Source organism: Gasterosteus aculeatus, chromosome 17 (genome assembly GCF_964276395.1).
Source record: "Gasterosteus aculeatus chromosome 17, fGasAcu3.hap1.1, whole genome shotgun sequence".
Classification (NCBI taxonomy): Eukaryota; Metazoa; Chordata; class Actinopteri; order Perciformes; family Gasterosteidae; genus Gasterosteus; species Gasterosteus aculeatus.
The window spans coordinates 1,607,819-1,676,429 of NC_135705.1; the positions used below are offsets into that span (position 1 = coordinate 1,607,819).

General features: G+C 45.9%; 8 protein-coding genes across 10 annotated transcripts in view; 4 read left to right on the plus strand and 4 right to left on the minus strand.

The window, feature by feature from the left end:
- Positions 1–6,535: 6,535 nt before the first annotated feature.
- LOC120835425 (14-3-3 protein beta/alpha-1) lies at positions 6,536–15,589 on the plus strand. The gene is made up of 7 exons (XM_040204337.2): positions 6,536–6,789; positions 10,814–10,974; positions 12,211–12,351; positions 13,182–13,305; positions 14,014–14,177; positions 14,415–14,510; positions 14,666–15,589. The coding sequence occupies exons 2-7, from the start codon at positions 10,822–10,824 to the stop codon at positions 14,720–14,722; spliced, it is 735 nt and encodes a 244-aa protein (XP_040060271.1). The 5' UTR covers positions 6,536–6,789; positions 10,814–10,821; the 3' UTR covers positions 14,723–15,589.
- Positions 15,590–19,527: 3,938 nt separating this feature from the next.
- c1qb (complement component 1, q subcomponent, B chain) lies at positions 19,528–22,200 on the minus strand. Of its 2 annotated transcripts, none has more exons than XM_040204338.2 (6): positions 21,841–22,200; positions 21,564–21,744; positions 20,877–21,036; positions 20,220–20,451; positions 19,985–20,099; positions 19,528–19,883 (listed from the first exon to the last, which is right to left on the minus strand). In XM_040204338.2, exons 2-6 carry the CDS (start codon positions 21,564–21,566, stop codon positions 19,674–19,676), a joined length of 720 nt encoding a protein of 239 aa, XP_040060272.2. In that variant the 5' UTR covers positions 21,567–21,744; positions 21,841–22,200; the 3' UTR covers positions 19,528–19,673. The 2 variants fall into 2 exon arrangements, with proteins under 2 accessions (XP_040060272.2, XP_077948825.1); XM_078092699.1 differs by having other exon boundaries at positions 20,877–21,060.
- A 528-nt stretch (positions 22,201–22,728) lies between these two features.
- LOC120835428 (complement C1q subcomponent subunit C) lies at positions 22,729–26,384 on the minus strand. Its single transcript, XM_078092700.1, has 7 exons — positions 26,055–26,384; positions 25,647–25,756; positions 25,509–25,571; positions 23,747–23,900; positions 23,524–23,664; positions 23,105–23,231; positions 22,729–23,007 (listed from the first exon to the last, which is right to left on the minus strand). The coding sequence occupies exons 2-7, from the start codon at positions 25,744–25,746 to the stop codon at positions 22,873–22,875; spliced, it is 720 nt and encodes a 239-aa protein (XP_077948826.1). The 5' UTR covers positions 25,747–25,756; positions 26,055–26,384; the 3' UTR covers positions 22,729–22,872.
- A 749-nt stretch (positions 26,385–27,133) lies between these two features.
- LOC120835424 (complement C1q subcomponent subunit A) lies at positions 27,134–32,995 on the minus strand. 2 transcript variants are annotated; one of them, XM_040204335.2, is made up of 8 exons: positions 32,856–32,995; positions 30,954–30,997; positions 30,247–30,464; positions 29,870–30,046; positions 29,364–29,443; positions 28,954–29,070; positions 28,407–28,487; positions 27,134–27,518 (listed from the first exon to the last, which is right to left on the minus strand). In XM_040204335.2, exons 3-8 carry the CDS (start codon positions 30,437–30,439, stop codon positions 27,366–27,368), a joined length of 801 nt encoding a protein of 266 aa, XP_040060269.2. In that variant the 5' UTR covers positions 30,440–30,464; positions 30,954–30,997; positions 32,856–32,995; the 3' UTR covers positions 27,134–27,365. The 2 variants fall into 2 exon arrangements, with proteins under 2 accessions (XP_040060269.2, XP_040060270.2); XM_040204336.2 differs by lacking the exon at positions 32,856–32,995 and having other exon boundaries at positions 30,247–30,420; positions 30,954–30,996.
- Positions 32,814–39,140, plus strand: dnase1l4.1 (deoxyribonuclease 1 like 4, tandem duplicate 1). Its single transcript, XM_040204333.2, has 9 exons — positions 32,814–32,951; positions 33,913–34,015; positions 34,094–34,182; positions 35,337–35,423; positions 35,654–35,766; positions 35,856–35,968; positions 36,316–36,473; positions 37,755–37,851; positions 38,770–39,140. Exons 2-9 carry the CDS (start codon positions 33,935–33,937, stop codon positions 38,956–38,958), a joined length of 927 nt encoding a protein of 308 aa, XP_040060267.2. The 5' UTR covers positions 32,814–32,951; positions 33,913–33,934; the 3' UTR covers positions 38,959–39,140.
- Positions 39,141–39,367: 227 nt separating this feature from the next.
- On the minus strand, positions 39,368–41,232 carry tma7 (translation machinery associated 7 homolog). Its single transcript, XM_040204339.2, has 4 exons — positions 41,069–41,232; positions 40,452–40,507; positions 40,202–40,289; positions 39,368–39,897 (listed from the first exon to the last, which is right to left on the minus strand). The coding sequence occupies exons 1-4, from the start codon at positions 41,082–41,084 to the stop codon at positions 39,863–39,865; spliced, it is 195 nt and encodes a 64-aa protein (XP_040060273.1). The 5' UTR covers positions 41,085–41,232; the 3' UTR covers positions 39,368–39,862.
- Positions 41,194–45,190, plus strand: ccdc51 (coiled-coil domain containing 51). The gene is made up of 7 exons (XM_040204332.2): positions 41,194–41,331; positions 42,179–42,260; positions 42,815–43,031; positions 43,139–43,276; positions 43,441–43,605; positions 43,930–44,136; positions 44,317–45,190. Exons 2-7 carry the CDS (start codon positions 42,256–42,258, stop codon positions 44,920–44,922), a joined length of 1,338 nt encoding a protein of 445 aa, XP_040060266.2. The 5' UTR covers positions 41,194–41,331; positions 42,179–42,255; the 3' UTR covers positions 44,923–45,190.
- Positions 45,191–62,785: 17,595 nt separating this feature from the next.
- Positions 62,786–68,611, plus strand: part of osgn1 (oxidative stress induced growth inhibitor 1) — an 8,421-nt gene continuing 2,595 nt past the window's right edge. The window contains exons 1-8 of the mRNA XM_078092701.1: positions 62,786–62,996; positions 65,802–65,867; positions 66,517–66,653; positions 66,752–66,943; positions 67,143–67,234; positions 67,658–67,857; positions 67,976–68,319; positions 68,402–68,611. The exon at positions 68,402–68,611 is cut by the window's right edge and continues 2,595 nt beyond it. Of these exons, the coding sequence (XP_077948827.1) occupies positions 65,810–65,867; positions 66,517–66,653; positions 66,752–66,943; positions 67,143–67,234; positions 67,658–67,857; positions 67,976–68,319; positions 68,402–68,611 (1,233 nt within the window). The 5' untranslated portion in view covers positions 62,786–62,996; positions 65,802–65,809. The remainder of the gene's footprint in view (positions 62,997–65,801; positions 65,868–66,516; positions 66,654–66,751; positions 66,944–67,142; positions 67,235–67,657; positions 67,858–67,975; positions 68,320–68,401) is intronic.

Sequence of the window (68,611 nt, forward strand, 5' to 3'; positions counted from 1 at the left end):
AGACACGTTTTATGCATCACGGCAGCGACGGTCCTCAGAAGTAGAGACGCGCTAACGCGGGTGTGCGTGTGTGCGTGTGCGTGTGCGTGTGCGTGTGTGTCCCAGGACGGCAAACCTCGAGCTCGTAACTCTTCTGCAGCGGCTGATTTCTTTGAGGACATTTCAGCCTAAATTTAGAGAGAAAGTGGAGCGCGGCCTCAGACGGACAGCTTATAGAAACTGGAGCTCAGACTCGTCGTTCTCTGTCCCTCTCTGTCGTTCTCTGTCCCTCTCTGTCCCGCTCTGTCCATCTCTGTCCCTCTCTGTCGTTCTCTGTCCCTCTCTGTCCCGCTCTGTCCATCTCTGTCCATCTCTGTCGTTCTCTGTCCCGCTCTGTCCCGCTCTGTCCATCTCTGTCGTTCTCTGTCCCGCTCTGTCCCTTTGTCCCGGTCCTCCCTTGGTCCACGTTCTACCATTTTCTGACCCGGATGATATTTCATATGCGGATCCTTCGTGTACTAAAATACCCTCAGTATGATTAATAAATGTAAATGTGACTTGAGTTTTTATCAGGGAGCGGAACGGAAACCCAAGAGACCCAGAAACCACTGACGTTACACGAGGAGCCAGAAAGGCTCACGAGCAGCTGCTTCATCTTTAAAGCGTTCGTTTCTACAAATTCATCCCATGTTTGTGTTTTTTTATGCTAAATAAAAGTCTGCGAGCTGGTTTTTGATGCAAAGAATTTGTACATTTTCGAGTTGTGCTTTAAATTCTCTGTTGTTACTGGTTGTTGATAGCAGGCCAAGCTGCACACACACACACACGCACACACACACACACGCACACACACTCCGCTCCTCCTCTCCAGGAGCTCATCGTGTTTTCCGCTGAGTCGACAGTCAGCTGCGAGCGCGGCCATGTGCTCGTCCTCGCAGATTTCCCAGAAGGCCGCAGACAGCGTCCTGGGATGGAGGAGACGGGGCCCGGCCGTCTCCACGGCGACGCGGTGAGTCACCAAGCGGAGCCTTTATTGCTTTTGTTCTCCTCTTCACTCAGACTAACAACGGCTTATTAGTCGTTAGAAATCACCGTCTGTCAAAGTGACTTCACCCCCCGGGTTTGTGTCTCTTTAGCTCAATGACTCTACTTGTCCCTGATTCTGGTTCAGTAGTTTACTTTAGTTAAGTTTCCACCATAGTTTTCCTGAGATCACTTAACAAGGTTCAGGATTTGTTTGTCTTCTGTCGTCGGGCTTCTCAATGATGTTTTCTTATATTTTTTTGGGACTGTCTTCTCGTTTCAGATCATAACCTCCAGTTCTCTGGACCGTAGAAGTCTATATCACTAACTGTGATTAATAAAACTTTGTCTCATTACACGCGTGTTATTTTAAGAATAAACACGTTGCCTGACGTAAAGACACAGCGCCCCCCCGTCCCCCCCGGTTCAACGTCCTCTTTTGTTCCTGTGTTCAGACAGTCCCCAAATAAACAGGAACCTGCTGCTTTCTGGACTGAGAACCGCTGAGGGAAGAACTTCCGTTTGTTCATGAGTGTCACACATACGTGTAATCGTTCACACGTATTCGCACAGTAGATCCAAAATATTAGGTTCTACACAACGGCTTCATCGTGCACATGGACCTGCAGAAACACGCACTGTGGATAGAAACGCACACCGTGGATAGAAACGCACACTGTAGATAGAAACGCACACCGTAGATAGAAACGCACACTGTGGATAGAAACGCACACCGTGGATAGAAACGCACACCGTGGATAGAAACGCACACCGTGGATAGAAACGCACACCGTGGATAGAAACGCACACCGTAGATAGAAACGCACACCGTAGATAGAAACGCACACTGTGGATAGAAACGCACACCGTAGATAGAAACGCACACCGTAGATAGAAACGCACACCGTAGATAGAAACGCACACCGTAGATAGAAACGCACACCGTGGATAGAAACGCACACCGTGGATAGAAACGCACACCGTGGATAGAAACGCACACCGTGGATAGAAACGCACACCGTGGATAGAAACGCACACCGTGGATAGAAACGCACACCGTAGATAGAAACGCACACCGTAGATAGAAACGCACACTGTGGATAGAAACGCACACCGTGGATAGAAACGCACACTGTGGATAGAAACGCACACCGTGGATAGAAACGCACACTGTAGATAGAAACGCACACTGTGGATAGAAACGCACACTGTGGATAGAAACGCACACCGTAGATAGAAACGCACACCGTAGATAGAAACGCACACTGTGGATAGAAACGCACACCGTGGATAGAAACGCACACCGTGGATAGAAACGCACACTGTGGATAGAAACGCACACCGTGGATAGAAACGCACACTGTAGATAGAAACGCACACTGTAGATAGAAACGCACACTGTGGATAGAAACGCACACTGTGGATAGAAACGCACACTGTAGATAGAAACGCACACCGTGGATAGAAACGCGCACTGTAGATAGAAACGCACACTGTGGATAGAAACGCACACTGTGGATAGAAACGCACACCGTGGATAGAAACGCACACTGTAGATAGAAACGCACACTGTGGATAGAAACGCACACTGTGGATAGAAACGCACACTGTGGATAGAAACGCACACTGTGGATAGAAACGCACACTGTGGATAGAAACGCACACCGTGGATAGAAACGCACACCGTGGATAGAAACGCACACCGTGGATAGAAACGCACACTGTAGATAGAAACGCACACTGTGGTAACGGGGTTCATGCTCCAAGGGAGGATGTATCTCGCGCTCCTCGATGGCGGCTCGTCGAGGCTCCTCGCTGGAAGTGACGTGGAAGGTGTTTTTTTTGGTTCAGGAAACAAAAGACAGATCTGCGTTTGTCGGACACGTCCAACGCATCAGTCCCTCGCTATGTGGATGAGCCACAGAGAAATAATATCTACGAATGACAGCTCGTTCCTTTTTGTAACCTTCGCTGTGAATGCTGGGAGGTTCTGTGGGACTCGGTACAGCCCTCGGTCCTCATCCTTTCCTGATCCAAGTCAACCCACGCCGGGCCTTTATTTTGAAAGACAGACTGAATATTTCTGTGAAAACAGACGTTTATTTTGCATTCCAAAAAAATAAAAGTATCACAGTGGACAGAAACAGGGACTCAGGAGACGCTTCTCGAGCCAATCGGACCAAACTCGCAGAACGTGTCCTTCAAGTGCACATTCAATAAGGATTCTCTCGTCCTCACGTCTTCGTCTCTTATTCGTCCCTCTGGTTCTGCTTCCTGTCGTCTCCCGGAAGCCGCCGTTGGGAAACCTGTGACTCCCTCCACTTCTCTGCGGGTGTCTTTTTGCACGTTAGTGGACGGCGCGGCGCGTGGAGCGAAGAGGCCTTCGGCGTTGATCGAGGCCTGCGGGGACCTGTGCATCGCGGCCAGGCCGCTCCAACATGGCGACGGCAGAGTCCCTGAACCGGGGTTCATGACCGCGGCCCACAAGCCGCCGTGGGGGGGGGGATGGTGGGGGGGGGGGGGAGACGCCATGATGAACTGCGTCCGTAGTGGTTGTTTGACTGGGCTGAGGCTCCGCCCCTAAATCCCGCCGAGTTGCCCTGGAAACAACAACGTCATCCCTGAAATTCACTGAAACTCTGCTGCACTAAAGAAGTTTTGTCCGAGATGATTGAAGTATTTACGTCACGTCGGGTCTTTTGATTTGATCAGAACTGAACCCGGCGCCTCTGGAGGAACAACAACCGGGGGCAGGAAACAAAAGTCAAATCTAGGTGAAGTCGTACCGGCCAATCAAGATTAAGACGTGTCAAATGATCTCAATTCTATGAGGTGAGAGGGAGGAACTTTCCCCCAGACAGGATTCAACGCTGCAAGTCTCTCAAAACGTTCAATTAAAACGACGCACTTGAAAAGGAAGAACTTATTTTAGAGTATTGATTGAAACATTTCATTACCCAAAATGGATGTGGAGCATTTATAAGATTCAACGTGTCCCGCGGAAGACAAAGACGATCTAAATTTATTCCAGTTCTGGGTCACAGTGAACTGGTTCAGCTGGGGGAGAATTATAACTACTTTTCCTTATGATAAAGGTGTTTTTTCTATTCTCTAAGTTATTTTTTCAGGTGACAATTATCCTCCTGGTAGTATTTACACACAACGGCGAGTAGTAAGATGTCTTATTTGTTGGTTTTGATTATTTAATCCGCTTATACCTTATTTCATTAAATTTTAACTGTCTTATCTTATTAACACATTTATAGTTTTGAAATATCTAAATGTTGGTTTACCATGTGAGGCACACGTCACTTTTAAGGTGTGTGGTAATAAACTGGAAGAAGAAAAGTTTATGATTAAAAGCCTTTTTTTGGGGTTGACGTGTTTTTTATATTTGTTTATTCCATTTATTCATAAGAGTTTTTTGTCCTTTTTTGGTTCATCTTCCTTTTATATCTTTTAATGTTTAATTGTCTGTAGGATCGAATGAGAGTTCTAGTTACAGACACACGTACAACCAATCAGTTTTGTTTTTGCCTAAAAGGGGCATTAAGGGAAATAACTAAAAACAAATCAAGGATATGAATATGCAGAATATACAGAAGAATTCGAGAAACGAATGTCCATAAATTCCTGGAGCCGCGCGCGCCCGAGTGAAGCTACCGGGTGACGTCACCGCCCCCTAGCGGCCGTTACACTGAAGTGCAGAAACTTTTCTTGAGATTGGTTCGAGTATTTTGAAATCATTCTAATTTTTTACTTTATAGGTTTTTTATAGGTTCTATATTTTACTACTCGCCACCTTCTAAATTGACATATTCAGTTAATAAAAAGTAATATTATTGAAAATCGACTGCTCCTCACTACGGGTGTTCCTATCTTTGTAATCCTTTTACTCATGTTGTGTCTGTAGTTGTGTAATTGTAGTTGTCATTTTGGTTCTCCTTTTAGTAGTTGTCTTGAATCTCTTTGTTGTCACTTTGAGACAGTTTCTGGTCTCATTAATTTCATTTTAGGTGTTCATAGTTCCCTTGCTTCTTTTTTTTAAGTCACTTGAGGTTTTTTGGGTTTCCTTATGGTCTTTTTGCTATTTGTAGTCGTATTGAATGTTCTAATAGCTTCATTGCATTTCTTTATATTCTCATTGCATCTCTAGGAGGTTTCATTGCATCTTTTAATCTTCTCATTACATGTTTTGTAGTCTAATTGCATCCATTTGTATTCTCATTGCTGGTCTTTTTAGCCTTATTACATGTAATGTAGTCTCATTGCATGTTCTGTGGTCTCATTGCATCTCTTTGTGGTTTTAATGCCTCTTTTTTGCATGTCGGATATTTATAACACGGTTCGGTTATCACTGCATGCAGCACATACAAACATAAATGTAGAGATGAGAGAGCAGACTGTCACTGGCTCGTACTGTATTCACAAATCCATACTCCCTCACACACACACACACACACACACACACACACACACACACACTGAGCACTGCTAGTTTTTCAGCAATCAATGAGTTACACATTCTGCTCTCCATCAGTCACCTCTGACGTCACGCTCTGGTTTGATTTGTTGATCGAGTGACTGATAACTATCTGTCTGGTCTTGTGTAACTCTTCACATTCACTAAGTCTTGTTCGCTCACTCAGTTGATTTGGGGCCATTTATGACATTTTACCTACAACATGCTTATAATATCTTTTTAGTTTTCTGTGTTGACTCATTACACTACTGACCAAATTATTGAGGGAAGATGAGTGTTTGTTGTGCACCCCTGTGTTGCATAATGGAAATAAATTAACTTTGAGCTGCTGAAGTTCACAACAAGCATCAGAATGGGTCAAAAGTGATCTGAGGGACTTTAGTGACATTGTTGGTGCCAAACAGGCCAGTTTAAACATTGCAGAATTTCCACGCATTAGACGTGTTATTTTCACCAAAAGTGAAAGACAAAGAGAAAATATCAAGTGAATGGCGGCTGTTCTTGGTTGAATTGCCTCGTTGGTGGCTGAGGTCGGAGAAGAAGGGTCACTTTGAGAGAAGAACTTTAAAACAGGTGCGAAAAAGCATCCTTGAACATACAACATTTGAAACAGGAAACCAAGGCTGCACCAATAGAAGAATGGTCTGATTGGTCAATACTTCTGCAACATTCAGATGGACGGGTCAGAATTTGGGATTGTAGAATACAAACCTGCTGTTCAACAGTAAAACTGAAATGCTATTGTAGTTTATTCAATGCCTGTACTAAAATGATATGAAAAAAATCCACTGTTTCACAAATTCACTGTTTATTTATTATTAAAATTCCCATTTAAATCAGAGCCAAGCATGTGGAAAACACATTTTGAATGAAAGCGACTGCGTCTTAGTTGTTGTTTTATGTGGTGGTGGTTGTAGACCAGGAAGTAATAATGAGAAATGGAATAAACAGAAAATCAGTGTAGCCGAAGCCACACCGCGCTGCGTCAGCTGACTCGATGGGGAACTCAGAAACGACGGCAGCCGCCTCGTGGAGACAGTTGCCACGGAGACCGGCGCACGTCATCTCGTAGCGGTTGCCATGGTCCTCTCTGACGTCAAAGCCCCTCGCAAGATGCTCAGGAAACCCCCTGGCGCGGTCGCCATGGATACTGGCGGGGGGAGGGGTGGGGTTTAGAGGAAGCGGAAGTGTCAGAGCAGGCGGAAGTGGTACTGCCCTGAATACCCTGAGCAGCGAGCGGAGGACGGCTTGATAAACTCCCATCGTTCAGAGACTAAAATCGGGATTCCTTGTACGCTCAAAATGTGAGTTCACCGCCATAACGCTCGATGATTGTCTTGTACACGGGGTGAGGGCACACTTTGGGCGGTAAGTGCCGCCCCAGCGACGGCCCGATTCGCTGCCTCTGCGGCGGAAGGTGCCTATTGTGGTTTGGGGCTGGGTGCGAGGATTTAGGCCAAGACCAAGTCGCGAAAAATAACCCGTAACAAAATACCTGACTAGAGGTCGCTCGTACCATTGTGTTGTATAACGTGCGTTGGATCGTTGGTTTTTTTTCTTTTTTTTTGGAAGGCCTGTGCTCCGGTCGATACCACGCGTGGTGCGCCGCCACCGTGTAGGGAGGGAGAAGCAAGCGGCACCCAAGTTTGGCCATTTTGACAGCTTAGCCGCAGCCGTGCCCCGGCCGTCGTGAAAGCGGTCTTTTTTTTTTTTTTCGAGCATCCAATGCTAACGTAGAGCCAGTATGTGGCACGGTGGAACGCGTGAGGCCAGTACCAAGCGGCTGTTAACACCCGGATTAGCGGCATAACTTGGCCTCGTTATTCCCTTTAACTGTAATTAATTACGATGCCTGTAGCTTAGCTCCGTTATGGCGTAGTGAAACGACACGGAGGCTAACGCACCCTCCCCATTTCCCGGGGGTTTCCTCTCAGAAAATGCGATTTAAATCAAAATAAATTTCTACGTCGCACAACCGGCGGATGACCGCGGATAAACTGAGCCGACGTCGTATTTAACCCTCCAGATATTTTAACTCGACGCCCGGCACATGACGTGCGGCCGTGCGGATTGAACTGGGTCAGCTCCCGCTAGCGGCTAAGCTAACGGTTAGCTAAAGCCCAACAGCCGTGCAATGACGTCCTGTTAGCACGGTAGCTAGCGCTAATCTATCTCTCCATCTTAAAATTCCGCAGGGGAATGCGACAAGGAGGGCGTAGTTGATGGCCGGCCGACTAACCGATACTACCCGAACACACTCGGCCTAGCGGGCTGTTTCTAATCCTGCTTTGACAAGACGTTCGCTGGCTTTTTTTTTTTTTTAGGGTGTGGGGGGGTCGTTTTATCTCGGCTCTGTTGAAGATGGTGTACCCCATTTTTTCCTCTCGGTGCGCATACGCTTGTTAACCTCTAGTAGTCGGCTAGCTGACGGCAGGATGGACGGCGGTGCTAATGTGGGAAACGTGCCAGATGATTGTAGTATTGGGGGGTGGGTGAGATTGGGGGGTGGGTGAGGTGGGGGGAGCGTTTTTTTTAACCGTCGTGCGGTTTCACTGCGGCGCTTAATTGAGATTTATTTTGTGCTGCTTGTTAACCGCACTGAGCGTCGTTTAGCTCAAATGCTAACTCGAGGATGCTAAAGTGAGGCAGATTAGCTTCGGAGGGCACAGCCCGGTTTGTGGTAATGACGGCACCGTGTGAACGCCACATGCCGCCCGGACACCCGCTTCCTTCCCCCCGTGCTCACACCCTCCTCTCTGCTCGTGTAGTCGCCGCCGCCAGTGGTCTTTTTGAAGGAAACACCCCGGCGATGAACGTTACATCATTGAACGCGGTAACAGCGGGTCAATGGAACAAATCAGAACTTTAATAGGAATTAATCCCAACACCTAAAACACGAAGAGGTCCTTTAGACAAACACGAGCTGAGCGTTATTTAATTAAAGGAAATCCAACCTCAGTCACCCTTTCATAATGATTTATTATAAAGGTTTCTCCGTGTGTTGGGTTGTCTAATTATACAGTCTAAAGTATGTAGTAACCTTTTGTCAAGTAAATATGTTGGCAAAAGCACCGACACACCTTCTCCTCACGTTCCTAAAGTCATTTCCAAACGAAAGTTCCTGCTGACAGGATGACCTTTCACCTCTCAGGTGACTAACGCGCTGTCACCAGTAGGACTTGTTGGTTTATCATTTGTCATGTAAATAAGCAAATCAAAGGCAAAAGGGTGGTGCGTTTTCTTCCAATCGTTTGACCGTTGGTTAAAAATGACATTACGGTTATTTCTCTCTTTAAACGGTTTATTTTACATGAGTAAACGCCATCATTTTTATAATTGTTATAATTGGTTTGGGTAGTTCAATTTATAATCAAACTGTTGGCGGTTGCTTTATCTTATAATCATTTGGGTGTGGTTTTATTTTCTTTAAATTGATGTAATCAAATTTCCTGCTAAAATCCCTTTTCCACTTTCAGATCAAGACTTGAAACAGAATGCAAAACGAACACTGGTGAAAATTCAGGTTTCTTTCTAATCAGTGTTCTAATATTGGAATAAATGGGTATTTAAATGTATTGTGACCCAATACGCTACTGCTTAAGCATGTCTAGTTTTTAGGTGAAAGAATGTAACTGAAAACTAGTCAGATAATTGATTTTGCGGTTCTTCACTGGAGCCGTGCCATCGGTGCGCTGAGTGACCAATAATGGGCCTTCAGAGCCTAAAGAGCCACAGGAAGCCGGATCAAACCGTTAATGACGAGATATTCTTTGTTTTCCTCTTCAGTTGAGTGGAATGTCTCCGGTCCCGCTGTCGTAAATATCAATGTGTTGACCAGAGATATTAAAGGGTACAAGAGTATGTCAAACCCTAATGTTTCTGTGACATTTAGGGTCATTTCCTTTTCGTCTGATCAATTTAATGATAATCAGTCGTTCACAAGCAACAGCTGGTCAATTATTGACTGAGGATTACTTTAACACAATGAAGACAAAAAGATGCACACTTATCTGCTGACTTGAATAAAATATCGAATCGAAGCTCTTTTGGATGTCAGGAGAACATGGCTGACCCGGTGCCACCTAGTGGCGGTTAAGAGGACTTCATGATGTGCAGTTGTTGTGCATAACAAACAAAATTCCCCCAAAATAGTTTGAAATGCAGAAAATCATAAAAAAAGTCTCCAATGACCAGACTGGAAAAGTAGAGCCACCAACAGAGCTTTGATAAGACACTGTCCTGTGCTTCATAAGTCAGCAGCACAGCAAGCGATGCACGATGTTTGTATAACGTTTATATAAAGCATCTTTTGAATTGAAGGCAGCAAACGCCAGAACAGGTAGCAAGTGAACTGAAAGCGTATCTTTTGGCAGGTCGTGATGAAGCGTGTTGGCATATCACCCCCGGGGGGTGAAGTCCAGGGCACAAATGCAATAAAAGATTTCCAAGACTTGGAGTTGAGAATTTATGGCAGGACTTAACTTGCTGTTCACTTTTTTTGTAAGACCTTAAAAGATCCGGTTGGGCCAAAGCTGCTTCTGTGGGGACCCAAATGATGACTTTTCTTTTTTTGCAGTTCTCAGCAATCATTTATTCTACAACAGAAATCCAACCTGGGCTATTTTAGTCTTTTTGGAATTCACTCCCAAGAATTTGATTTGCTATCAATAACTCATTTTATTTCACTATCAGTGTCAATTTAACATGAGCGGCCCCTGAAGACGTTCTTTCCCGCAATACAGATTCCCAACAAAAACGGAGCTCGAACGCATTGTCAGTGGACTCGTTGGAGTTGGTGGGAGATGGAGGCTGTGGCCTACTTAGACCCCCGGATTCATCCCGCTACAGGCAACCCTTCAGGGACGCAACAACTGGGGGGGGGGTCCGGGACAGAAAGGCCTTGTGACATTTTACGAGGCGCCCTGAGGTCTCCGCTTGTAAAATGTCGGCTTTGGTTAAATTAACGGTTAACTAACTGGTTAATGTGTGAAATGCGCTTCTCTGTAGCTCCAATAACTAGATCAGCATCTGATTTTGTTTCATGCTTCTGGATGGTTTCTGATATTATGACCAGTGACTGCTGAGTAATTGGCTTTTCCCCAACTGCTGTTTTAAGATATGGAATATATGATATACTGAATATGGAGGCGTGCTCTCGGTTATTTTGCACTAGTGTCGTGTTTTCTCTCCAATCCCCGTCAGACGTGTGCTCGCCGGGCCGCATCCCTCGCACTCGTCTTCGTATCGTTCTAATCGCCACTTAGATTTTTCTTGCTCGTTCCAGCTGGTAAACGGAGACACTAACTCTGCCCTCTTTCCCCCTCACAGCCTAAAAAATGGATAAGAACGACCTGGTGCAGAAAGCCAAGCTGGCTGAGCAGGCCGAGCGCTACGACGACATGGCGGCTGCCATGAAGGCGGTGACGGAGCAGGGCCTGGAGCTCAGCAACGAGGAGCGCAACCTGCTCTCCGTCGCCTACAAGAACGTGGTACGCAGCGCGGCCTGGCTCTCACCTTCTGCCCTGTTTGTTTGTTTGTTTGTTTGTTTTCACCCCAAAGCCGCTGAAACCAGTCCGCTGTGGATTTGGTTCAATTCAGAGCTTTCTGAAATAGATTTATAAATCTGCTGGTTTCCTCGCCGACGGGACTCAAACGAAGCATAAATTAAAAGTTAAAGTTAAAAGAGCTAAAACGATGTTTTCCAGTCGCACAGCAGCGACATTTCCGTCATTACGGCAGCAGAGTTGATGTAAGATGAACAAGAGGTGAAAGTATGACGCTTCAGACCTGCTTGCTACACTTTCATCAAACATCATTAAAGATAATATTCAACCAAAAATGTAATCCAAGCACGAATGAACAAATAAAATACTGTAATACGCTTTAAGAGGCCGATGAAACGAATCCTTCAAAATGCAACGTGACAGAAGGAAGCGGATCGTCTCCAGGCAACAGACGTTTAGGGGAGAAGCGCTGCGTCCACACGCAGCCGGGGGGGGCGAATGTATGAAATCAACAGATTAAGGACCATTTTATTATATTCTAAGTGGTTATTTTCATAAACGTATGAATGTATATTTACACATTTCACACATTCTCAGTAGTTTTATGTGTTGATCAGTGACCCTCCAGTCCTACGTGCTCATGTTAGCCACTTAACAAGATCCCATTAATTTTTTTATAATAAAATATAAAAAGAGCTCCTCCCTCTCACCGTTATTCATAATAAGAAATACTCGTGTTGCCAGTTGTAGTCTATTTATTACAGCCACACATCGGTGTTTATTTATAGCATTCACACTCTTACAAAGTGGATCTTTAGCTTTCTTTCTGTAATATGCGCAGTCCAGCTGCACCGCTGTAGGATGAAGACGTCTATTTATAAAAGGAGAAATTATGTAAGCGCAGCCTGAGGTTTGTTTCAGCGCTGCTGCGCCGTTTACCTCAGCAGTTGTTCTCAGGACTTGAGTGTTTGGATGAAAGTGGAATCATCCAGATGCTTTGGGGCTTATTTGGTTTCGATCCGAGCGACATCATCTATTGCGTACTGCAGTGAAATGACAGCGTGCCATCAGAGGGGCCTTTAATGAAGCGATGACGCTGTCCTTGTATGCGGGGAAATCATTTCCACTGAATCTGTATTCCAGCCGTGTGTCTGCAGTTCTGTGTGCGCTTAGAGATTCCGTCCTTCCTTTTAATTGGAGGTTTTTTTTTCATGCTGGCAGGTGGGGGCCCGCCGCTCATCCTGGCGCGTCATCTCCAGCATCGAGCAGAAGACTGAGGGCAACGAGAAGAAACAGCAGATGGCCCGCGAGTACCGCATGAAGATCGAGACTGAACTCCAAGACATCTGCAAGGATGTGCTGGTACGGGGGGGCAGTCACTGCATAATGATGGGAATAAATATGAAAGCATTTAAATCAAACATTGAATGATATCAGAACAAGACATTGACATTGTTATTGTGGATCTTGAGGGGATGAAGGAGGAAAGCAACACGGAGCAGAGCGGCTCTTAAGTGCTCGTAGACGTTATCGGTATTTGCTGCCCAGAAAAGGAGGCTTAGCATCTACTTTGTGACATTGAGAAAGCGCTGAGAGGATGAAACCGGATCCATAGTCTGATGCATCGAGGCGCAGCTGATGTGACGATGACTCTGCGTTGTGTCTGCGGTTTCTTTTGAGATGAGTGACTTCACATCCATCAGTAGTGGAGCGTTCCTGACGTACTGAACTACGGACTAGACTAGAACTTTAAAAACTAAAGTACTGTACTTTAGTTGTTTTTTTTTTTTAAATCCTCCGTCAGTCACCAGCTCCGATCCACTTGAACATGACTGAAGAAAGACCTCGCGCACAGCCAGGTCCCGCCAGAGGTCACCGTAGGAATTCCTCAAGGTCAAACCAGACTCCAAATGTAGTTCATCTTCCCGGCGCCTGAGCAGACGTCTAATATTATCTCCAAGGTCAAACCTCTGCAGTGAGGTGACGGAGGGAGGGACGCGCCGCCCTTAAAGCAGCAGGACGGAGAATTATTTGAGTCGTCTCGCTGCCTGTGCAGGTTTTCTGTGGTCTTGGTTGCTGGGATCCGTGTCTGTTAACCTCACCAGTGCTCGACATTTGGATCCATAACTTCTATCTTCTCCTTTTGCCGTATGTAGATTTGTCTAAACACTTCCTGTTGTCTCGTGTTTCAGAATCTGCTCGACAAATTCCTCATTGCCAACGCAACTCAGGCGGAGAGCAAGGTGTTCTACCTCAAAATGAAAGGAGACTACTTCAGATACCTGTCGGAAGTGGCCTCCGGGGACGCAAAGAAGGGTGAGCACGTTACTCAGACGCTTGACTCGGGCCGGGGCACCTGGGTAATCAAACAGATGTCCATTGCTCGGGGGTTAATTTTTTCTTCTTAATGAACAGAAACGTACCTAAATATTGCACCGATGCCGTAGTAAAACTTTATTAACGTCTGAAGAAGCATCCAGTCTACTGCGCAGCTTTTACTACAGTTTATTACGCTGATTCTCATTAAAAATCAGGATAGCTGCTAACGATTAGCCTCACGCGGCGGCTGGCGATTAGCCTCACGCGGCGGCTGGCATTAGCCTCACGCGGCGGCTGGCGGTTAGCCTCACGCGGCGGCTGGCGGTTAGCCTCACGCGGCGGCTGGCGGTTAGCCTCACGCGGCGGCTGGCGGTTAGCCTCACGCGGCGGCTGGCGGTTAGCCTCACGCGGCGGCTGGCGGTTAGCCTCACGCGGCGGCTGGCGGTTAGCCTCACGCGGCGGCTGGCGGTTAGCCTCACGCGGCGGCTGGCGGTTAGCCTCACGCGGCGGCTGGCGGTTAGCCTCACGCGGCGGCTGGCGGTGAGCCTCACGCGGCGGCTGGCGGTGAGCCTCACGCGGCGGCTGGCGGTGAGCCTCACGCGGCGGCTGGCGGTGAGCCTCACGCGGCGGCTGGCGGTGAGCCTCACGCGGCGGCTGGCGGTGCTACCTTCATGTAATACCTGTCCGTGTGTTTGTTTGGTAAAGACACGGTGGAGAACTCTCAGCAGGCCTACCAGAATGCCTTCGACATCAGCAAGAAGGACATGCAGCCGACGCACCCCATCCGGCTGGGCCTCGCCCTCAACTTCTCCGTCTTCTTCTACGAAATCCTCAACTCGCCCGAGCAGGCCTGCACTCTGGCCAAGCAGGTTGGTTTTGGTTGGCAGCGAAGAGAGAATCCGTTACTTTTGAAATGATGCGACTACCCTGAAGATATTAGAACCCTACAATGATATTTTTCCTTTGATGTGATATCGGTCTATTCACTTAAAAGAAGCTCAAAATGCTGCAGCTCTCTGTATGACGTAGTGATGGCAGTGACCTGTCAATCACGGTAAGCCGCGCCCCTTCTGTATGGTCTGACCTGGGTCGTCTCCCCCCACCAGGCTTTCGACGAGGCGATCGCCGAGCTCGACACCTTGAACGAGGACTCGTACAAAGACAGCACGCTGATCATGCAGCTATTAAGGGACAACCTCACTGTGAGTACTGTCCCGGGGGGGGTTCCTCCACCTCAGTGGGTCAATTGGCATTGAGATGTACTTGTTATTGTTAATATCAACTAATCATACCTAAAAAATATATATATTTTAATTTCCTAATCTAAAATAACCAACATCTGTCTGTCTTTCTCCAGCTGTGGACATCAGAAAACCAGGGCGACGAGGGCGAGGCCGGAGACGGAGACAACTAGAGCGCACACTTCACTGTTGACCCATGACCCCACTCTCCTCCTCTCCCCTTTCTTCCTTCTCTTCGTACACATAAAAAAAGCCCTGTTCATCCCCCCCCCCCACTCCCACCCCTCTTTTTCGTCCTACTTTTTCAAGCCTGTCCTCCCCAACTTCCCTTCTGTATAACCAACAGCATGAATAGCACCCGACCTCCAGACAGATGGTTCAATCGATAAAAATACAAAAAATAAACGGAGGAGTGAGAAAATGGAAGCTTCTCCATCACCCTAATCTTCTCCTCCTCCTTTTTCCTCCCCCTCTATCACGGCACTCCAAGGCTAAACGGAACCTCAGCCTCGTCTTCTAACACGCAGGGAGGGGTTTTATCCCAAATTAACAAATTGAATAAATGTCTTTTTTAAAGCCCACAATTCCCGTTTCTTTTTAAATCTCCACTTCTTCCTCTCTCCATCTTGTCCCCCCCCCCTCTTTGCTCTATTGAGTTAACGCTCTTATAGTCGCCCCCCCTCTTTGCTCTAGTGAGTTAACGCTTGGTTGTCCCTCCCCCCTCTTTTGGCTTTTTCTTAGTGTACTGGCAAATGGCTGGTTTTATTCCACTTTAAACAAACAACAACAAAAGGTTATTAAACTGTCCGTTTATTTTCAACGAACCCTGTGCTGCTTAGTTCTTCCTCCACCTTGCTCCTCGTTGTGATGGTGTAACGGCTGCGTCCGGATGGGGGGGGGGGTGTTTAGAGCTGAGGTTTATACAGAAGGGTCCCACAAGGCTTTATTGTGACACTGACAATTCTACAACAAAGCGTTTTAACCTGCTGGCAAACACCGCTGCGCAATCTGGAAACCCAATAAAACCGTTTGAAAAAGCACATTCCATCTTAATGTTTGTAGAACGGGGAGCCGCCCGCCGTCCGGGATCCTCCCCCAGGCAACTTCTGTCCTGCTGTCCCCAAGTGTAACCCCCCCCCCCCCCCCCTTCGTTGTGTCTAACAAATCAACTGTTCTGTTTTTTTTATTTTTTTTGAGAACTGTAAAATTTTGAGCTAAACTGTAAATCTGTCTTTTGGGGAAAGATGATGTCGTTAGTCAACAGCTGTGATCTCAAAAATAACCTCAAAGTCGTTTCAGTCGGTTCTGCAACTATTTTATTTGGTTCCTGCCTCCTTACACCTAAAGTTTAGACTCCTTGGGGACGGACACTTCCTGCTTCCTCATTTCCTAGGCACCTTCACTAGTTTCTGACTGAGTTCAGCGAACTGCCCTTCAAACTAAAATGGAGTTGGAGCCTCAATTTCTACCTAAGAGGCAGAACAAATCATCTATTGTGTATTTTACACATTTAAGGTTTTAACTCCTTTCAAATGTTTACGTCTTTAAACAACCACAGTAACCTGAGTAAACGAGGAATCAGTTGGAGTCCACAGCAGGTACGTGCGTGGAAGGAATCTACCCGGCAACTAGTCAACCAGTCATCCGTTGCTCAAGTTAGACCCCAGAAAATTCTAGGTCTTATTTTTGGGATCAAATCTAAAGAAAAGTACGTTTTTGAACACTCAAAAAAAATTTGCGTCAAAATAAAAGTAGACCCCACTTTGGTCCCAGAGGAGGAATAAAGCACCTCTTCCCCTCAGTGTCACAATAAGCTCGTCCCCAACCGTCCACATTCCACTGTAGGTGTAGAGAAGTCATGTGTCAATGTTTTGTTTCTTTTGCTGGGGACAAATGTTTTCCTGCACTCAAGTTCAAAAGATTAAAAAATAAAATAAAAAATCCCCCCCCTCCCCTGCCGCTCTTTTACTCGTTAGCTGAACAAAAAAAAGGAAGTTATTCTACGCTTTATAAGGAAATTAAATCAAATATATCCCATGCAGTAGTGAATGTGGCACCGAGCCTGTCTGTATATCTGGTATCTCAAATAATTTTGTTTTTACTGACCAGTATTATGCTTAAAATAAAAAGAAAAAAAAATAACCCCAAAAAAAGTTTGCTTCTGTGACGGTTTTATTGCTTAGCGTGCACGTGGTTGTGGAAATTTAGATTTTAGCTTAACAAAATTAAAAATGACTACAGAAAAAGAACCCCTTTGACGCCCCCCTCCCCACCCCCACCTGGTTATTGAAGTAATACTAGATTTGTGTGTATCTTTTAAAAAACTCGACTAGTTTTCACCTTTCATGTTATGAACAGGACAAAAATGTAAAAGACAATTTAAAGTGAAATAAAGGTTTTATCAGTTCCGAATGAACCCTGTTCTGTTTATTATCCCCACTAGTCTGGTAGCATCTTTTCTCCTTGTGGTCAAACCGAAGCCTTTATCATCCTTCTGAAGCCGCCAGACTCCGACAAAAAAAAAACACACGACCTCTTAGGCCGTCGAGGCCGGCGACTTCGCCTAAATGTGTGTTTTGTAAAAGGACCGACGGCTCTGAGGTTCCAGTCGGGTTTCCTTGATGGAGTCTGGTGGCTTAGAGGATCAAGGTCAAGCTGTAGAATTAATCTAAACACAGTATAAGCTTGAATAAATTTTAGTTTGGATACATATGTGTGTGTATATATATAGATGTATATTATACACACAGACTGATAAATGGCTAAAGCTGAGCACTAGACTCGCACATTAAATCAAGTGAGTCCACGGAAACGTTTAATGCAAATAATCAGAACAACAGGCGGATCTTCTCGATGACGTCTGGTTTTTAAACCCATCTTGCATTATTTGCGTGCCAGAGGACAGAATAACTGTCAAAACCGCTTCAATGACTGAAATAAATATTTGATGGATAAATTCGTGGATATCATTAGATTCCATGTGTGTTTGTTCCATTTAATATGAGGGACTGAACACGCACGTGCCGTCCTCTTTGTGTTCCTCCTCGCGTCCCCATGGCGATTAACCGCATTAATCGCGTTGCAATGAATTGTGGGGAATTCCCTTTGGTATTAAAAGGCGCAAAATGTCACTCGATTACCACACGTGGCCACAGGGGGGCGCTGTTTCTCCACAGTCAAAGCCTTTAGGCCTTAAAACCGAAGGCCTAGTTCTGAGGTTAGTGTGTGAGGGATTCCTCTTGGTGGGAGGTGTGTGTGTGTGTGTGTGTGTGTTTGTGTGTGTGTGTCCTTGGGTATCCATTTGTGGGTTGTTGTTGCTCCTGACCTGGAGGTGAACCGTATGTTCTCTGCAGGGGAAGGGGCGGAGCCTCCACGTGAGGCCGGAGGAGAAGCTCTCGTCCTGGGAGTACGCTGGAGGCTCGGTGAGTTCAGGCCCCCCAAAAACCTGCGGCAGTGCATCGCGGGGGTGACGGGTCGCCTCGGTATCTCTGAACCGGGAGCCTGTTTTTTTTTAACGTTGGTTTCGGTAGTGAGAATAAGAGCAGTGTAGCGATGTACGGTTTCTAATTCTCTGCAGGGTTTCTTCCATAAAGTTGTCAGACATTAACAATCTGACCTTGGTGACCAAAGAGGCCTTTCAGTGTTTAGGAGATCGCCTCAGACATAGTGTCTCATTCCGCATTTAGACACAAAAACATTTTATTAAAGAAAACAAATTAAAGTCAAATATCATCATCTACTGGATAAAGCGATTTAAAGAAAATAGCAGCTCAAATTTGTATTTTAAAATACACGATAGCTTAACTAAATTGCTTCAGTGCACTTCAGTGCTGCAGGCTGTTATATGGAAATCCTCTAGATTTAATTGCAACTATTAACTTTCATTAAAGAGCTAAAGGAGTCTACAGCCTCGCTAGCAGCTCTGTGAGGAAGAAGCTAAATGCTAGAAAACTGTTTTTATCTGCGTTTGTTTGTTAAATTAACATTAAATTCCGCATTAAAGTGCAGATTAAAAACATATATCTGTTCCTGCACCCTCGGTCAGCTGTTTCCTCCCCAGGCGACCACACTCTGGACTACAGGACTCTGGACTACAGGACTCTGGACTACAGGACTCCGTCCCGCCCCAAGTCCTCGGTGGTGAAGAACACCTTCTACGCCCGGAACGGCGTCTTCAGCCGCCCGGCGGGCGCCGACGCGCCGGGCTGAGGTCCCGCCTGCGGACGCTCGGGATGATCATCATTTATGAAAATGATGAAGTCCCAAATGGGGAAACTCGCTCAACATATTATTACATATTTCGGGATTGTTACGAAATTAAGACTTTTTGGAAAGATTGTTTAATGTTTAAAATGAAACGAAAAACAACGTTTTTGTGTTTGTGTGATTTGATTGAACCACAGTTACATTTCAGACATCAACTCAACGTTTTGAACTTATTATATTGTGATATTTCTGATTAGTGAGTGAATTCTGAGCCTCCGCTTCCCGTAGCCACCGTGACGGATGAATGACCAACATCTGGCCAGGTGTCACTCACAGAGGTGACCTGATACCTTTAAACATGGAGCCACCGGAGCACATTACACAGCACAACGCTACATGTTTCATATCAGTCGCTACACTATTCCTCCGCCAAGCAGCCTAGTTTTATAAAGATGAATTGATAATTACAGTGTGACCTTTTTATTGTTATTATATTTATTATTTATTAAGCGAATACTGGAGTGTAAACTCCTCACAGCATTCGCTTAGTCCATGAAGCAGCTTTGAGGACGGAGTTTACTGCAATCGGCAGGTTCTTACCTTGAGGTCGTTTGGGTTTTTGTGTTAGAACTGGAACCCTTTTTAGTTTTAACGCTTCGCTCACTTCTGGTTGCATAAAAACAAGATGGCCAATCGATGATGTAACGGTGAGCAAATTCCCTCCATGTACGGACGAGTCCTTTGTACTTTGTATTACCTGTAAAATACACACTTTTAGCAGGTCATGCAAATGGCAGCAGCCAATCTTTAATTATTAATTCTGCAGATTTAATTGCTGTAAATACGTAAAAGACGTCTGTGGCGTCGCCGACGGCAGCTGGGCGGATCAGAGGGCGCGTCGGTCTTCGGCCGGTGCCTCTACTCGGCGGGGGACACCAGGAAGCCGGTGAAGGTGTGGCTGGTGCTGCTCTGGCTGGTCACGATGCTGTTGTACCTGGTGGTCTGCAGGGAGACCGTCTCCCCGGCGCGCAGCTCCAGGACCGCCGAGCCGGAGGTGACCAGGAAGCCTTCGGACGAGTCGCACGTGGTCAGGCTGCTGTCGGCGCCCTTCATCAGCTTCAGACACACCTGGGTGACAGGCACGAGCACGGAGAGGGAGGGGTCACTGCACCAGTCGGCTCAGCTGGTCACCTTGTGTTGAAGTGACGTTTCTCGTGGGTCGGACTCACTCGGCTCTTTGCTGACAGGTGGTAACTGAAGAAGTAGATCCCTGCGATGGCGCAGGTGAACTTCCCCTCGGTCATCGCTTCTCCTCTGAACCGCTCACCCAGATCCAGAATGTCGCTGAGGACACAAACACACGAAGCATCGGAAAGTGGGGAACCAACTAACTGCCGTAAAACAACGTGTTTGGTGGCGTGGCGCCAGTGGTGGTGTTTTCTGGAGGAGGCCGCGTCCACCGACCTGTCGAAGTGGATGTCGGTGTCGAGCTGCGGCGCTTGTGAAATCACCCGTTTGTAGGAGAAGAAGGACTTCTGCTGGTTGGACGGGTTGAAGGGACTCCCCTTCTGCCCCGCCAGGCCCGGAGTACCGGGAGGCCCGGGGAGACCCACGTCCCCCTTCAGCCCGGGCCGCCCCGGGGGGCCCCGCAGACCCGGCGACCCCTTGTGGCCCCTGAAGGGCTGAGCGGCCTCGCCTGCTCACACGGTTACTCGTTAGTGTGAACCTCCACTGACGGGGGAGATTCATTAAGTTCAAGTGGGTTTTAAGCTATTTTACAATACATAAAAACTACTGCAAATAATAAGTAAGTAAAAGTACAAATTAAACAAAGAACATAGAATAAAAACATTCCATGTCTATTTTCCCCGTTAAGGTTATCGACTGTAATCTGACTCGCTCCTGAAGAACTGATATCGCTGTAACGGGGAGACTTGCTGTTGGACTCGGCAGCTCACGTTACCACAGTCTCTGAGGGGGGGGGATGAGGGGGGGGATGAGGGGGGGGTCCAGCTGGTCGCAATCTGCAGCCACCCCACCAGATGGCGTAAGACCCCACTGCCCCACTGCCCCTTTAAATCCAAACAAATCAAAGTAGGTGAGATCCTGTTGCGCGCTCACCCGGGTCTCCGCGTGGTCCTTTGGGGCCGTTGCTGCCGTTGGGCCCGTGGGTGCCGGGTATCCCCGGGACCCCTCCCGCGAGGCAGGACTGTGAGACGACGGGGGCGATGTGGACCAGGAGCAGGAACGCTGCAGTGCTGCGGCTCCGCCACCAGGGGGCCTGATTCAACACACACACACCTGTCTGTGTCACCAAGGGAGGACCGCGGAGTGTGAGGTTCACACATGTATGTTGCTGTTGTTCCTCTTTGTTATCTATATGTTCTGGTATGGAAATAATAATGATTGTTTAGCTGTTCTTCTATTTCTGTTTAAGTAGTTTAAGAGCAAAACAAGCGTTAAATATATTGTATGTGTACATGTACCTGTTAATACAGCTGATTCAGATTCATTCAACAGAAATACACTAATCATTGTAATAGGGATGAAATATTTTGACTGATAATCCACAAATCATGTATATAAATATAGATATATAGACACAATAAATAACATGCAATGTTCAAATACAGATACAAAATAATTGTGAGATATTTTAAGGCTTACACAGACAACAACTTAAACTTTACTCGCTCTTAAGATCGTCCATTTCTGATATCACATACGCTGAATCAAAGAGGTCCCCTCTAGGTCGACATATTTATTTCTTTGCCTGTTCTTTGGTTTTGTAGAACATAAAAGTCTCACCATCCTACGAGCTGCAATGAGGAGCTGTGACGAAGAGCTGCGATGAAGAGCTGTGATGAAGAGCTGTGATGAAGAGCTGTGATGAAGAGCTGAGATGAAGAGCTGTGATGAAGAGCTGAGATGAAGAGCTGAGATGAAGAGCTGAGATGAAGAGCCGCTTCATCCACGGCTGCAGCTCAGTCTGGAATGAAACACAAGCAAAGACAGGGAAGTGAAAGGCTTGCAGAGCGCTGTGACGATGTTCGTAGTGATGATTTTCGGGTACCGATTCACTGACCTGATGCTGACGCGAGGTCACATGTTGAAATCACACTGTACTTTCAGACAAACCCTTTACTTTGGTTTGGAAAAATATTCCACTTGTCACTAAAATACGTTAATTTGACACGTGGAGTTTATGGCAACATTGCGGCTTCAAATTTTACGCTGAAGAAATGATTCCAAACGTCCCCAAAGACTCGGTCTCCGTCGGAGGAGATTTATTTTCTCATGTGAGTTTCCTCTCAGTTTGTTTGAGGCGCTTTCCTGTAAATCTGTGATTGTTTCATTGCATTTATCCGACCGAACAAATAGCTCATAGGAGGAAGCGAAACTTGGTAACAACTGATGATGAAGCAAAGTCGAATGCTTCACATGTGAAAAATCTTTTCTCCAGATACACATTTTGTTCTAATTTCCTCTGAACTTCCTCTTTGTTGTTTCTGTTTTACTGGCAGTTTATTCTTGTGAAACTGTATCTGTTCCACAAAATATTTAATTTCATCAACGGTGTCAATCATTAAAGAGCTAATGTCCTTTTTTAATAATGGAATTTGCCAGTTTTTCCTTTTGTATTTACTCTGAACTTCTTTTCAGATTTTGTCCAGCTATTTTTTTTTGATGTTCTGTTTTCGTGAAAATCCAGTAAAATGTCTTCCCAAGAAGACCCTTGTTTTTATTTAAATCCTGTCATCATCCCTTGAACTACACCACACGAACTACGTTTAGAAATAATCGCTACAATTGGACAGTTTTGACTCTTATGATTAATATTATTTTCTTACATCTACGTTTGAATTACGATCATTCAAGCTGCGTCCACACGTACCATGTTTGCATCTTCAGATCGAAACCTTTTTGAATTAAAAACAATATGTAAGGTGGAAAAAAAATACAGCACAAGAACAAAGGTCTTCATGTTTTTATTATTTCATTACCTGGATATAAAGGTCATATGAAAAAAGGTTTCTCCCGCGGTGGGAAGGAAGGGAAGACGTTATGTCGCTTGTTGCTGTAAAGCTGTTAGAACGTGAGTGAAGAAGCTGTGGCGTCAGTGCGCGTGCAGCAGGAAGCCGGAGAAGATGCTGTAACCTTCAGGTCTCCCCCTCATCCCTCTGTAGTCTTTGGTCTCCAGCCAGACCTCCTGACCCCGAGACAGGTAGACCGCCAGGCTGCCGGAGGTCACCTGCAATACGTCGAAAGTTAACAGTATTTTAGTCGCTGTCGCGAACACCTTTTTGTGAAGAGCTGCCACTTTGAATTCCTATGTCAAAATAACTCACCTGTCTCCTCGTGCGGCGATGATCGCAGAACGACGCCAGCAGCCCGCCGTCGAGCTTCATCAGCACACACAGCCGGTCCTCCAGGGACGCGTGGTACACAAAGTAGTACGTCCCAGGGACCCGACACCTGAAACACACAAACCCCAGCCAGTCGCTGAAAGGGCATTTCCACGTTTTCTGTTGTGCAGCTTCATCACAGTTTAAGTCTTTACAAACAGAAGTGACGTAGAGACGCCTTCCGCCTGTCTGTTAGAGACCTGTCAATCACCGTGTAGCCCCGCCCTAAAGGGCCCCCTGCTTTGTGGTCTGAAGAAGAAGTGAAGACCAATGCTTACAGTGATAATCCTGCGCTTGGTGCGTGTAACGTTCAGTCCAAGGTAACAAACGATCACACAAATTAAGAAAGGAGGTTTTCTCACAAGAAGCGGCCTGTTTCTGTGTTGTAGTCGTCGTTGATGTTGGTGATGACTTTGGTGAAGCGAATGATGCTGCTTTTGTCCGGGTATTCGTTGGTTCCTCGGGCCACGCTGAAGGCCGCCTGATGCTGGACTCCAACGATCCTGCACGCCGCCGACGCCAAAAACACCCAATCAAATGGTATCAGCTCACATTAAAGACGCTGAACGCTTTGGGTCCACGTACCCTGGTTCTCCCGGTTCCCCCGGACGGCCCCCGACCCCCGGGTTCCCGGGTTCCCCCGGTTCTCCGCTCTGCCCTCGTTTGCCGGGAAACCCCGCCGGCCCCGTCTCCCCCGTCTCCCCCTTTTGAGGGACGAGGCCGCCGTGCAGAACTGCTCCTGTGGAGGGAACGACATGCTGAAGAACGTCCCACAGGTTAAACTCACGCCGTCGTCTCGGCCTCCATGTTTGGTATCAGCCACGGCTGACAGGTGATGACGGGTGATGACAGGTCATGACGGGTGATGACAGGTAATGACGGGTAATGACGGGTGATGACAGGTAATGACAGGTGATGAGGGGTGATGACGGGTAATGACGGGTGATGACGGGTGATGACGGGTGATGACAGGTAATAACGGGTGATGACGGGTGATGACGGGTGATGACGGGTGGTGACAGGTAATAACGGGTGATGACAGGTGATGACGGGTGATGACGGGTAATGACGGGTGATGACGGGTGATGACGGGTGATGACAGGTAATGACGGGTAATGACGGGTGATGACGGGTGATGACAGGTAATGACGGGTAATGACGGGTGATGACGGGTAATGACGGGTGATGACGGGTGATGACGGGTGATGACAGGTAATGACAGGTAATGACAGGTGATGAGGGGTGATGACGGGTAATGACGGGTGATGACAGGTGATGACGGGTAATGACGGGTGATGACGGGTAATGACGGGTGATGACGGGTGATGACGGGTGATGACGGGTGATGACAGGTGATGACGGGTAATGACGGGTGATGACGGGTGATGACGGGTGATGACGGGTGATGACAGGTGATGAGGGGTGATGACGGGTGATGAGGGGTGATGACGGGTGATGACAGGTGATGACGGGTGATGACGGGTAATGACGGGTGATGACGGGTGATGACGGGTGATGACAGGTAATGACAGGTAATGACAGGTGATGAGGGGTGATGACGGGTAATGACGGGTGATGACGGGTGATGACAGGTAATGACGGGTAATGACGGGTGATAGCGGGTAATGACGGGTGATGACGGGTGATGACGGGTGATGACGGGTGATGACAGGTAATGACAGGTAATGACAGGTGATGAGGGGTGATGACGGGTAATGACGGGTGATGACGGGTGATGACGGGTAATGACGGGTGATGACGGGTAATGACGGGTGATGACGGGTGATGACGGGTGATGACGGGTGATGAGGGGTGATGACGGGTAATGACGGGTGATGACGGGTGATGACGGGTAATGACGGGTGATGACGGGTGATGAGGGGTGATGACAGGTGATGAGGGGTGATGACGGGTGATGAGGGGTGATGACGGGTAATGACGGGTGATGAGGGGTGATGACGGGTGATGACGGGTGATGACGGGTGATGAGGGGTGATGACGGGTGATGACGGGTAATGACGGGTGATGACGGGTGATGACGGGTGATGAGGGGTGATGACGGGTGATGACGGGTAATGACGGGTGATGACGGGTGATGACGGGTGATGACGGGTGATGACGGGTAATGACGGGTCAAACCATCCAGGTTTTCAGGTAAAGGAAATGAAAGCGCCTACTGACTATATACATTATACTAGGAAACTAATACAAATAGATTTTAATAGATTTTTGAATGGATGCTAATTTGAAACATATGTTTTTATTCTTTGCACCCGCTAAGTGCCTTCATGTGCCCCATTTGAGAAGCACTGCTCGAACAAATGCATAAACCAAACGTTCTGGTTACCTGCCTCTCCTTTGTCTCCTTTGTCTCCATCACGACCGTCTCTGCCGGGCAGCCCGGGAATACCTGAGGACGGAGAGACAGGTGAAGGAAAGACATCGAGGACGGTACGCGGACACAGACATGGGCGCGTATACTCACCTGGAATACCGTGCCTCCCTGATGCCTGGCAGGTCTCCATGGCGACCAGCAGGGGCGTGGCCCACGACAGCAGGACGACGAGGAAACAACGAGCGAGCATTGTGACGAACCTGACGGGAGGAGAGGTGCAAGAAGTGAGCAGCATCCAGGAAGGAGACAAGACGAGATTGGAAGAAAGTAAAAGAATGAGACGAGGAGCTGAAAGAAAGAGAGAGAAGACACGTACGGAAGGATTGAACATAAAAATATAACATGAAAATCTAAATAGTTTCCAGGTTTTGTCTTACTGAGATTATCTTAAATAAAGATTAATCAGAAGGTCACCAGATTCCTTTTCACAAATGACTGTCAATGGCTTCAAACGTATCAACTATAAGATTATCAAAAGATTAAATATATATAACTCACCTGACACACCAGAGCTCTCTGATTCCTGAGGGAACTGGCGTGAAGTCTCTGAGCCGCCGGAGGAGAAAGCCGACGATAAAATCCAAATATTCAGCAGAACAAATCTACGCCAGAAATTATTCTCAAAGCTCCTGCAATTTTTAGGAAGTTCTTGAGAGCCGGAGGGACGACCAAGAGAGAGAAATTCAGCTGATGATTCTACACACACACACACACACACACACACACACACACACACACACACAGAAAACAAGAGGTCAACAGCGGCAAACATTTCCCGAAAAGAAGAAGTGTGCGAAAAGAAAGAAAATGTTTCACTTCTTTAACCTTCTGAGTCACATGGAACTTTTGTATGAGTCAATGTATAAATTAACGGAGACCTTTTTTCTTTTCTCTTCTAAGGACATCTGTAATGTTTATGATTGAAAAGGGACCTGGTTCCTGTTAGCCTAGCTTAGCACAAACCATGGAAGCAGGGGGAAACTGCTAGCCCAGCTTTGTTAAACGTCCTTTCACAGCTGGATGTTGAGTATTCGGGTGTGTTTGTCTGTTTGTGTTTCGAGAGGTCGTTGATCCGCGTCGGCTGAGAGAGAAATCAACCACTTTATTGATTCAGTTTACTTTTTAGGTCAATTTCGTTTGTTCATCGGTCAGATTTTTGAAAATATTCACTTCTGTACGGATCTCACTAACGAAGCACTAATTTGTAGATATTCCACAAAATTATTTCACATGTTTTGCACGTGACGGAGGAAGTATAACAAAAGCCTGCAGGCATCTTTCAGCCACGGCGCCACGAAACAGAAAGTCACCATTTTATTTTTTCCAATTTAAGTAACTTCAGTAGTTTCAAAATGAAATCTGGCAAGTGATATAAAGTCAATTTGTGTATTTTGATATAGAGCTTAATAAAAATTTCATAAATAAAGTTATGAGTATTTTTACTGCTGTATTTACTTCTCTAATGTGAAACTATGACGACATTAAAACAACAACACCAGATAAGATGTTTTGGGGTTTTGGGAAATTCAGAAAAATCCATTAGAGGTTCTTAACGTGTAATGTAACCAGACACAACCCACCATCAAGTATAAACTTTAATTTTGTTTGCATTTACAGCGAATCTTCGGAGACAGTTTAAATGAGTCAATATGAAGGACACAGATCAAACAAACCTAATTATGGATCTACATGATGCTCAGTTGTGCTTCATTTTCACGTTGGAAACAGCTTTTTGAGGATTTCACTTCAGAACTCTCAGATGGTGAATTCACGAGGCCGCCTCCGGTTCACCGGGCGCAGCTCTGGACTTTATTCTGAGGCTGAGAAGATCAGGAAGCCGCTGAAGATGATGCTTTTCTCCTGAGTGTCTCGTATTTCAGGGTCTTTCTGCTGGTCCCTGAAGGACTCCAACCAAACCTTCTGCCCGAGTCTCAGCTGTAAGACGACGCCGCCCGACAGCACCTACGAGACAACGTACAGCACAATCAGGCAAAGCTCAGGGGGGGCGAAGACATTTAGTCCTCAATGTTTTTATGTGGATTGGCCTCTGTATGACAGCATTAAGGAGAAGATTGACATTAATCCTGAATTTCTGTCGGAAAATCCAACTGATGCAGTTTCAGATAACAAGATTTGCTGAATGAATTTAAACTTCAAACTACCAAACCTAACTGAGGCTGCTAAACACAAATGTATTTTGAGTGTAAAGTAGAGTGAAGTCAATACAGAAGTGTGTTAAAGCTGCATTCTGTGTAGTGACCAGCAGGGGGCGACTCCTCTGCTCCCATAGACGTCTATGAGGAAATGACTCTACTTCTCTGTAGTGACCAGCAGGGGGCGACTCCTCTGCTCCCATAGACGTCTATGAGGAAATGACTCTACTTCTCTGTAGTGACCAGCAGGGGGCGACTCCTCTGCTCCCATAGACGTCTATGAGGAAATGACTCTACTTCTCTGTAGTGACCAGCAGGGGGCGACTCCTCTGCTCCCATAGACGTCTATGAGGAAATGACTCTACTTCTCTGTAGTGACCAGCAGGGGGCGACCCCTCTGCTCCCATAGACGTCTATGAGGAAATGACTCTACTTCTCTGTAGTGACCAGCAGGGGGCGACCCCTCTGCTCCCATAGACGTCTATGAGGAAATGACTCTACTTCTCTCTGGATTTATTCCCTCAGTAAACATTGTAAACATGAGTTTATGGTCTCAGTCTCTGGTTTTCTTCTTCAATACAGCATGATGTTCATTTAGTAAATGATGCATATTAGCATATTGCATCTCTGTGTCAATCCTGCTTTGAGGTTTGTGATGTTGAATTTGATAGAAAATAAAGACATTTCTCCAACTGACTTGATCGCTGTTCCGGTTGTAATCACAGAATCCCAGCCTCTCCCCCAGAGCGTCACTGAGGATCCCCAGACACACACTGACCTGAAAAAACACAACAACTAATATGCACTTTGGAAACGCAGCATTTAGCATCGTCAGCTGGCGATTACCAGCAGTGGAAGAAGTATCCGGATCCTTTAATCACGTAAAAGTACTAATGCACACTGTGCAGCAGGGCCGGGCGGTTTCCATACGCTATGAATCTCTCACGTACCGGTGTTACGTCACAAGGACCGACGACGCTCTTCGGCAAGCGGCAGAATTTATTTTCACACGTCCCGTTGGGGGTCAATGAATGAATGTGTTTACTGACAAACACCGTCACACACCGGCAGAATCTTCCTAAATACCGTTATATGGATTCAGCCCTCCTGCTGCAAGTAAAGGTTCTGCATTCAAAACCTCAGAATGAACCCGAGCATGTTGCATGTACTGTGTTTAATTTGCTGTTGGCGAGTTTAATCTGCCAGTCATCTGGCAGAGAAGCACATCGGCAGCAGTGTGTCACCTTTGCCATCGAGTGGAAGGTGAAGTAATAAAGGCCGGGTACGCGGCAGGAGAATTGGCCCGTGGCTGCGTTGAAGTCCTGACCCTTGTTGACAACGGTGGTCTGAAAGGTCACTACCTGATTACCACACACACACACACACACACACACACACACACACACACGATAAGAACAATCAAAGATCCCGAGTATCATAAACATGTATACAATGTAGAATATACATATGTAATGTTGTTTCTATTGTTGATATATACTATGTCAAATTACTTAAATACCACACAGTTTTAGAGCAAGTTACTAAATTACTTTTCAGTGCTGATTTGCTGCAGAAATAAACATTCATTTAATTGATTATTAAACTGAAATGTTACAGATTAAAGAGAAAGAGGGAGAGGTGTGCTGGACTGAACCTGGCGTAGGGGAGGATAACTGTTATCAGTCCTGATCACGGAGAAGGCTGAGCGTCCCTGCTGAGGGGACAGTTGTCCTCCTAGAAGAAAACACACACACACTCGTTTACCAGACTTTTGGGGACATCACATCGACTTACATACATTTCTTGGACACATTTAAAACCGGAACCTGAAGGTAAAACCAAGCTTTCACCCCCAAATGTAACGGTTTATGTTACTGGGATATACATTTAACGCCCGATAGGAAGGACATATTCCAACATCTGTCCTCAAAAAAGACAATTTTCTATTGACTTTTCAAACGTTATCTTAACTTTTAATTTCTTCCCTAAGAAAAGATGAATGGAGCAATCATTTCTTTGCATTTATATTTCCTTGGGATTGTAACATAAATCAGAAAACAATATAATAACAGCTGTACCAACTAGTAGAGATGTCTCAATCAGATGTTTTTGTCCTGCTTGTGTCAGCACGATATAAACCGCCGGGAGTCCCGTCGTTACCGTGGCCGATGCTCTCCCCCTCGGGGCCGGGGCGACCGACCGCTCCGTGGGTGCCCGTCGGCCCCAGATGCCCGCTGTAACCTTTAGGGCCCATGACCCCCTGAGGGCCTCGACTCCCCGCCTGCCCCTTCAGCGCCGGCAGGATGCCGACATCCACCGGACCGCCGGCCGCCACAGCTGCAGAAACACAGATGAAGGAATCTCTTTACATCAAACTCATTTTCACAGGTTTGTTTATTGCTTTTTCATTATATATATATATATGTATATATATATACCGTATACATATATATATATATATATTTATATAAATGAAATGAATACAGATAGCTCTTTGCCTCAGTGGAACGAACAGTAAAGAAGAAGGTCGCTTGTACCCGGCTCTCCTTTCTCTCCCTTCGCTCCCTGATATCCGTCTCGGCCCGGAGGTCCCGCCGCTCCCGGCACGCCGTCCGTCCCTCTGCAGCTCGCATCGCATTGGCCAGTCGTCAGAAAGGACGCCACACCCACCAGGACCGCCACCCCATAATACCCGCCCATGGTCCAGAACCCTGTGTTTGACGGTGACATCAAGAAGGAGGCTCCAGAAGAAGGTCTGAACGAGACAAACAACCTTTAATACAACATGTTTCCGCTGTGATCAAATTACATAATACGTAATAGTTAAAGAATAAAGAAGTTAATAAAAGAATAGATCTGGAATAAAAGAGGAAATCCGATGGATACCGTTTTTATTTTTATGGTCAAAACTGCTCATTGTCACATTATCTCGTGATTAAGAGATTCTAGCCATTAAAACACAATATGAATGTGACATTTTAAGGAAGATTTGAGGGTCGGTAAGGTAAATATATATACATCAATGTCAGCAGATTAAATTCATTTTAAAGTACGCATTCAAATTCTAATGCCCCAAAAGGGGGAATTGGACTCATTTTGTATTCAAATTTAGCTGCAGAATCTTTAATAATCCAGCTTTATCTTTGCATAATGTAACGCTGAGTCGTGTTTTTCATTTTGCTCTTTTACAGTTACAGTTAAAGTATAAACAATAGTATCGACTGTTATTATGATTTTTGCTCACCAGCCGAGATGAGGAGCTGCGAGAAGAAGACGGAGTTTCCTCTTCTGGTGATCAGATCAAGACTTCTTATTAGACTCACTGACACACACACACACACACACACACACACGCACACACACACACGCACACGCACACACACACACGCACGCACACACACACACACACACTCACACACACTCACACACGCACACGCACACACACCCACGCACACACACACACACACACACACTCATGAGAGAAAAAAAAAAACTAAATCTGTAGGGAAATGAAACTGGCGATGTGAACGATTTGTTCAGACGCTCTAATTCAACAAAGACGTTTTAACGCGTCTGTTGTGTCGAAACCGGCAACTGAAATCTGTCTCATGCAGCATTAATGATGCAATAAATGTCCAACAAGCCCCGGGCATCAATTAGCACGTTTTATCACTTGTTACTAAACACGTGTGACCACAAAGAGAGAAGCTGAGGTTGTGACTTCAGACAAAATGTTTCCACGGGAACGATCAGCTGTAACAGAGAAGACGTCCCAAGAGGCGGCGGACATTTTTCAAACAACTCTTCTGTCCTTTCAGTTGAGTGACATGTGACGCTGCGTGGAGCGCCCCCTGCTGTGACACATGGAATCATTCATTAATAGCATTTGTTCACTGTTTCCTCGATTGAACATCAGGGTGAAATGTTGTTTTTCAGAAGAGGCTTTAACAGGATACGGACAGACGTTTTATAAAATAGACCCGATGTTACACATTGTTTGGTGCTGGAATCAAACCGGACTGAGCAGAAGTGATCAGGAGCCCAGCGGAACCCCCCTGACCCCCTGACCCCCCTCCCTCCACTGATCACTTCCAGCAGGATCCTCTGGTGGTTCCAGAGGATCCTGCTGTGATCAGTTGGGGGGGGGGGGGCAGAGCCCAGCAGGATCCTCTGGTGGTTCCAGAGGATCGGGTCGAGGTGCGGCCTCGTCACACCACAATTCCAGATCCTTTCTTTGTGGCCGCACACCCGAGGAGACGCGACAAGTCGCGTCACGCCCCCCAACCCCGCCCCCCTCTGTGGGAATGTAGAAACAAAAACACACACGAGACCCGACAGGCTTTTTCTTTGCTTCCTTATGGTTGAAATGCACTTGTTGTAAGTCGCTTTGGATAAAAGCCTCAGATAAATGACATGTAATGTAATGTAATGTAATGTAATGTATTGTGTTGTAATGTAATGTCATTTTTTATTTCTTCTTGAGAGTTCCAATAACAAATTTAGCTGTAATCAATGCAATTACCTAAAATATAGTGATGTGTCATTATTGGTTAATGTGAGACACCTTTTGATACACGTGAGATTCGGGGTTATTTTGCTCCAAAAACAGTTTCAGTTTTGTTCTTGTTCTGTATTTTTTTTACCACATTGCTCTTAAAAATACGATGTATTTATAATGTATTGATTACATCTAGAAAATACAACCAGGAAGTAACAATAATGAGCTTCTCCTTTACCGACTGCTGCCAAAACAGATGCAATCTAATACAAATACACACACACGGGCCTTCATTCAAAACGTGCTGGTGAAGGACAACGGAAAAATAAAGTAGTACTTTGTTGCTTATTTTTATAAAACATTTAAACATATCACGTTTTCTTTGATGTACTTTCATTTCACACACATTTTCAGAACGATGCAACTTCCTGTTGCCGTGTGTTGTGTTGCTGCATTGTGGGTCAATGAGGTCACAGCGTTTTAATTCTGGTTCCTCATATTGTAGACGATGAAGAACAGATAAACGGCCGACACACACACACACACAGACACACACACACACACACACACACAGACACAGACACCTTTTGTGTCATTCCAGCTTCTGCTATTGGTCAGTTTCCGTCCAATCACGTTGCTTGTGCTCACCTCACGCCGAGCTTTACTCCCACGTAGAGGCTTCGTTTCTCAAACCTCGGCAGGAAGTCCACGAGGCTGATCGCATCTCACGTTCTCCTCCTGCAGGTGAGGAACTTCTTCTGTTTTCTCTCCTGAAGCTGAACGCTTCACGCGTCTTTTAGAGCGGAAACAACAACCCGGCGTCTCCTCTGCTCATTCCCCAAATCCTTCACATTCCAAACACGACAATGGAAATGTGACTGAAGTCCACATGAGGATCCAAAGCAGGACGCAAAGGCGGAGGAGTAGTGGTGTTCTGTGTGAATGTTCAGGTACTTTGGTTAACGGAAGACGGACGTTTTTTACTTTTTATGTGATAAGTTAAATTAACTCAATGCAACTTGGAACAGGTGAAAAGTTCATTGCCACAAAGTTGTTTTTACAAAGAATATACAAATGATAAAATGTTCTTATCCAATGTGATAAGAGATGAGATCTTATTGGATGGGATACTTTGTGCTGGATTAAACAACATAATGGCGATATGAAGGCGTTAGAATGCAACATGCACATGAGTGCCGCAGACTGTGAGAGCAGACGGGACGTGACAGGAAAAGGTCGTCGCGGCAACAATGAGATCTGATTGCCGTGTTCTGAGGAAGTCACGTGTTGCACCACAATGGTTGGTCGGAAATAGCCTTTGCATTTTCGCTTCAACAATGATGAAATATTAAATAACTTAAATGATTGTGTATCAATAAATGGTTTTATTTAAAACTTTTACATTTAAGGATGCAATTCAATGCTCATTTCATCGTGTTCATTTTTTTTTGTTACTTTTCCAACGGGATAAAGATAAAACACACCTGATAAAGTCAGACAAACCGAGTCCAGTATTATTCTATGTCTGTATTCTATCTTTGTCTGTATATTTTGTTCCCAGGGCCTCAGGCGAGTTGAGCGATGCGGATGCAAACAAACGCACATACACAGCGAATACACTTTTACCACAGCTGCCTGATTCAGACACAAACCAAATGATCACAAAACCAGTAACAATTCTATTCTCTTGTCTCTTTTTTTAAAGATTTCTTTTCTCTGCGACAACCATGAAAATTGCAGCGTTCAATATCCAGAAGTTTGGAAGGAGCAAAGTCTCAGACCCAGAAGTCCTCAAGATCCTGATTAAGGTAACAAGGACAAGTGTGAAAACTGAAAGTTTACAGACAGAACTGAAAGGGAACAAATGTGTCCCTTCTTCCCACCAGATCGTGTCTCGATACGACATCATCCTGATCCTGGAGGTGGTTGACATCAGTGGAGACTCTGTAGAAACCTTCCTGGATGCGCTGAATGCGTGAGTGCACGCTTTGTTAATGCATTTTTATTATCACTAAATCAGGATGCTGTAGAGCCTTGAAGCTGTGTAGTGACCAGCAGGGGGCGACTCCTCTGCTCCCATAGACGTCTATGAGGAAATGACTCTACTTCTCTGTAGTGACCAGCAGGGGGCGACTCCTCTGCTCCCATAGACGTCTATGAGGAAATGACTCTACTTCTCTGTAGTGACCAGCAGGGGGCGACTCCTCTGCTCCCATAGACGTCTATGAGGAAATGACTCTACTTCTCTGTAGTGACCAGCAGGGGGCGACTCCTCTGCTCCCATAGACGTCTATGAGGAAATTACTCTACTTCTCTGTGGTGACCAGCAGGGGGCGACTCCTCTGCTCCCATAGACGTCTATGAGGAAATGACTCTACTTCTCTGTAGTGACCAGCAGGGGGCGACTCCTCTGCTCCCATAGACGTCTATGAGGAAATTACTCTACTTCTCTGTGGTGACCAGCAGGGGGCGACTCCTCTGCTCCCATAGACGTCTATGAGGAAATGACTCTACTTCTCTGTAGTGACCAGCAGGGGGCGACTCCTCTGCTCCCATAGACGTCTATGAGGAAATGACTCTACTTCTCTGTGGTGACCAGCAGGGGGCGACTCCTCTGCTCCCATAGACGTCTATGAGGAAATGACTCTACTTCTCTGTAGTGACCAGCAGGGGGCGACTCCTCTGCTCCCATAGACGTCTATGAGGAAATGACTCTACTTCTCTGTAGTGACCAGCAGGGGGCGACTCCTCTGCTCCCATAGACGTCTATGAGGAAATGACTCTACTTCTCTGTAGTGACCAGCAGGGGGCGACTCCTCTGCTCCCATAGACGTCTATGAGGAAATGACTCTACTTCTCTCTTGATTTGTTCCGTCAGTAAACATTGTAAACATGAGTTTATGGTCTCAGTCTCTAGTTTCAAGTCTTTAGTAAATGTTTGTCCATCCAGCGTCAAATAGGACTGAAAACATGTGATACTAAAGACGAAATGCAGAGGCTGATGGGAATCTCGTCATTTTGATCCAATCAAAGAAGAATCTGAACCTCGTGGTGGCGCGAGAGGAAAAGTAGAAGAATCCCAAAAGTCATTAAAAATCACTTAATCCGAAATAAACCCCATCTGTCCAGAGCCAACAGGGAGCATCACTACACCCTGAAGATCAGCAGTCGCCTGGGCCGGACGCGCTACAAGGAGCAGTTCATGTTCCTGTACAGGTGAGAGCTCACCTGCAGATCCTCACTGATTCCCAAGTAGTGAGGTCCAAACGAAGACCCGGAGATGAGATGTAAACAGATCGAAGCCCGAACAAAGGCTTTGTGGATCCTCATTGCTTGATTAGCTTCGTATTGAGCCTCCCATCAGCAGCGTGTGTGTGTGTGTGTCTGTGTGTGTGTGTGTGTGTGTGTGTGTCTGTGTGTGTGTGTGTGTATGTGTGTGTGTGCAGGGATGACCTGGTGGACTTGGTGGGCTCCTACCAGTTTGATGACGTGGAGGCTGACGGAGGAGACGTTTTCGCCAGAGAACCCTACATCCTGCGATTCAGATGCCTCAATACAGGTAAGAGGTTCAGTGCTCTCCTCAACAACGTGTTACCAGACCTGGTTTTGGTGTGACCCCCCCCCCCCCCCCAACACTCCCCCCCACAGTGCTGAAGGACCTGGTGATGATCCCCGTTCACACCAAACCAGATGACTCGGAAAAGGAGTTGGACGAGCTTTACGACGTCTTCCAGCACGTCCAGAAGAAGTGGAAGACCGATGTGAGGAAGCAAGATGATCAACTGATAGTTATATTTTACATGAATATAAAAATGTATAAAAATGTATATAAAAAGCTAATGACAGTTGAAGTTGTTGTGATATTATATTATTATTGTAAAAAGGTCAGTGGATAAGTTATTGACATGAAATAGTGAAACATAATGAAAATAAGGCCGTAAAATATAGCGAGAAGCTTTAGGAAAATGGCGGAAACTTAAACGCAAACTCAGCCAAACTATCCTAAAATATTAACAATATTAATAATTCTTAACGGAACCATGAAATCATCCGAAGAACAACAGCAAGAGAAATAAAATGTCAGTTTGGTTTGATTTGACGTCTGCAGAACGTGATGATCCTCGGCGACTTCAACGCGGACGGCCTCTACGTCTCCAAGAGGAAGATGAAGCGCATCCGTATCCGTAGCGACAAGAACTTCCACTGGCTGATTGGAGACGACGTCGACACCACGGCGAGCACCGCAAACGACCACACCTACGACAGGTACACGCACGTGAAACCAACACAACAGTTAAATAGAAAGTGATTTGCTGTACAAAGTAGAGCTGTTTAAATTAGCTCCAGTTGTTAGTTTAGAAAAAAAAGAGTACAAACCTTTTACCAGTCTTTATGCTAAGCTAAGCTAAGAGTAGACTATAAAAAGTATAAACCTTTTACCAGTCTTTATGCTAAACTAAGCTAAGAGTAGACTATAAAGAGTATAAACCTTTTACCAGTCTTCATGCTAAGCTAAGCTAAGAGTAGACTATAAAGCGTATAAACCTTTTACAAGTCTGTATGCTAAGCTAAGAGTAGACCATAAAGAGTATAAACCTGTTACCAGTCTTTATGCTAAGCTAAGAGTAGACCATGAAGAGTATACACCTTTTACCAGTCTTTATGCTAAGCTAAACTAAGAGTAGACTATAAAGAGTATAAACATTTTACTAGTCTTTATGCTAAGCTAAGAGTAGACCATAAAGAGTATAAACCTGTCACCAGTCTTTATGCTAAGCTAAGAGTAGACCATAAAGAGTATACACCTTTTACCAGTCTTTATGCTAAGCTAAACTAAGAGTAGACTATAAAGAGTATAAACATTTTACTAGTCTTTATGCTAAGCTAAGCTAAGAGTAGACTATAAAGAGTATAAACCTTTTACCAGTCTTTATGCTAAGCTAAGATAAGAGTAGACTATAAAAAGTATAAACCTTTTACCAGTCTTTATGCTAAACTAAGCTAAGAGTAGACTATAAAGAGTATAAACCTTTTACCAGTCTTTATGCTAAGCTAAGAGTAGACTATAAAGAGTATAAACCTTTTACTAGTCTTTATACTAAGCCAAGCTAAGAGTAGACTATAAAAAGTATAAACCTGTCACCAGTCTTTATGCTAAGCTAAGCCAAGAGTAGACTATAAAGAATATAAACGTTTTACCAGTCTTTGTGCTAAGCTAACTGACTGCTGGGTGTAGCTTCACATGTACATACATCACATTTAGGTTTCAGAAAAAGAATGTCGCCTCAAAAGTGTCAAACTATTTCTGTAACTGAATTGTGAAAGTGAAAACAAGTGACACTCGTCTACTTTCTAAAGGTTTTCCTGCTGCTTAGATTTTGTTTCTGTCTCTGGGTTCTAGATAAATCTGTTTTTAGTTTTTGTTTCATGTGTCCTTGTGTATCTTAACTGTATTTATTGTATTCATAGCAGGGTTGTTTCCAAGTACAACCTGATATAATGAGTAAAGTATAATATGAGTAAAGTCCCCGCTGTGTCTCTTTGCAGGATCGTAGTCTACGGAGACGACATGTTGGACGCTGTTGTCCCCGACTCCGCCAAACCCTTCAACTTCCAGGAGGCCTACGGACTCAACAGAGAGCAGGTCGGGTGGTTTCTTCTCAGGAATCAGGAATCAGGAAACATTTATTGCCATAATATGTCAGACTTACAAGGAATTTGACTTGGCGGTCGGTGCGTAACAGCAGACAGTACGACAATGGACGAAAAGACAACAGTGCACGAGGAATAAAATAATGCTATGGGTTAGTTTAAAATAAAGGAATAAAAGTTAAAGTAAAAAAAATAAAGTGCATCGGCGAAGAGAAAGTGACAGGTGAAATTGACGGTGGAATATCAGAGTCAGTCAGTGGGGGACCGGCTCTGTTGATGAGCCCGACTGCCGACGGGAAGAAACTGTTCGTGTGGCCGGAGGTCTTAGTCCTGATGGACCTCAGCCTCCTGCCAGATGGAAGGGGCACAAACAGTTTGTGTCCGGGGTGGGAGGGGTCGGCTACCATCTTTTTAGCTGCTTCAGAGACCTGGAAGCGAACAAGTCCTGCAGGGACGGCAGATTGCAGCCGATCAGCCTCTCTGCAGAGCGGAGGACACGCTGCAGCCTGCCCTTGTCCTTGGCTGTGGCTGCAGCGTACCAGACGCTGATGGAGGAGCAGAGGATGGACTCCATGATGGCCGTGTAGAAGTGCATCGTCTGCTCTCACTTCCAAAGGCTGCAAATTATTTTCTAAGAACCGTAATTTCTTTTTATCACACCTGCAGTCGGTTGCAGGTTGCGCCTCCTCTCCTTTTCTTATTTGGAGCACCAGCAGCATGTGATACGTACTAAGCGCGTTGATCTGGTTAACATGACAGGTGAATTAACTCCAACGAGCATCTAGACTGCGACTGGAGGACGAACGTCCTGATGCATTATATAATATTCAATAACATTATAACGATTTACAGACGTGCTGCCTCAAGTATTCTTCTGTTAGCTAACAGGACAACAAAATGTGTCTTCCAGACTGTGAAGGTGAGCGACCATTACCCCGTAGAGGTGGAGCTGAAGTCCACAGCGCGGCCCGGGGGGGCAGACAAGGACCTGCTGGAGCTGAAGAGGGGGAACCTGCTGCTGGAGAGGGAGAAGCTCGGCCTGGAGATCCAGATTCTGCGGCTGAAAAAGGCCAAGATGAACCGCGAGGGTGAACTTTGAACCCCGAAACCCCCCCACACACACACACACCGGATGGGGCAATAAACCCCAACTTGAACACTGATCACCTCCGGAACCACAGCTGCCTCCAGATGTTCACCTCTTTACCTCACCAACGAGAACTCGTTGCGACTGAATCAAGCGTCATCTTGTTGAAATAAATGATTTTATTTACTGTTAAATTGGCTCCTGTGTACATATGTCATATTAAGGTGATCTGCAGAAACCCAAGAAGTGTCACAATACACAATACCAGGATTTAGTGGTTATTTTGACTCATCCCAGTTTATTCACATTTATTTTGGTTATAAAATGATTGATGGTGTCATTTTACTCATGAGTATTGCGAAAGACAAAAAGCTTTTATTTTTTCATTTGACGGCTGTCAGACAGGAGTCTGGACGCAATGGAGGCTTCACAATACAATACTAGTTTTATTAGAATGAAATGTAGCATTTACATCAGATGTTCTAATACCTTTGAAAACATACTCTGACAGATGTTATTTTTGAATGACAGTAAACGGGTTTTTCATAAAATGAATTTCAGTAAACCAGGAAACCTCTACACTGAAGTAGTTTAATCGGCAAATTAGTAATTTAAATGGTGGATAACGGAGATTTAAAACAATCGATCATTTCTGCTTGAAGGTTTTGAATCTTGAGATCATTTCCAATTACAGAAATAAAAGCAGTAAATACAAAAACTTTATTAGCATCTCATCCACTTACAATACATAACAAATCTGAAAATAAAGAACTCTGGGTGATGTGTTAAAGTTTTACATGGAAATAAAACTAAGTCAGGATTCATCCCCATTCCTTAAACTGCAGATCTGGGTGTGAACAGCAAAAGCACACCGGAGTCTTCTCGGCCAGGAGGCGCAGCGGCGAAGAGTCGGCGCTTACTTCTTACCAGACTTCTTGATGCCGCTGCTCCCTGGAGGAGGAACAAAAAACATTATTGTTATTACTATTGTGTGAGCCTGAGAAAACCTGTAATATGAGTAGATTTGTGTTGTTTTGGTTAGATGTACATTACAGAGTTGTACAACAATCAGTGTTCCCCTTTACCATTATAACAGGGGGGCGCGACCCGAAACTACTCCCTCCGAAAAAAAAGCAGACTCTTGTAAAGTACCTAAAAAGGACCCGAGTGAACCCAGTTTAACTGGTGAGTATCACATGAAGAGGGAAATGTAAGACGTGTGTCTCATTGCGGCGGGACGCCCTCCTGTTCTCACCTAGAGGTCCTTTGCCGGAGGCTTTGGCCTTCAACGCCTCCATGGCCTTCTGGTCGTCCTTTTGCTTCTGCTTAAAGGCGACGTCATCCTGCAGACACACAAAGAATGTTGTGCGGTGTTAGAAACGAAGGAGCACAGAATGCGAACATGGACTCAGGAGCTGCAGGCGGTCTTTGTTTAAACAACATTCTAGAATTGTTGACAAAATAAATACAATTGATGATGAAAATAACGGTCTGATGACACTTACGTCATCCATTTCCTTGGACTGTTTCTTTGGCGCCTTCAGCGGTTTCTTTTTGCCTCCTATGGAGAAGAAAATAAGTTGTTAACAGCTCAATTGGAAATAAGGCACGAACGCATCGTTCTTAACGTTAACTCTTCTGATACATCTGAACATTTATTTAGCTTTTCAGCAAACATCGTTAGAAATTAGATAGCCGCATAATAGATTTTATTAACGTTAGATATGATCAATTCGTGCATCAATCAGTGACCAGTGAACACAGAAGCCTACGATGGAGTTCCACATAAAATATACGAGTATCAACGTTACATTTTTATTAAAAAATAGCTCGGACGTTGCTGAAAATTGGCGTTTGGAAGACATTTTACATGCCGAATGCGCCACAGGACCGCAGTCCTATGTAAGCCACAAAAGTGTTTTGTTACGCGTATATTTCAGGATAGAAACCACAGATACGTAAAAGCGGCAGAGGTTGAATGTAGTCTGGTGAACGACGATCTCGCGCGTCAGACTCTTTGCTAGCCGTTAGCTTGCCAGCTAACGCGCTCGGAAAAACATGGCGCGATGCGCTTTGTCACGTTGCCTTTTATTTATGGCATTCAAACCAAACGACGTCTCACCTTCTCTGCCGGACATGTTTCAAACTCTCGGTGGATTGAAGGAACGAAATACACGTTGTTGTTTCAGCTGCGAAGACTTCTTTCTAATCCGCGCCGTCAGGACCCCAGCGAACTCTCAACCGGAAATAGAAAGACGCTTCATGTGCCTGAACGTAAATGAGCTCTTTCATTTGACATCAGGATGCTAACTAGTTAGCTCGAGTTAGCCCAGAAAAAACATCGTCGGTGTGCCATGTGGGCCCTGACAACATTAAACAAATCAGGTATGTGTGTTTTCCACACTTGTTGTATGATTTTAATTGTCACTAACCTTTTTTAGACAACAAATGCATCTGTTTACCGGTAAATGTTAGCAACGTGTGGCTAAAAGGTAGTTAGTGATGAAGCAGAGTAGTGAAGCTAACAATCAGATAACCTTGAAGGAAAATGTATGTTTAGCGTTAAAGTGTACTTATATCATTGATATCTGTAAATGTGTTTTCCTCCATTGGGTTGTCTTGTCTGTTTGTTGTCAGTATTACTAAGTTGTGTATGTTAACTACAGCAGAGGAGGAAGTAGTCAGACCAGGTGACTCTGCTAACGTTACCACTGACAGCAATGCAAGTATATCATAAAAATAAAGGGAGAAGGAACCTTAGTCAAAGCATTCGTGTAAAAGCAGTATCGTACTTTTATAACTTGTTAGACGTGGAGCTTTGTTTTCATCTGCTGAATGTTTTTCCCATAAATGAATTTACTGCTTTAGAAAATAAAAAGATAATCACAGTTACCCAAAGTCCAAACTGACACAATGTTTGCTTTGTCCAACATTAGTCAACAAAACACAATAACGGGATTACAGTTACAGGAAAAACAAGAAGGTCTTCACATTTGAGAAGCTGGATACGTTCAATGTGGGATGTATTTGTCTTTATAATGTGTACATGGTTGCTCAAATACATTGCTGGGCTCTGAGATGCAGTTGATTAGAAGAAGAAAAGGTTTCGTGAACAGTAAATACAAGTATAAGTACCTCACATCTGTTCTCAAATACATTATTTGAGTTAGCAAGTAGTTATCCAGTGATAGAGAACACGTTAATCAACCATTTCAACTTGTTTTCCTCACAGACGTCCGTTCCGGTGTCGAATGTGTTTCTGCGGTGAAATCAAGTCTTTGAGAGTTCTTCTGTCTGCTGCCGTCCTCGATGAGGTATTTATGCACAACGCAGCACCTGAAGCTTCTCTGCCTTCCCTTCGACCCGGAGAAGTCAACGCCGCTTGAAGTCAAATTTCCGACTCTAGAAAGTTTGACAAACCCAACGGCCACGACCCCAGAATGCGAGATGGTTAACGCTTCTGTTTCATCTGCGTCTCGATGCTGATGATTGACAAAGAAACTCGATCGCAGCTTTGATCGCTGTTCTTTAGTAAATGTCCTCGCTGCGGGAATGAAACGTCTGATTGTAACACGCGTTTCTCCCAGCCTGAGTTCGCCGTTGATGCTCTACGTGATGTCTGTTGTATTATAACTACAGAGGAATAAACTTAACAAAGACTCTAAAAGAGGACAAATCTAACTCGTAAATATGCCCTGTGGGAGACTGTGGATGTCGCCTAAACTAACATCTGATCGACCGATATGTAAAGTCTCCAAAATGATCATTTGTTTACTAGTGAAATGTTCACATGTCCGTTGGAAACCAGAATAATCCTGTTAATCCAATACCAGAAGGGGGGCGGAGCTAAACCACATCATGTTAACAGGTACCGGGGGGGTCTGATCTGCGTCCGCGCTGGAGCCTCGTGCCGTCTGTCCCGCCTCCCCCTGCATGGACGTGGACATCAGCCCGGCACAGCCGCTCCGGTCCGAACCTACACTGCTCAACAACTGCCCGCCCCCCCGACACCCACTAACCCCCCCCCTCCCGATGGGAAGGGCGCGGCCACGGTGGTGAAGGAGCGCGCCCTGCTGGCGTTACAGGTGCAGGAAACGACCACCGCCTCATCCACGCTCTAGCGACCATTTTGTAATAAACGTGTAATTATTCAAACTAAATTTGTGTTCCCGCCTGTCTCTCCCTCCTCCAGCATGCAGGCGAGTTGGGGCGGCAGTGGGGTCAGAGGTCGGCCCAGGTGGCCACCGCCTCGGCCAACTACTGGTGGGGGAGGTACGAGGAGTTTGTCGGGCTCAACGAGGTCCGTGTGGCCCAGACCAAGGTCACCGAGGTCAGTAAGAAGCAGGAAGCCGTTTACATCTGGGATAGTGTGTGTGTGTGTGTGTGTGTGTGCGCGTTTGTAGTCCTTGAAACAAATCTGCAGAGCGAGCATCTAGACCTCGAGTGTGTGTGTGTGTGTGTGTGTGTGTGTGTGTGTGTGCCTGCCTCTTCCAGGCCGAGGCGGCCTTCATGGTGGCCAGAGGGATGGTGCGTGAGGCTCACGGCAGCCTGGAGGCCCTGCAGGTCCGGCTGAAGGAGGTCAGGGACCGGCTGGACCGGGTCTCCAGGGAGGAGGCTCACTACCTGGAGCTCGCCACGCAGGAGCACAAACTGCTGCAGGTAACGATCCGTGAAGATGGAAAGTCAAAGCAGCCCACAGAGAGCTGTGGTTTCATTCAGTAAACATGAAGTTGAGTGTTTACCTTAATGAATTAACAGTATTAGACTGCGTGTGAACGTACGTAATGAATAATGACCAGCAGGTGGGTTCAGGACTCATTACCGCTGTCACCATGGTTACCAAATGACCACGGGTTGGTAGTTCGACAGCTTTCAGAGTTAGTTCTAACTGAACGCAACCAGTCGGCCCACGTGTTCCTCAGAGGACGTACCTGTGTGTGCAACACGCCCGTTGACTCCTCGCTCCTTCCTCCTGACGTCAAGGAGGAGCGGCGCCTCCGTACGGCCTACGAGAACGCCGAAGGTTCCGAGAGGGAGAAGTTTGGCCTGTTTTCCGCCGGCGTCAGGGAGAGCCACGAGAAGGAGAGGACGAGGGCGGAGCGCACCAAGAACTGGTCCGTCATCGGCTCGGTGCTGGGCGCCCTCATCGGGGTCATGGGGTCCACGTACATCAACCGTGTCCGCCTGCAGGTAACGTTTCCTCCATCGGAAATCAATCAGGATTTATATTTTGGTGACGTCTGTTCGTCCTCTGAGTTATTCCCCCGTTCCGTGCATCCGAGGCGTTTATCCGTATCGGCGCGTCGGCAGGACACCACTGCGCTTCGATCGCTGTCCCGGCTGATGCGCCCTCACCTCCTCCCCCCGTAGGAGCTGAAGAGTCTCCTGCTGGAGGCCCAGAAGGGTCCTGAGAGCCTGCAGGAAGCCCTGAGAGTCCAAGCCGGAAACCACCGCTCCCAGCAGGCCGAGCTCCGGGCCATCATCGACCGCCTCGGGGGCGCCCTGGGCAACGCCCTCGCTCAGCGGGACGTCCACCCTGGAGAGAGGAGTGCCCTCACGCCAACGTCGGCGCCCGCGGTGCCCCTCTCGGCCCTGAGAGACCTCCAGGCCGGCAGCCGGAAGGCGGAGTCCATCCTGGAGGCCCTCCGGCCGCAGGTGGGGCAGCTGGAGCAGGGCCTCGGGCGCGTCGAGGGCGAGTTGACGTCGGTGAGGAGGCTGCTGGAGACCAGAGCGCACGCCGCTCAGCACGCCGCTCAGCACGCCGCTCAGCCACAGGTAGCAGCCCCCGTGAGGCCACAACCACCGGAGCGAGAGGACCGGTGGGAGGCGGAGGCGGCGGTGAGGCGTCTAGAAGACACCCAGACGACGCTGGGAGAGCGAATCAGGACAAACAATCTTTACAACGCCGTGTTCACCTACACCGCCACCGCCATCACCATCTCTGCCGTCTACCTGCTGACCAAAGGAACCGGTTAGACTGGATGCCGGCGTGCCTCCTCATGGGAGTGATGATCTAAGTGATTCGCGTCAGAATTGACTTGACAGGAAGTAACGTAGTTTCTATAATAAACGTACCGGAGTTCATCTCCTGCTGCTGCTGTTCGACTCTTTGATATTTTTAATTCTGTGACCTGCAGATAAAAGTGAACTGAAATGAATTGTTTGCCATCACGTCGATTAGCGTGCGTCATTTTAATCAGGACTTTCCCAAATAAAGCACATCTTGTAAAAGATGATAAAATCACCTCTTTAAAGTTCTTCTGTTAACCGTAAAACGTCGCTGATTAACCGACAAATGGAGCCCTGGACTCTGTGTGCTGATTTACGGAGTTTATGACGTGTGGATGATGAAGCAGGACCAACCTTCAGACGAGGCTGAAAAACGGGAACCAGATGTGTTTGTGCCTTTTTCTTTTGATTTACTGTTTTTGTTTCATAAGCTGAGGAGGACGAGGTATCGCATCTGTTCACCATCTCACATCTACAAATTATGGGCGTTCAGGAATATAAAGTGTGGCGTTCCACACATTTTCGCAGCCAATTTGAGAAAGTCCATCCACAGTAAAAAAAAAAAGTTCTGTTACGTGAGAATATGAACAAGGTTCACGGTCGCTGACCTCCAGTACTTGAATGTATTGTGTTTGTCATGTTGTTAATCATCACATTCTCATTCTCTTCTGCAAAATATGAAGTGTAATGTTTTAAAATGTTCATTCACTGTCGTGACCAGCAGGGGGCGACTCCTCTGCTCCCATAGACGTCTATGAGGAAATGACTCTACTTCTCTGTAGTGACCAGCAGGGGGCGACTCCTCTGCTCCCATAGACGTCTATGAGGAAATGACTCTACTTCTCTGTAGTGACCAGCAGGGGGCGACTCCTCTGCTCCCATAGACGTCTATGAGGAAATGACTCTACTTCTCTGTAGTGACCAGCAGGGGGCGACTCCTCTGCTCCCATAGACGTCTATGAGGAAATGACTCTACTTCTCTGTAGTGACCAGCAGGGGGCGACTCCTCTGCTCCCATAGACGTCTATGAGGAAATGACTCTACTTCTCTGTAGTGACCAGCAGGGGGCGACTCCTCTGCTCCCATAGACGTCTATGAGGAAATGACTCTACTTCTCTGTAGTGACCAGCAGGGGGCGACTCCTCTGCTCCCATAGACGTCTATGAGGAAATGACTCTACTTCTCTGTAGTGACCAGCAGGGGGCGACTCCTCTGCTCCCATAGACGTCTATGAGGAAATTACTCTACTTCTCTGTAGTGACCAGCAGGGGGCGACTCCTCTGCTCCCATAGACGTCTATGAGGAAATGACTCTACTTCTCTGTAGTGACCAGCAGGGGGCGACTCCTCTGCTCCCATAGACGTCTATGAGGAAATGACTCTACTTCTCTGTAGTGACCAGCAGGGGGCGACTCCTCTGCTCCCATAGACGTCTATGAGGAAATGACTCTACTTCTCTGTAGTGACCAGCAGGGGGCGACTCCTCTGCTCCCATAGACGTCTATGAGGAAATTACTCTACTTCTCTGTAGTGACCAGCAGGGGGCGACTCCTCTGCTCCCATAGACGTCTATGAGGAAATGACTCTACTTCTCTGTAGTGATTTACTCCCTCAGTAAACTCTGGTCTCTAGTTTCAAGTCTTCTTCAATACAGCACGATGCTCATTTAGTACATTATGGTCGCCATGTAACACGTCATGTTATTATTACTATCAATGTCAAAATAGCTGCCAGGAAAACGACCCAGAGGAGTTTATCCAAACTTCTATATCGCACCTTAATTAACAACTGGAAAACAAGAAAAAACTGGAAAACATCACCTGTTAGAGGCTGGAATGAAAACATTTCTACATAAAAAGAGCTAAATTACTGATAGATTTATGAAGCTGTTTAACCGGCTGCAACTATTCTTATTATTTCATGTGTTTCACCAGCAGAGAGCAGCACATCATGTGGGATGAGCTGAAGGGTTACTTCCTTTTCTCTCATCTCTTAAAAGAAGTAAATGTGCTCACACGTGGAACTTTGTTGCTGCTTCACTTTATTCCCTGTGTGTCCTTTATCAACGGTTAAGACCCCATACGTCCTACATCAGAATACATTATACTGAAGAAAGTATACTTTGTATTAGTATGTGGATGTACAAATAAAACATGTGATTTCACAAAACTGAACTAATCCTAATTTTGAATAAATGTATTGAGCCTATTTTAATGAGTCTGAATCTGTTGAAATCAACTCTCTCTGATGAAAAGCTCTTATTTTATTAGAAATGTTTGGATCAAAGTAGTACTCAAAGTAATTCTCCTCTTTATCTGAGTAGAAGATTTAAAGAGAACAAAGAGAATCGATAGATAGATTTATCTTCAGTCTATAAATATAAATCCTCCAGTACGAGTTTTATTGTCTGTTTGACGTGTGAGAGATTGTGTTTGGTGTGTAAATTCACTGCAGCAGGTGTTGTGTCTTTACTTAGCTCTATGACACACACACACACACACACACACACACACACACACACACACACACACTGACGCTGTGATGCCAGAGGATGCCATGCAGATAGTCAATGACCTTCGGATTAGAGGACGACCAGTTCCACCTCTGAGGCCAAAAGGAAGAAGTAAGTAATTAGACTGTTCCATATAGATCAGTAATTAGACTGTTCCACATACATTACATTTCATTATGTCATTTAGCTGACGCTTTTATCCGAAGCGACGTACAATAAGTGCATTCAACCATAGGGTACAAACTCAGGAGAACAAGAAACAAGAAAGTGCAATTTCCTCAAATAAGCCAATTTACAATTTGCTATAGATGAGTGACGTTACAAGTACAATTTAAGTGCTACAATTTGTTAGTCTTTAGTCGAGGTAGAGTCTGAAGAGGTGTGTCTTTAGTTTGCGGCGGAAGATGTGAAGGCTCTCTGCCTTCAGTAATTAGACTGTTCCACATAGATCAGTAATTAGACTGTTGCATATAGTTCAGTAATTAGACTGTTCCATATAGATCAGTAATTAGACTGTTTCCTATTGATCAGTAATTAGACTGTTTCATATTGATCAGTAATTAGACTGTTCCATATAGTTCAGTAATTAGACTGTTGCATATAGATCAGGAATTAGACTGTCCCATATAGATCAGAAAATACGGTTCCATATAGATCAGTAGTTAGACTGTTCCGTATAGATCAGGAAATACTGTTCCATATAGATCAGTAATTAGACTGTTTCATATTGATCAGTAATTAGACTGTTTCATATAGATCAGGAAATACTGTTCCATATAGATCAGTAATTAGACTGTTTCATATTGATCAGTAATTAGACTGTTCCATATAGATCAGTAATTAGACTGTTTCATATTGATCAGGAATTAGACTGTCCCATATAGATCAGGAAATACTGTTCCATATAGATCAGTAATTAGACTGTTCCATATAGATCAGGAATTAGACTGTTCCATATAGATCAGGAAATACTGTTCCATATAGATCAGTAATTAGACTGTTCCATATAGATCAGGAATTAGACTGTTCCATATAGATCAGGAATTAGACTGTTCCATATAGATCAGGAATTATACTGTTCCACGTGGTTCAGGAATTAGACTGTTCCATATAGATCAGGAATTAGACTGTTCCACGTGGTTCAGGAATGTGGAGCTCGTTCTCTCTCTCATCACATCAGAGTCTCCTCGCAGGTCTTCAGGAGAACTTCATGTGAGTTGATTCTGATTTTCATCACCTGCTGCAAAGGAAAGAAGGAGTTTTTTGCATGAGAATAATGTGTGATGCATTTATTCTCTCCGGAGCCGCCAGAAGGTCATGAGGATCCTCAGGTGAGTCCTCAGAAGAAGCACAAACAAATGTCATGTATTTGGATGTATAATTCCCGTTTCTTTTTTCATGCACTGAAGACGCCTCACGTTGTTCGTTCAGATACATTCTGGGAGGCCGATGAGCCTGTGAGAGCAAAACACGTTTTACTGTGAGAACAAAGAACGTTTTTCTGTGAGAGCGAAACGCATTTTTCTGTGAGAGAAAAACGCATTTCCGAAGCAGAATTTCTGGTCCGTTGAGCGACGTTTAAGAACCGGTTCAAAGGAGCTGGATGAATGCCGATTGAACGCTTCCACTCATCTGAGACATTTAAGACGTACACATCTTTTAAAAGCGATGATATGATTTCACAGTGAATGAAGTCTCAACATTTTTTTAAATCCTGGCCATGAACGTGGTATTTTTTAACTTCCTGTTCCCTGATTGTGGCCAATGGGTGAAATGGGTGAGAGGTTGTTTTCTTATTGGTAAAATAATACATTTAAGCAACTAGTCATACTTTTACGTTTTACCAGGTTTCTGATCTTTAAAGAGTAATTTCTTTGTCACACTGTGGATGATGAGACTTCATCCCATTTCTGTTCATGTCATGTGACCCTGTTAGCTCAGCATAAGAGGCTGAAGGACCCGACAAACATCACAATGTTGACACAAACACACACACACACACACACACAAAGACACATGCTAGCGTTTTATGAGACGAGGCTCATAAAACCACTGGTAGCTGATTTTATTACCAGCTTCTACATTCACATTTCACTTTCCATTCACCATTTTAAAAGCTTCTGAACTCAAATTAAACTTTACATTCTTGTTACGCTCCCTGGTGGCTCGACCTGGAGCGCAACATAAGGGCAACAGGTCAAAGCAAGTGAGGCGCCAGCCACACAAATCCACCACACAAAATGTAACAAAAAAGTATTTATTTTGCAAAAGTGCAACACAGGGATCAACAAGGACTTTCAGTGGCACCAAAGAAAAGAACCTAAACAAACCCCCCCTCATTGACCGGTGCTTAGCACCCAAAAGTACAGTGGGTGGTGCTCACTCTAGCCTAGGGTACTAACAACAGGTACACCTACGTGTATGCAATATGTAAACCCCGGAGTATCTTACCTGTCCTCATTGACCCTGTGCACACCACCAAAAGATATTACCACAACTACCACAAGACAGTGCTCTTCCAACCGAGAGCCCAGCTCAACACAAAATAGCCCTTTTCCCCCTGAAAACAAACATTGACTATATAAAAAGGAATGGTTGATGGGAGATCTGGAACAGGTGTGGTGATTGGATGAGGGGGACCAGGTGTGCACATCTGTGAAGTGAGAGAATGGAAACAGAAGGGGGAGACAAAAACACAAACCAACAACACAAAAAAAGAACACCATATCTGTAGACTTATTCCCTTATAGCACTGTACGTAACACTCCCCCCCATAAAGAGTCAGCCCGTGGCTGACGATACCTCAGTTCATGGGTTAAACCCAGCTTGAAGTCAAATCCAGAAAAAAATTAAAGGCCAAACAAAACTTAGCCACCACTAACCCACAATGGTTACACCCGGGACAGAGCGTCTGCAAACACATTTTCGGTGCCCTTTTTGTGGTGGATCACCAGGTTGTAATTGGTGATAATCAAGGACCAACGCATTAGTCGTTGGTTGTGATTGTGCATGCGATGCAGAAACACCAGCGGATTGTGGTCCGTGTAAACCATCACAGGCTCCGCACTAGACCCAACATAAACCTCAAAAAATTGGAGCGCGAGCAGCAAAGCCAACGTCTCCTGTTCTATGGTTGAGTAGCGCATTTGGGCACTATTGAATTTCTTTGAAAAGAATCCCACAGGGTGGACCAAACCCTCAGAATCCATCTGAGTTAGAACTGCCCCAGCACCAATAGAGCTCGCATCGACTTCAATGGAAAAAGATTTATTAAAATCAGGAGCACTTAGTACCGGGGCATTACATAATAGCGCTTTACAGCATTCAAAAGCGATTTGACACATATCTGACCAGACAAATTTTACCAATGGACTGATCAAGTCAGTCATCGGGGCTACAACGGAAGAGAAGTTCCTACAGAACCCTCTGTAGTAACCAGTCATTCCGAGGAATCGCCGTAATTCCCGCCGAGTGGTGGGTACTGGAAAAGACGTGATTGCTGCGATCTTTTCCTCCAAGGGTCGCACGTGGCCTCCGCCCACCTGTTTACCCAAGTAGGTCACAGTTGCCTTTCCAAACTCACATTTTGCAAGGTTTAGTGTCAGAGATGCATCCGCTAGTCGCTGAAACACTGTTCTTAGAGAGTCCACATGAGCAGTCCACTCTGACGAGTGTATTACCACATCATCCAAATATGCCGTACAGTTAGGCACACCACTGAACACACTACTCACCAACCTCTGGAAAGTGGCCGGAGCGTTTCTCATCCCGAAAGCCATCACGAAATATTGCGCAAAATTATCAGGAGTTGCAAAAGCACTGATGGCAGAAGCCCTTGGTGAAAGGGGAACTTGCCAATAACCTTTCAATAGATCCAACTTTGTGACATAGCGAGCGGATCCTATGGTATCCACGCAATCATCTACGCGGGGCATAGGAAATGAGTCAGGCACCGTTACATGGTTTACCTTACGATAATCTGTGCAGAATCGGACAGTACCGTCAGGCTTTGGAACCAATAAGCACGGAGAACTCCATGGACTGGAGCTGGGTCGTGCAAAGTTATTCTCCAGTAAATAATCAACCTCTTTTTTCATCAGAGATCTGTTGTATGCATTTACTCTGTACGGGTGCTGCTTAATAGGTCTGGACTCACCTACATCGATGTCGTGCTCTAGCACCGTAGTGCGGGTAGGCACATCTCCAAACAGACAGGGGAACTCTGAGATAAGGCAGAGTAGGTCAGCTTCCTGCTCCCTGCTTAAATGACACATTAAGGACGGAAGTTTCAACAACATTTCTGAGTTTGACAACCGAGGAGTCTGTTGCTGAGCATTGCGCAAACTCAGGCCATCCTCGTCATTCGCGGTGTTAGGACTCACAGCTGACACCGCAACAGTGGCTACAAGAGGTACACTGCGAGTCTCAGGCTGGACATCGCCTCTAGTGTAATACTTTTTCAACATGTTTATATGACAAACTCTGGTTTTCCGCCTTCTATCAGGAGTCCTGACAACGTAGTCAGTATCACTCAACCTCCTGTCAATAGTATAAGGGCCAGAAAATCGAGCACTCATTGAAGTACCTGGAATAGGCAGCAACACTAAAACCAAGTCACCTGTTTGAAGAGAACGTAGAAGTGCTTTTTTATCAAACTGCCGCTTCATACCCTGCTGTGCAACAGAGAGACTTTCCTTAGCGATACTGCAAGCCTCGTGCAGTCGTTCTCGGAAGCGACTCACGTAGGTCAGCACGTTTCGCTGGGTGGGCGAACCCTCTCCTGTTAGCTGATCCTTTAACACCCTTAACGGTCCTCTAACTGTGTGGCCAAATACCAGCTCTGCTGGACTAAAACCTAGTGACTCTTGCACTATTTCCCGAACTGCAAATAAAGCCAAGGGGACTCCATCATCCCATTCCCTACCGCTGTCCATGATATATTTGCGCAACACTGACTTAAACGTCTGATGCCATCTTTCAAGTGCCCCCTGCGACTCCGGGTGATAAGCACTCGAGACTCTGTGTGCTATTGACAGTGATGTTAACACCTGCTCAAAAATACCCGAAAGGAAGTTGGTACCTTGATCGGTTTGCACGATCTTAGGGAGGCCGAAAGTAGAAAAGAACTTGATCAGGGCCCTAACTACTGCCTTAGCTGTTATACTCCTAAGAGGGATAGCTTCAGGGTACCGGGTAGCTACACACATTATAGTTAATAGGAACTGGTTGCCAGATTTCGTTTTTGGCAGAGGGCCAACACAATCCACCAATACATGCTCAAACGGTTCCCCCATAGCCGGGACCGGGTGAAGAGGCGCAGGCTTAATAACCTGATTAGGCTTCCCCGTGACCTGACATACATGGCATGTACGGCAAAACAAAGACACATCCCTCTTCAAACCTGGCCAGAAGAATTGTCGCAGCACTCGGTCATAGGTCTTCGTAATACCTAGATGACCAGACCAGAGATGTTCATGAGCCAGAGATAAAACAGACTGTCGGTACTGTGTAGGAACAACAATTTGACTAACATTACTCCTCCCATTATCCAAATCCACGCGAGATTTCCATCTCCGCATCAGGAGATCATTTTCCATAAAATAATCTATTTCTTTATTTTTAGCGCTCTCCGGAGCAAGAGCCGCAGCAAAACACTTGGCTAAAGTAATGTCCTCCTTCTGAGCAGCAATTAGATTACTTCGAACCATGGGCAACCTAGGTGTCTCTTTGGTGGACGGATCACACTGAACCTTAGGCTGGACACTCGGCTCAGCAGCAGACTGAGGAAACACAGGGGAAACAGTCTGGCCATTCAACTCAGTCGCGAACAGAGTATCCGACAAAACAACTGCTTCACCCAAGCTACGTGCTTGAGCACGGGTGACCACACACACAGGGAACACTTCAGGGAAGTCCTGAGCCAACACATCAGGCTGCAAGATCTCAGGTCGTTCTAGAATTTCTAAAACTGGCATAACTTTACCACCAGCGATGTCATTCCCTAGCAGAAATGTGATGCCTCTAACGGGCAAAGACGGGCGTACCCCCACTTTAAACACTCCATTTGCTAGGTCGCAGGCTAAATGTATCTCATGGAGAGGCACAGCCACAAACCCCATTTCAATGCCTTGCACAAGCACACTAGAGCCACTTAAAGTGTCATCACAAAAGGGTAACACGTCTGACAATATGAAAGACTGAGCGGCGCCCGTATCTCTAAGTATGCGCACTGGACGCTGGTTCAACGAATTTGCGCTGAGGGAAACCAGGCCGTCCAAGATAAATGGTTCATAACAAGGTTCCAGAGTATCACCCTCCATCTCCATCGACACTGGAGCCACCAACGCACGCACTAAACCAACCTCTTTTGGTCGTTTGCTTGGCTGTGACAGCTTGCGTTTCAGCATAAAACAGTCATTCTTTATGTGACCCGTTTGGTGACAGTAGAAGCACTCTCGTTCCTCAGTGGAGCGGAGTGGCAATGGCCGTGGCGGACTAGACTGCATTCTAGCCGAGGCAGAAGGAGTAAAAGACCTACTCTCATATCGGAGAGTTCCAAACGTTTGTTTGTGTGATAACACAAACTCATCAGCAAGCACCGCAGCCTGCGCTAATGTCTCCACCTTTTGCTCATTGAGATACGTCACAATTCGATCAGACAGACTATTCTTGAATTCTTCGATGAGAACCAATTGAGACAGAGTGTCAAAATTAGTCACGTTGCTCGCCTTGCACCATCTATTAAACAGAGTCTCCTTCTCGCGGGCGAACTCAACAAATGTTTTGCTAGACAATTTTTTTAATGTTCTGAACTTTTGTCGATATGCTTCAGGCACTAGTTCGTAGGCACGAAGCACAGCAGTCTTAATTGTTTCATAACACAAACTATCTTCCAGAGGTAGTGCAGCTAAAATCTCCTGTGCCTTCCCTGTCAGCTTACACTGAAGCAGTATTGACCAGACCTCTTTTGGCCATTCCAGTGAGGTAGCTACTCGCTCAAAAGCAGTAAAATAAGAGTCTACTTCCGCCTCACGAAATTGAGGGACCAACACAATATTTCTGCTCACCTCAAAACCTCTTGTAGGAGCGGAGGGATCCAGGTGTATGGACCTATTAGGGTTAGGAGAGTGAGCTATACTCAAAGCAGCAGCAGCAGCTTCTAGTTCTAGGCGCTTTAGCTTCACCTCTTTCTCTGCTGCTATTTCTAATGCCATTCTTTCCGCCTCAATTCCCAACTCCATCTTCCGAATAGCCAACCTGTGACTATATTCTGCATCCCGCTCTTTCTCCTGCGCCTCAAATTGCAAACGTGCTAGGCGTAGCTTATGGCGGGCCTCATCGCTTACCTTAGGTGAGGAAAACGGAGAAATTCGGGGCACTGTACGAGGAGGCTTTCAGATCGAAATCAGGGGCCTCATCTAAAGGAACGGGTTTATCCGCAACCAGCCCTCCATCAACTACCTCTTCCTCACAACTGTCCTCTGCGCTAGAAGACAAGGAATGTGAGATAGCGGCCTCATTAGCAGTCGCACTGCTGTCCGTACCAAGCACTTTTTTGCTTACCAACATATTTACAACCGCTTCCTTTAACTCTGCCTTCAGCAGAACTGGTGAAAAGGCAAATCCAAAATGTGCCGCAATGGCATACAAATCCTTTTTTGTGCAGTGATCAATCTGCTCCACAGAAGGATCATCAAGAAAACCCTGAAGATCAAACATGCTCATGTTGTCTTTAACTCAAATTAACCAATACTACCAGCCTATTTGACGTGTGTACTGCACACCAACACTCATCCAACCTGTTGCTTATTAAGGATCAACAGATCCCGGACGAGCCCCCATTTTATGTTACGCTCCCTGGTGGCTCGACCTGGAGCGCAACATAAGGGCAACAGGTCAAAGCAAGTGAGGCGCCAGCCACACAAATCCACCACACAAAATGTAACAAAAAAGTATTTATTTTGCAAAAGTGCAACACAGGGATCAACAAGGACTTTCAGTGGCACCAAAGAAAAGAACCTAAACAAACCCCCCCTCATTGACCGGTGCTTAGCACCCAAAAGTACAGTGGGTGGTGCTCACTCTAGCCTAGGGTACTAACAACAGGTACACCTACGTGTATGCAATATGTAAACCCCGGAGTATCTTACCTGTCCTCATTGACCCTGTGCACACCACCAAAAGATATTACCACAACTACCACAAGACAGTGCTCTTCCAACCGAGAGCCCAGCTCAACACAAAATAGCCCTTTTCCCCCTGAAAACAAACATTGACTATATAAAAAGGAATGGTTGATGGGAGATCTGGAACAGGTGTGGTGATTGGATGAGGGGGACCAGGTGTGCACATCTGTGAAGTGAGAGAATGGAAACAGAAGGGGGAGACAAAAACACAAACCAACAACACAAAAAAAGAACACCATATCTGTAGACTTATTCCCTTATAGCACTGTACGTAACAATTCTCATATTCTCTATTACGAAAAAAAACCATACAAATTAGTGTAACAATGGCTTAACAATGTGAAGAATGTGAACAACAACATGAAATATTTTGTCAAATGCAAATTGTGCCGCAAATATCAGGGTTTTGAATCATGACGAGTTTATTCAGCTCATTTTGTTTAATCAGACATTTATCTTTTAGTACAGTGTGAAAATACCCACTTTTTAAAAAATCCAGGTGCGTAAAAGATGACCTGTGTGTTGTTTGGCTGAGGATGTTGTTGCTGCTGGTCCACATAAACCTCTTAAGGCCTCCTGATCACAACCAGAGGCCTCAACTTCCCTCCTTCATCGCTCAAAGTACGTTCAGGCTACAAAGCTGCTTACAGCGAGGAAGGAAAAACTCAGGAAAGATTTCCAGCTTTCCTTGAGGGGAAGTAAGTTCACAGCTCGCTAAAACAGTTGATATAAAAAAAAGGGACTTTAGTTGGTTAAAACAGACTCAGGGATCATGAAGTAGAAAAAAAGACGTGGAGTCCAAATATGTAAAGACAAACCAATTCTAGCCGACTCAGAAGTTACATCGAACCTCTGACGGGTTCGTGGGTCAGAGAGTTCAGCAGACTGAGGGATTAGAGACGTGGCCTGTGTGTGTGTGTGTGTGTGTGTGTGTGTGTGTGTGTGACGCAGGGTCACGGGGTCATACACACCAGTGACTGTGTCTAGACGTACGTCCGTGTGCGCTGGCATGCGCTGTGTGTGTGTGTACTTATGACCTTGCTCTGCACGTACACAACAGCAGCTCTCGCTACCACGAGCAGCTGGTTAGCTTAGCTTTCTGTAGCATACAATTTGGAAACTGCGCCTCGGCGTTTGAGCGGGAAAGGAAGTCGGACGAGTCGCTGGTCCTCGTCAATGAAGAGGATTTAAAGTGATGATTCTTGAGCTTTGTTGAAACCCTCAGTAAGATTTTGTTACCAAGTCAGGCTACTGTTTCCCCCCGTTTCCAGGCTTTGTGCTAAGCTAACAGGCTTAATGACTATGGCTTTACATCAAGTGGCCCCGGTGGGCCGGTCCCCCCGGTGAATATAATATTTGAAAGATAGTTCTGTAACAAGTTGACTTATGGTGATAGTTTTCGGTTAGCTACGCTACATTAGCATAAAGTCCACTTGCACTAAGCGTAGATATTCTTTAATCTGTTTTAATCTGTGTACATACAATAAGCACGAGGCAAATATTTGTTGGACACACACGCGGACGGTTTTACCGTCTATTTGAGGAGGGACGTTTGTTGATTGGCTGCAGGTCTTTTTGTTAAAGGCAAAGTTTTGTAAACATACATTCAAAGATCTGCATGAACCAACAGAAGAAATTGACAAATGCAAAGCAGCGTTAATCTGAATGTAGGAACATATGGAATGCCGTTTTAGTCTAAATTAAATAAATGAATAAATACATAAATATATGAAATATGCATTTGAAATACATCATGAAATAAATAAATTAGGCAATAAATACACAAATATTAAATACATTTGATTATTTCATGGTACTTTTATTTCATAATGCCACTTTTTCATTTCATGGTACTTTTATTTCATAATGCCGTTTTCCATTTCCAGGGACTTATTTCATAATGCCATATTACATTTCACGTTCTTATATGCAAATCAGGGGGCGTGGCTACATGTAACATTCAGAACAGACAACGGCGGGCGTCCAGCACCTGTGCTTTTAGTACCAGCGCTAATGTTGACTTCTTCAACTTGGACGTCTTCCACACGCACGCGGTCCTCAATCAGTCTTAACCAATTTAAAACTTCGTTGTCTATGTTTACGTCTACATTTTGAAGAGCACTTATCCGCCCTAGTATTTCCAAAAAACCCTCAATATGTGTCAAAATTGTATCTGCAGAAAATCCGTGTTGATCGATTTGATCTGCTAATGCTAGCATGCTGCCCACCGAAATGAAAAGTGGCATTATGAAATAAAAGTACCATGAAATGAAAAGTGGCATTATGAAATAAAAGTACCATGAAATAATTACATTTATTTAATATGTATGTATGATGTATTTCAAATGCATATTTCATGTATTTATTCATTTATTTAATTTTGACTAAAACGGCATTCCATAGGAACAAGAGTGTTGAGCAGGTTTTGATAAAGAAGTGTCCTTGAATGGAAAAATAGCAGATCCAAAGAAAGCCTCTTGATGACTGACTCCACGCAGAGGAAAGCTTCAGACTCCAGTTTTAATGACAGAGCGCACATGAACGAAGGACGTTCACAGCAGAGATTAGAGGGAAATGTGGCCCAAAGACACGAAAAAACAAGGAGAGAACGTCGCGGAAAGACGTCGCGTCACAACACTAAAAACAAGCAAAGCGTCTCTTTTCTGCGGCTCGGCGGGTGGAGAAAAGAAATATATTAGTTTGATATTTTTTCGCAGTACTCATTAACTGGCTCTTGACCTGCGACTGATTCTGTGCGTTCACCTGACGACACGAACCGTCTCTGTGTTCTAGTCAGTTGTAGAAAGAGTCCAGGACAGACCTGTTGATTTAAAACACACAGTAAAATAACAGCGTGGACTCATTTTGATTAATCATTACTGTAGGAAAGTGGAAGGATAACGTTTTTGGAGGAAATCCTCCTTATTACTCTGTAAACTCTGGTTCATCACCAGAAACATGCACTCAAACAACAATGTGCTCCTGAGTTTTTATTTCCAGACTTGACGGGGGGCAATTTTAAAAAGCAGCCGTTTTAAAGGTAAAGTCCGTCGGAAAGCAGTAAAATGAACTTCCCCTAAAACCACAACAAATATTTGCTGTTACATCTTGGTTTGGGTTTTGTCCCTCTGCCTCCAGTCTTTATGCTAAGCTAGGCTAAGCTAACCACACCCTGAAGAGATTTCTGCAGTTACGTGCAGAGTCAAAAAGAGGAGAAGGTGAGTAATTGAGACAAATGAGTAATATAGCAAGTCGTAGTCTAATCTCAGCTAATCTCATTTGGCTTTATTCGACCTGTTTGAACAAATGCAAAAAGAGGTGCAGGTTTGGAACAAAGCGTCCCGTCCCCTCCTTCGATAAACGCCAGAGGAATATCACTTTGGGGTTTGGCCACGTACCGCTTGAAAGAATCGCTGCATAATACGCACACAAAGGCAAAAAAGTTTTTTAGTGTCATCTTTTTTACGCGGCTCACAAAATGATCACAGCCCTTTGAGCAAATAGAGACACGGAGGTCATGACTCTGGGTAAACGGGTTTTATTCTCACTTTCTCTGCGGGCGTATTAGTATTTGATCCAGTCGGTGAGGAAGTTGATCCAAGTCGAAAGGGGAAACAAAGTGCTGTTTAGCAGAAGTGTTTGTTTTATAAAACTACGGATGTGTCTTTGAAATATTTAAAATACTAATGTTTTTATTATTACTTTTACGTATCTATATAATTGGCTAGCTTTGGCTAAAGAAAGCAAGCTACAGATTTAAATACAAGACCCTAGAAATACGTCTGCTGAGATATTTTAAAAGTAGAAATAAATTCACCAACTCCAGAATGTCTCAGGGGAAACAAAGCCATCGGCAACAAGCCGCTCTGCTCAAACGCAACGTGTCACATAATCTCATTTGTGTAATATTTTAATCCATTTTGCAACACACCTCCTCGTGTTCACACCGTGTGAGCAGAGATTGACCCGTTATCTTGAAGAAACATGAGTAAATGCATTATATTGTTGTGTGTTCAGTGCGCCGTTTACCTTGGACAGGTTAGCCTAGCTTAGCATGAAGACTGGAAGCCTGGCTCTGTTCAAAGTGCATCGATACACACCGTTTCTAAAGCCCCCCCCCCCCTGAAATATTTTTTGACACATGTTTTTGTTTCTTTTCAATGTACAGAAAATCTTTGAGCGGCGGTCACTTGGGTTGCCAGATGCAGTCAGAAGGAGAGGCGTTCCGCTACCAAACCTGGCAACCCAACTGTGACATGACTTCAAAAGCATAAAAAGCGTGAAACCAGATCTACTGAAAGTGAATGTTTCAGCCATGTTGGACCTTGACTTTAGACTTTATCAATTCAAATCAAAGTCATGCTCAGATCCACGCTGAACAAGAAAAGGGAATAAACTGTTTGCAAATATAACTGGCTCATCGTTAAACAAGTGAGAATTATAATTGTTCTTGCATAACTATTACTAACCAGCTTTAGCAGCTCTATGCTACGCTAGCTGTCCACGCCCGTCTTTTAGTTGATTGCAATAGCGAACAAGGGCCATTTCGTCTTCTGTCTCCAGGTGATGTCGTCTTTTCCCTTTAGCTCCTCTCTCCATCCTCCCAACACCTTCTCGCTGTCAATCACCTCGCTGAAATCCCGTTTCTGCTCTTGCACTTCGTATCCTGCAGGTGACAGCGTGGGGGGGGGGCGGGGCTTGTCCAGCGGTGGTGAAAATGTGAGCATCAACGTTTCATAGCGTGCGTCACGCGAGGCCTCCTACGCGGGGGGGGGGGGGGCACGTTCAGGTGAAATATCTTAGTTGGCACATCTCGCCCATCGTTGTTTTCTTTTGGGCCGTGTGAAGTCCGAAGACCCCCCCCCCACCCCCCCGCCCCTCCAGCTCAGCGTCCGACCACCACCGCGCCCTCGCTGTGTCTCTGTGTGTTGCTGGAATGCTTTGTGTACTTTTAACCCCTCGCGGGGCCCTTTTGTCCGGCTCTGATCTGTTCATCCTCCCCCTGTGATCTCCGCGGTTGGAAGCGGATCCCTGTGACGTCGGCACACACGGAACAAAAGGGAGGCTTCCTGGACGGGATTACGCCGCGACCCGCAGGCCGGCGTCGGGTATCCCAGCGCCATCTTTAGACCTGGCTTTCACACCCCAAAGCTTCATCTGATCCCCCCCCCCCCCACTCCCGCTCCCTCCCACCTCCCTGAAGCATTTCAGGTCAAATGAAATGTGGATATCAAAAAAGAAATTCCCATGAATAGTGAAGGTATTTCCAACTCGTCCACGACACAGAATAAAAGGTCTACCAGGTCTCTAATTTATATTATTCAACCAGATGTAAAACAATTCAGGGGAATATAACACGAGTGGTTTGACGGTCCAAAGTGTCTTATTGCCTCATGTTAGTACACCGGTTTTGCTCCAAATCTCTTTCAAAATCTGCCCAAAATATGTCTACACATTAGTTATCCGTGAAGTTTGATGGGAATGATTCAGAGGAGTAGAAATTGAAAAGAAAAAAGTGGACGAATGTTACCGACCAAACCCTCGGGGCTGAGCGACTTGAACCGGTCGGTTTCTGTTATTTAATTTAATTACAACTGCCTCTTTTTAAGTACAGCTTGTCTGCATGCCACAACACATCTGCTCATCTCTTATTGTTTTCATTTTATATCCATGGATCAACGCTTGGATTCAGAATGAAATATTTGGTCAAATCATTTATCTTACGACTACTGTTTTTTAAAAGTCTCAACTTATCAGAACCATTATACACGTGCAGGCGCATCCCAGAGGACGTATAGAAGAGGTGGACGTCGGCACCAAGGTTATGGACTCAGCTTTGAAGCCTTGACTTTGGCATTGTGGCCGTCGCCGCTGTGGCTTTGTTGCAAATAGCGCACAGACATGACCATATTTGGAATGTGGAGGAGTGAGACCACTTACACAGCCATGGTAGCGACACCACCTGTCAATCAGCGTGTAGCCTAAAGCATCCCCTGCTTCATGGTCTGTTTGACTCTAGACCATCATTCACTAAATGAACATCATGCCGTGTTGGAGAAGACTTGAAACTAGAGACTGAGACCATGAACTCATGTTTACAGTGTTTACTGAGGGAATAAATCAAGAGAGAAGTAGAGTCATTTTCTCATAGACGTCTATACAATCAGACAAACTTCTTGCAACGAGAGATGCCAGGTGGCTCCTGCCCGCTATTTAACAAATGTTATAGCAAAATGTGTTTAAGAAACTTGCAACCAGGAGACCGGCCCAGTGTGATTTTCATGACACGGTTTAATGAAAAGCAGCTGGAGCACAACTGTGCTCTGATTAATAACAAAAAAGCAAAAGGGATTTTAAAAAGCCAATTGTAAGCACAAATAAAGTAATTCACAAATGTCCATAATATCTTAGTAAGGAAAGAAATGCGACATAACTTTGCTTAGTACAACCTCAGTACATATTTACATATCACCTATTAATGCAAAGTTGCAAATGTCCTTTTTAAAATAAAAGTGTTGATGTTATTACAATAGTCATGTACTCTTAATAAGCAAATATTTAGCAGGTAATTAATTTGGTCATTACTTTGAATATTGAACACATTTAGACCCGATGATGGAATGTGAAGGGATCACCGAAGTTCATTCTGCGGTCATTAAAAAATGAACCATGAATGTAAAGGTCCATCCACCAAATAATGTGAATCAGGGCCAAAGTGGCTGGTGGAAAAATCGACCCAACTGTTACTGTACAGAGCGGAGCGTCTGAGAGGCGGGAAACGACAGAGCGCCCACTCTGTTCACACTTCCGGAAACCGTCATCGCTGCCGAATCAATATACATTAATATTAGGTTCTATTCGAATCAGTAAGTAGGTGAAAAGTTAAAATGACCTTAAAACACACACACATTGTGTGGGGAAGACATTCTTTTGAACATTAACACTTTTTAAGCGGCTCTACGTTTAGTCCTTCCGTCTCCTGGAGATGTTACCGAACAGACTCTCCCCGTGTTACGTCATTACGTCCGTCCTCGCGCGCTCTCTCTTCGTAGACGATCTCTGCTCCGCAGACGTTACCGCGTATGAGGGAGGGAGGGGGGGGGGGGGGGGGGGGGGCTGGTGGTGCTCGCTTCTGATTGGTCCGTGAGGTCGGACTTGGCGATAGCAGCATATATAATCTGTGAATGCGCGGCTGCGAGCAGCGGGAGGCTCACGTCGCACATGTACGGAACAAACCCGCTCGATCGCCTCGAGGAACGAGAGCCTGAGCGGAAGGAGAAGATATCAGACTCATTCCTCCTCCGTGTTGGTGGAAAGAGAGCCGGCGTCAGCGGGAGAATATCCGTGAGTAGCCCTTCACCTTAGGTTTGACGCTGCGCGAGAGCGGATGTCGCGGGAGGAGCCGCTAGCTTCAAGTTAACGGTGCGCGCCCCGTCACACGCCGGTTACGTACCCCGTCCCGAATTACCTCCAGTGACCTCCCCCGCCCCCCCACACACACCCCCCACCCGGAGCCGGGAATCAAAGAGTCCCGCGTCCTGAGGGCGCCGGTCACGAGAGGACGAGGCTGAAGTCACGAGCCGCTCGTTCTGCGTTGTCATGGCAGCCTTCTCCTTCTCTTTGTTGACATTGCCGGCTCGATGCTAGCTTAATGGCCCCGCTCCTTTCTGTGGGGGGGGGGGGGGCAGCTGATACCTTGTAGCCCCCCAGGTAAAGACGGTTGTCCCCGTCAACGCTTGCCCCGGGGCTGTTGGCTGTTCAGCCCGCCGTAGACACGCGGAGAGCCGGTGTGCGCCAACAGGTGCACCGCTCCCTTTGGACTCTTTAGTGGCGTGTTTAGCACGCTAGCATTAATGCTAAGCATCTTTTATCTCCCAAGTACAATCTTAACGTCTCAATGAAACGTGTGAGCGAACGCGACCGACGCCTTGTTACTACTGAATACTTACTCTGTTACTGACGTTTAACTCTAACAGTGAGCATCCGTCATTTCAGTAAACGGCAATATTAAAAAAAAATGTTTCTTATAAATGCTGTTACAAGTAAAAGTCTTAATTTCAAATGTGACTTCTGTCAAAGTACAAAAGTACTTTCAACATATTATATTTGCAGAAATGGTTTATTTAGGAACAATGTATATTACATTGTTACAATTGATATGAATACAATTGATGTGATCATCACGTTGGAGTTGCTGTTAGATGTAAATTTCATGTCTATGTAAATGCGTCAAAACGTATTTGTTTTTATGTCACAATAATATTTTAGTGCTGTAAAATATTTGCCTCCAAAAAGGAAGTGAAATAGAAGAAGAAGAGAGCAGCAGAACAAATGAACCTGTTCTGTTGGAAGCACAACCATTTTTCTTATTAAAGATTTTGAAATGAGCTTTAAAACTCCTTCATCACATCAGCGATGCAGCGAGTGTGTCGTCTGCGGCAGGTTTCCGTCAGATGTTCTGACGTTTCCCTCGTTCAGTGGGAAGGTAATTCAAATCTCATTAGCTGTCAGATGGCAGACGGGCCGTGCGATCCGACTGCAGGACGCCGTCGCTGCAGGAGTTCATTTATTGCAAAGAAACAAAGCGCTCTATCGCACAGGTTAAAAACTCAAAAGGGAACCAAAATGTGTTAAAGTCACAGATTTGATCCATCTATCTATCACAAATTCATTTTTGTACTGTTTTAAGAATTGATTTTGATTCCTAAATATTGAAGTTTCTTTCTTCGTGAAAGAGAAGATTAATGTGGGTCGCATTGGGTGTTCTTATAATTTTCCTTTATCAATCTCTGATAAACTGAAGAAACAGCGTTTTGTTTTAATTCTTTATCTGCTGTTGCGATCTTAAAGTGAGGATCGGCTCTTGCGTCATCACAGGAAGTTAATGTGGTGTTTGTAATGATTGCTGTGGACAAAGGAGTCCAGAAAACATTATTTATTGTGATTGACCGGTATCCTTTTTATTGATCTCCGTGCCACTGAATCAGATCAGATTGAGGAAACCTGATGACCCTGCATACCTCGCACAAGTGCTGCGTCATTGTTGTGATGCAAAGATCACGGTACAAAGCTTATTAAATGCATGCTGCTACTACCAACCTTCCTTTTGAAATGTCTGCGGTCGGAGGACAAACCGGTTCGGCCTGGAGGTCATCAACATTTTGGACCTTGAACCTCTGAAAACCACAATGGCTCTGACTGAATCGGGCGTTGGCCACTTTTATCTTGGTGCACATACTTGTAGTGTCTGCTGCCAGAAGTGAAGGAAAACCAATTTTCCTCTGTGTGTGTGTGTGTGTGTGTGTGTGTGTGTGTGTGTGTGTGTGTGTGTGTGTGTGAGTGTGTGTGTGTGTGCGCAGCCCTTCAACCTGCTCTTATGTAACCTTCTTTATCTCTTACCCCCCCCCCCTCTCTCTCTCTCTCTCTCTCTCTCTCTCTCTCTGTCTTTTTTTCTTCCCCTCCCTCCGTTTCTTTCCTCCCTTCATGCGATGTCGTACTTTCTGCCGGCCCGTGTAAGCATGACTCTGCAGATCGTTGGACGCCCTCGGCTCACCCCTCCCTGAGTGAGATCACAGTTGGCATCGGGATCGGCGTTTAACTCTTTTGAACTCGTTGAATATTTAACCCCACAAACGCTCCCTTCAGCTTCCACGGCGGCAGACTTTTTGAAGGAGCTTCTTCTCTGTGGACTCTTCTGGAGCCCCACATGTTCTTTTATACACGCGTGTCATGAGATCTGCCTCCACTGTGACTGAATAAACTCCACTGTGAGGCTGAGTCACGTTGAATCACATTTAAAGCCTGTTAAGAAAATAATGTCAGGGTTGTTCTTGCGTCTTCAAACATTTCAGGGGGGAATATTTTCTGTATCATCATTATTGCGGTTTCGTCTCTCGATGAGGTCACACTGCTTTTGATGTGTGTGTTTGTGGAGACGCCATATCGGAGTGTCTGTCGATCCAAGGTTGTGTGTGTGTGTCAGAGGTCAGTGGAAATGTACTGACTGACCATTGGGACCAACCTTAACAATGATTAACCAATTCACCATTCCTCTACTTCCTCCCAGATAACCGTGGTGATAATGTAATAGTGGTAGTTATTTGATGCAATAATAATAATAATAATAATAATATGGCTCTCTCTCCTCAGACAAGAACATGGATCGTCACGATAAAGAAATCCCCCCTGGAGAGATTTTGCCCGTCGTGGTCATTGGTAAGAAAATGCAATCGCACTTTGTGGTTTTTGATTATGCAGAAAGCAGAAGCTGGTAGATGGTTAGACAATGGTGACATAGCACAACCCCCCCCTTCTCTAACCTAGCAGATTATTTCGCAGGGCTGCAGTTAGAGTTGAGCAACACGTTGTCTAAAGCAAGACGCGCTCCGTGTCGACACGAGCCGCAGGAAGCTCCAGATGTAATAATCACCGGCAGGGAGACGAGCAAAGATCCAAACATCCTCTTTTCTGCAGGATTTAGGTTCATTTGATTTAAAGTCCAAATGTATGTAGAAACGTGCAGTGTGGCATCCATTGGTGGTCGTGAGCGGGCGAGTGAGCGCTTTGGATTCTGCCGAGTCACCTGTGCGGGTCGCTGCGTGTAAACCTGCTGAGTCATGGTTCTGTCCCAGAGACACCGCGTGGTGTCTTTACGCTCTTTGTGTTTCCTACTGTAGCTTTGTTTTGTTGTTGAGACAGATTATAAACCCCCCCCCCCCTCCTCGTCCCGTTGGTTACCGCAGCAACCAAGTGCAAACATTCCACATGCTCACAATGAGCCACCCAGCAGAGCATTTCCTTCTGGGTTACCGGTGCAACTGGAAACCAGCTCAGCCGCCCCCCCCCCCCTCCCTCTGTTTCCTAGGTAACGGCCCGTCGGGGATCTGCCTCTCGTACCTGCTGTCGGGCTACACGCCGTACCTGTCGCCCGAGGCGTCGCACCCCAACCCGCTGCTGCACAGCAAGCTGGGGGAGCAGCCTCACCTGTCGCTGCTGGAGCAGGTAAAGCCTTCAGCCAATAAGGTGGAGTCACTTCCACAAAGGAGTGCGGGCGCGCGACAGGCCCTCACAGTGTCTCTCCCCCCCCCTCCCCTTTTCAGGATCTGGAGTACCTGTGCGAGGGGCTGGAGGGCCGCTCGTCCAATCCCATGGCTGTGCTCTTCGACTCGCTGCTGCTCCCCGACAGCGACTTCGGATTGGACCACACGTCGCCGCTGGAGTGGCGCTACGAGCCGGAGCGGGCCGTCCCACACCTGGTGCTGGGGAAGGGTCCGCCTGGGGGGGCCTGGCATGTACGTATCCAGAATACGGATAAGTCATTACTGCAGGGTCATAATAATGTATTAATTTGTATGTTCCATAAAGAACATTTTAAAAAAGGGGTTGAAATTGAAATTTCCACAGGATTTTGCATTCGAGAGAAATAATAATGATCGTGTGTGTGTGTGTGTGTGTGTGTGTGTGTGTGTGTGTGTGTGTGTGTGTGTGCAGGCTATGGAGGGCTCCATGCTGACTCTGAGTCTGGCTAACTGGATGGAGCTTCCGGGACTCAAACTGAAGGACTGGATGAGAGAGAAGCGCAGGTTTGTCCTCAGTCGACTCGCGTGTGACACTCGTGTGTTCGATACACAACAGGGGACAACGAAACGCACTCGCAGTTGCAACATGTTTCTCTGGCCTTTTTCTCCGGAACAATTTGTCAACGTTAAAGTCAGTGGTTCAGTCCCCTTTAATAATGGATCTCTGAATCGTTGATGAAGAACTGCCCGGTACGTTTCTCCTCCTGCTTTGTCTGTCAAATGACTCCCGGCTCATTTCCATGAGGGGAACAAGAGGCCTTTTTCTTTTTTTCTGGGAACCTTTTATTATCCTTCCTATTTTTAAACTTCGTTTTAGTCCAATGAGTTAAATGCCAGTTTGTGTGTGTGTATATAATAATAATAATATTATTATTATTATTAATAGTGTATTAGGTGCATATACATAATGTACATATTTTATCCCAGAAACGTTCGAAATGACCGCGCCACCCCAGCGGAGATCGCCTCCTACTACCAACACTACGTCTCCCAGATGTCCCTCGAGCAGAACTTTGCCTGCGGAACCGCCGTGACCTCGGTAACCAGACAGCCCGGCGGCCTGGAGGGGTCGCCGCCCTGCTGGAGAGTGACGGGGCTGCAGCGCAGAGAGAGGGAGGAGCTTGGAGGTACGGCGAATCAACGGAAACCCCCAAAAACTGAATTCAAAAATAAACCTGTCCCGATTATCACGTGTTCTTTTTAATAAATGAATATGTGGCACGTCCCGTTTCCGCCTCCTGCTAGATGGCTGCGCCGTGTCGGAGGAGGTTCCCTTTTCCTTCTACGCCCACAACGTCGTCTTGGCGACGGGGACCCACGACATCCCGGCCCGGCTCGGCGTGGAGGGCGAGTCGCTGCCTTACGTCTGCCACTCTTTCTGGGAGCTGGAGGCGGCCATCTCCCGCGGCGAGCTCGACCAATCGTCGGACCCGGTGCTGGTGGTGGGGGCGGGGCTCACGGCTGCCGACGCGGTGCTCGCCGCCCACCACCTCAACACGCCGGTGTACCACGCCTTCAGGCGCTCGGTCAGCGACCCCGGCCTCATCTTCAACCAGCTGCCCAAGCTGCTCTACCCAGAGTACCACAAGGTGTCAGCGTTTGTCTCACCAGCTTCTTGTGTCCATGTTGATCCCCCGAAGTCGGACTCACTCTCCATCTTTTGCTGTCCAGGTTCACCAGATGATGACTCAGCAGCAGTACCAGCCGGACCCACCGCCACAAGAACACGCCCACTCCAGCCCCTCCTCTCTTCCTTCCCCCTCCCCCTCCACCTCCTCGTGCCCCTCCTCCTACCCGGGCTACCTGAGCTTCCCGCGCTACAGAGTTGCGGCATTCCGGCCTGACCGCAAGTGCGTCCTGGAGTCGGACCTAGGCCAGCGC

Coding starts and splice junctions, on each gene's coding strand:
- ccdc51 (XM_040204332.2), top strand. Junction 43,032..43,138: donor GCGCCCTGCTGGCGTTACAG/GTGCAGGAAACG, acceptor TCCCTCCTCCAG/CATGCAGGCGAGTTGGGGCG. Junction 43,606..43,929: donor AGGAGCACAAACTGCTGCAG/GTAACGATCCGT, acceptor CCTGACGTCAAG/GAGGAGCGGCGCCTCCGTAC.
- c1qb (XM_078092699.1), bottom strand. Junction 20,452..20,876: donor AGGACCACGCGGAGACCCGG/GTGAGCGCGCAA, acceptor CCGTGTGAGCAG/GCGAGGCCGCTCAGCCCTTC. Junction 20,100..20,219: donor ACCGACATCCACTTCGACAG/GTCGGTGGACGC, acceptor TTGTGTCCTCAG/CGACATTCTGGATCTGGGTG.
- dnase1l4.1 (XM_040204333.2), top strand. CDS start 33,935: ATGAAAATTGCAGCGTTCAATATCCAGAAGTTTGGAAGGAGCAAAGTC. Junction 35,969..36,315: donor AGAAGAAGTGGAAGACCGAT/GTGAGGAAGCAA, acceptor TGACGTCTGCAG/AACGTGATGATCCTCGGCGA. Junction 36,474..37,754: donor AACGACCACACCTACGACAG/GTACACGCACGT, acceptor GTCTCTTTGCAG/GATCGTAGTCTACGGAGACG.
- LOC120835428 (XM_078092700.1), bottom strand. CDS start 25,746: ATGCTCGCTCGTTGTTTCCTCGTCGTCCTGCTGTCGTGGGCCACGCCC. Junction 25,572..25,646: donor AGGGAGGCACGGTATTCCAG/GTGAGTATACGC, acceptor CTCCGTCCTCAG/GTATTCCCGGGCTGCCCGGC. Junction 23,901..25,508: donor AGGAGACAAAGGAGAGGCAG/GTAACCAGAACG, acceptor TTCCCTCCACAG/GAGCAGTTCTGCACGGCGGC.
- tma7 (XM_040204339.2), bottom strand. Junction 40,290..40,451: donor AGTCCAAGGAAATGGATGAC/GTAAGTGTCATC, acceptor GTGTGTCTGCAG/GATGACGTCGCCTTTAAGCA. Junction 39,898..40,201: donor CTCCGGCAAAGGACCTCTAG/GTGAGAACAGGA, acceptor TTCCTCCTCCAG/GGAGCAGCGGCATCAAGAAG.
- LOC120835425 (XM_040204337.2), top strand. CDS start 10,822: ATGGATAAGAACGACCTGGTGCAGAAAGCCAAGCTGGCTGAGCAGGCC. Junction 12,352..13,181: donor ACATCTGCAAGGATGTGCTG/GTACGGGGGGGC, acceptor CTCGTGTTTCAG/AATCTGCTCGACAAATTCCT. Junction 14,511..14,665: donor TATTAAGGGACAACCTCACT/GTGAGTACTGTC, acceptor GTCTTTCTCCAG/CTGTGGACATCAGAAAACCA.
- LOC120835424 (XM_040204335.2), bottom strand. CDS start 30,439: ATGTCACCGTCAAACACAGGGTTCTGGACCATGGGCGGGTATTATGGG. Junction 30,047..30,246: donor GGGAGAGAAAGGAGAGCCGG/GTACAAGCGACC, acceptor GTGTTTCTGCAG/CTGTGGCGGCCGGCGGTCCG. Junction 28,488..28,953: donor CCTTCCACTCGATGGCAAAG/GTGACACACTGC, acceptor GTGTTTTTTCAG/GTCAGTGTGTGTCTGGGGAT.